The 72089-nt window shown below is 41.7% G+C and overlaps 1 long non-coding RNA gene across 1 annotated transcript; it reads right to left on the minus strand.

Annotated features, from left to right (window-relative positions):
- Positions 1 to 676: 676 nt before the first annotated feature.
- LOC133087918 (uncharacterized) lies at positions 677 to 46219 on the minus strand. Its single transcript, XR_009700470.1, has 4 exons — positions 46088 to 46219; positions 24217 to 24298; positions 16880 to 17026; positions 677 to 852 (listed from the first exon to the last, which is right to left on the minus strand). It is a non-coding gene; the product is annotated as an uncharacterized LOC133087918 (long non-coding RNA).
- Between the last annotated feature and the right edge of the window lie 25870 nt (positions 46220 to 72089).

Consider the following 72089-nt stretch of genomic DNA (forward strand, 5'->3'; position numbering starts at 1 on the left):
ATTCTTAACCACTATGCCAGGCGGATTCTTAACCACTGCACCACCAGGGAAGCCCAAAATAATCTTCTTGATAACTGTTTTTAAGCTTTTGTAAGTAGTGCTAAAGTAGTTTTTACTCCAGGAATATTTCATACTTACTTCTAAGGTGTGACCTCTCAGGAATCCCCACTAAATGCCCCAGGTGGTCCCAACGATCCTCCACTGTGGATGAGCAGAGTTTGAACACATTCATCCCTGTGCAAGCTTACAACTCCCCACCATTCTTTGAACAGCTTTGTATAATTTCACTCTGTGCATGTGTAGGTCAGTACTTAGCAAAGATTCAAAGGGACCTTAATGTAGATTTCTGGAGGTTTTTTTTTTTTAAAAGCTTCCTCATTTCTGGAGCTTCCTAAACACGTTTTTAAAATTCAGTAAATTAAATTCATAAATGACTATTATTTCTTAAACATGCATAACAAACATACAATGTAACTATTACAGACAACTAATAATAAACCATAACAAACAACTGATCATCAAATGATAACATGCATTACTATGTTATTCATATTGGTAACTTACACCTGTATGCTTAAGTCAATAAAGTAAGTGAAGAAATGAGTATCATTTCTTTGGTATTTACTAACCAAGTAATTTTATTATTATCCAAGTGATAAAATATATTACCAGACTCAGTCTTGCCATATCGCTTCACACAGCTCAGTGACAATGTCTAGGTGGCCGCAGCAGCTGCTACTTCAGACACTGTAGCTCCAGGTGCTTGTCCTCCTCAAAAGCAAGCTGCAGCCCAGGCCATTTCAGGTAGCAAAATATGCCTCTATCTCAGTTTGTATTCCCCAAAATCAGAATCTGAAAAAAGAATTTCAGTACAAGTAATTTATTTGGGAGGTGATTACAGGATGGACATTGAGAGAATAAGAAATTGAGTCATAAAGGGGATAAAGCCAATAAATTGTGAGTTAATGAATTGTGGGTGACTGGGGCTTAATACTACTGGGGACATTCTAAGAAAATGGATGGAACACACCTGAGAACTATTCCTCAGGAATAGAAGGAATAGAAAGCTGAATTCTTTATTCACCTACTCCCATCCCTCACTGGCCGAGTGCTACACCTGGGGCATCGGCCCTCAGCACTGTTGGCTACTCCATTCCTTAGAGCATAAGAGAGCACGGCCAAGCTTAGTCCTGCAGCTAGACAATGCCATCAGGCAGAGTCACAGGAATTCATCAGAGTGTGTGGGAACCACAGGCAGTTGACCTCCAGGGTAAGTGGAGGGGATATGGGTGAGGCATCAACAGGTCCTCCTTTCCTTGGAAACAGGAACTCATTCAAATCTCCTGTTCTGTTTACTCTAATCAAGCCCAACCATATTAACATCAAAAAAGAAGAAGGGTAATATAAGTCAGGTGCTCTCTAATGGAAGCTTGACCCTGAACAATACTGTGGGGTGAGGAGAGAGACAAAACAGTTACTAACAGTTGCTGAATGGGCAAAGGTTAAAAAAACAGTCCACAAGCAAACCAAACTTTTGGCCTCTTCAGCAGATTCCTTCTTTTAACCTTCTGTTCATCTGGCATGAGGTCTGTGATGCAGCTGGGTCTCCATGGCAGTCAGACTCATGGTTATTGTATTTATATTGGGAGTGGGTATGTGTGGTATGCTTTTCAAAGGAAGGGACACAGCCCTAAGTCTGTTCTCAGAGAATAGCTGTGGCCATTGTACTTTCAGTTCTTCAGGTTTTTCCCCAAAGGATGTGGAGGGGAAAAAAAAAAGACTTCCCACAGCACATAGGTGGCACAAGGACTCGAGCCAAGCCAGTGGCCATAATGATGAACTCATTTTAATGCCTGAAAGAACCCTGCCCAAACTTACGCAATACAGTCACCCTTTTATCATTCATTTTAATTTTTAAGTGAATTCTTAGAGAAAACAGTACTCAGGATAGATCCATATGACGGCAGAGTCGGAGACGGCAAAAAGATAATTTCATGGATACATTCACCCTCACCATATTTAAATCATGAAGTTCCTTGAGAGGAGAGATGCCTTTATTTTTGCAATGAGAGATAAATCTTAATTGCAAGTATGCCTGTGATAGGTAACAGTCTGATTCAACATCATTCATTCATTCATTAATAGTGTCAAGCACTATTTGAGGTGCTGGGGATATTATAGTGAACAAAACAACTAAAGTCCCTGCCTTCATGTGGCTGATAATTAATTGGATGAGATCAACAATAAACAATTAAACATATAATAATCAAGTGGTCATAACTGCCAAGGCTCACAATAAATCAAAAGAAAGGGTATCAGGAATGCAGAAGTTCTGGATTGTTATTTATAGTAGGTGCCTTCTCTAATAAGGTGATTTTGAGCACAGTAAAAAGTAAGTAAAGTAAGAGTGGATGCCAACCATACATGTAAGAGTGTTCCAGACTGAGAGATAGCATGTGCAAAGACCCTGAGGTAGGGGCATGACTCATAATTCAAGAACAGCAAGGAAACCAAGAACAAGTGAGATAAGAGAAGTTATAGGAGAGAGGTATTTGGGTGGGATTAGGACACTTGCAAAGCACACAGAGCCGATGAACTAGTGAAGAAATTTGGTCATTGCTCTGAGTGACATATGAAGCCATTATACTTTAAAAAGAGCCCTCTAGCTGCTGTAGTAGGGCAGGAGTGGAGGAGTAGAGTAGTTAGGATGCCATTATAACAATTCAGGCAAGATGGTAGAGGCTTGGACCAGACCAGTGCAATAGTTGTGGAGATGGTGAGAACTGGAGATATATATTGATATTGAACTCTATTGATATCGTTGATAGTAGAGACACAGGGTTTGTTCATTTGAATATGGGATAAAGAGAGGAGTCAAGGATGACGTCAAGATTCTTGACTTAAGCAACTGGAAGGGTGGAGTTACCATTTACCAATGTGGAGAAAAGTGTATGAGAAGCAGGTTTGATAGGGGAAACCACACCTTTGGTTTTGGTCCTAGTAAGTTTGACATGTCTCTTAGACATCCAAGTGGAGACGTTAAGTAGGCAACTGAATATATGTGTCTGGACTTCTGGGACAGAGTCCTGACTGGAAGTATAAATTGAGGAATCATATTTAAAGCCACATGACTAGAAGTAATCACGAAGGGAGTGAGTGTAGTTATGGAAGAGAAGCGGTCCAATGATGGAGACTCCAGCTTAGAGTCAGGGAAAAGAAAAGGAACCAGTAAAAGAGACAGTGAAGTAGCAGCCACTGAGGTAGAAGGAAATTCAAGAGAGAATAGTGTACCAGAAGCCAAAGGAAGAAAAGATTTCCGAGGAGGAAGGGAAAGAGTGATCAATTATGTCAAATCCTGCTGATGGGACAAGCAAAAGGAAGATGGAGAATTTAACACTGGATTTGGCTCACATCATTTGGATGTCAGTGATCCTGACAAGTAAGGGCTGATAAAGGATCTTTCCATGAAAATAGTCTTCTTTACTTATAAAAGGGGTAATTGAGCCTCTGAAATGGAGTAAAGAGGAAGAAGATGAAGAATTTATGAAGAAGGAAGTCTGAAGGCAAATAAAACAAACCTCAATAACTATATACAAGATCCCTCACCTCACTTGGCCGCAGTATTGAGAAGGGCCAAAAGAAAGAATTGGTCTCTACCCTCAGTTTTCTCTTCTGTATGATGGGAATGTTTATTGTACTTACCTTATAGGGTTGTGGTTGGGATTCAATGATTTAAAACATGTGATGTATTTAGAATACTTCCTGGACATAATCAGGTCTTAATGAATGTTTGCTATAATTACTGTATTACTGTCATCATGTTTAATATTCTTATTTTCACTTCAGCTTGGAAATTTCATGACTCTATGTCATCATTATCATCTTACTAAGAACCAACCATCCCTGATGGCTAGTTCTAGTGTTGTACTGCCACGGTAGGGTGTATTTGCTTCCTGCCCAAATATTAGCCATGGCTTCCTTGTCGACTTCTCTGTAAGAGTCCATTTTAGATCAGAGTAAAGTAGGTTAAAAAAAAGGAGTTGGGAATGCTCTTACCTTGGATGAGTGGTCCTTTATTGATACTATGGATTGGTAGATACAACAGGCTTTAATCTTAGGGCTTTAGTATTAGGTCCACTTGGCTTGAGATAAAACATTTTCTTGGAAAACTGGTCCCTGAGTTTGCTGTGGCTTTGGAAGTGGCTGTTCTCCACAGTTTATATTTTTTTGCCTGGTTGTTTTTGAAGTGTTTACACTGCCCTTTCTGGCTAAAATTGCTAGGCTGACTTTGTTTCATGTGGACTTTATATTACACCATAATGATTAATCCACTTGGTCTGGCCAAAGTAAGCTAGCAACTAAGTACCACTTGTAATTTCCACAACAAATGACGTAATTCATCCTAGTCTGGAGTTTGTACTTGATAAATGTCCAATCCTTGTCCACAGTGAACCTGGAACCTTGGGTATAACATCATGATGGAGATTTTTAATTTCTTACTCTTTTTCATCCCTCTTTTTGAAATTTGAGGGAGGGGCTTTATGGACATGGGACTGAGATTGATAAAACTCGGACGGAAAGAAAGGGCCAAGAGAGGGTGACAATTAGTTGATCTCTCACTGAATTTGATCTGTCTTCCCTCCTCGAGGCAAGGATGGCAGCACAGAGCTGCGTCCATGCGAAAGCAGTCAGTCAGCGAGGTGAAGCTGCTGCAGAGGAAGGGGTGGAAGCCTTTGGCCACCACTGTCCTGCTTCCTCAGGACACTTTCCAGACTCTTTGAGGATGGGGTGTGTGTGTATGTTTTGAGTCAGATATCTTTATGTGTATTTTCCAGATGTGGACAGTGAAGTTCACAGAGAATGTAGTACCTCATGAAAGTCACACAACCAGTAAGTAGTAAAGCCAGGATTTGAACGCAGGTCAGCCTAATTTCAAAATCTATATTCTTAAACCCTATTCAATATTGTCTCCTGATTCAATCTTACTTTTTTAAGTGTACAGTTCAGTTATTTTTAGTATATTTGAATTGTACGAACATCACCAAAATCAATTTGATAATATTTTCATCACCAAATAGAAACCCTGTATCCTTTAGCCATCAACTCCTAAACCTACTGTTCTGCCAGCCTTAGGCAACCACTATCCTACTTTCTGTCTATAGATTTGCTTATACTGGATAATTCATATAAAGGGAGTCATACAATATTGGTCTTTTGTGACTGGCTTTTTTCAGTTAACATAATTTTTTTTTAAATTTAATTTAATTAATTTATTTTTTATATAGCAGGTTAAGCATAATTTTTAAAGGAAGACTTTTTTGGAGCAGTTTTAGGTTCAGAGCAAAATTAAGAAGAAGGTATGAAAATTTTCCATATGCCTCCAAACCCCACCCATGCATAGCCTCCCCCATTATCGACATCGTGCACACAGTGTGGTACACTTGTTACAATTGATGACCCTACAATGACACATCACAGTTACCCAAAGTCCACAGTTACTTTAGGGTTCACTCTTGGTGTTGTATATTCTTTGGATTTGGACAAATGTATAATAATATATATCCATCATTATAGTATCATACAGGGTATTTTCACTGGCCTAAAATCCTCTGTGCTCCAACTATTCATCCCTCCCTCCTTGCCCCCAACTCCTGGCAACCATTGATTTTTTTACTATCTTCAGAATTTTGCTTCTTGAAATAATGATTTGAGAATTTATTCCAGAAAGATAAAGAAAAGAGAAAAACAAGCAATTCAAATAACAATTGACTAAACTCAGCTGCTCGATACAAAGGAAAGCTGGAAAAAAACAAAAACAAAAAAAATCCCTGCAATAAACAGAACAACACCGCTCCCCTCCTGGAGTAAAATGACATTGAAAACTAAGCCTCAAAAGTTAGCAACCCAAGTTGGATTAGCAAATCAGGAAGCTCTGCAAAGAATAGCTTCAAGAAGAAAATTAATTTCCTCTAAAGTGTTGCAGATTCTAGATTATTATCTTAGTGAGAAAGTGAAGGCATATGACAATAATACATTATAAAAATTCAGCACCTTGCTTCCTCTACTTCTTTCCTCTTCCTCCCAATTTAGGTATGTGCCTTTCTTTTTCTACTGGCAAGGTTATATGCCATAGAATTTCTTCACTTTTTCTATGAGTCCAAACATATGTTAAAATGTAAGCTCTATGAAGGCATAGAGGGGATATGAAGGGATATTCTGTCTGTTTTCTTCATTGATCTATCCCTAGCACTTAGAACGGTGCTGGTCCAGAGTATGTAATCAATAAATATTTTTTATTTGAATAGAATGAAATTTACCAAATAATGACTAATATTCATTTAATTAAAATAAGTCCTGGTTATTTTTAAACTTAATGAACAGCCAAAATGCAGATGAATTAATTATATAAGAAAGTATAAATTCTATAAGTTTTGATGATGAAAAATTAACTATACGATGAACTGAAGCTGTGACATTGGGGGTAGCCATGAGGGGAGGAGGGGAACACAGGGCTATTAAATCTCTTGTCTTAGAGGGAAGTCAAGAGATACCGTCTGAAATTGATGGATCAAGAAATGGAGGGATGTATTGGGTAAAGCTATAGAAGTATGTAACAGAATAATAAAAAATGAAATACATCTGGCAGTGGTTGTTGAAGTGTAAATGAGCAAAGATCTGCATCTTTCATGAGGGGGCCCATCAGATGTACTTTGAAGTCGATACAACGAAGATAAAAGGCTAATAAATTATTATTGTCGGTGTTGGTCTCAGAAGGATTAAAGTTAGAGCAATTTTAAGCTGTTACCTCTGGGGAATGCCACGGAAAAAGACCTGTACTTTTTTTTTTTTCAAATTACTCTCCATTACCAACTGAATTGTTATTGCCTGGTAGCCATATTTTAAAAGTGATATTTTTAATTTAAAAATAGTTTCTAGAAAAGAGAAGAATTTTTAGGACAGAAAAAAAATTGCAACAGTTTGCAATTACATACTGTCTACCAGCAAGGACCGTCAAACATTTTGCAAACATTATCTGATGGTGAGTGTCAGAATCTACATTTGCCAGATGGAGAAATTCAGACAAAGATGGAAGTGACTTGCCCATTTTCAGTGCATCTGTGACCAAGCCAGTGATAAAACCCAGGCTTCCTGGATTCTGAGTCCAAAGACAGATTTGGATTGATTTCTTCTTAGAAAAACCACCACATATTGGTGTGACAATAGTTAAGGAAGAAATCCAAACTAATAGATGACATGCTCTGTGTTTAGGGCTTGGAAAACGCCTGTACTTTTCCATCCAATAATTTGGTGCCAAAATGCACATTGTCTGTCAAGAGAAAGACCAGTGCTTCTCTGAAGCACCTGATGGGAATATATATCATTTCAAGGAGTTGTGCCTGCAAAAATAAAAAATGACAATCCCTATAACAACCACAATTAATTTTTAAGTCTCACCGTATATATAAAGATTTCTGCCATTTTATGGCCAATTAGGAAACTAAATATGGTTAATTAGCTTGATAAATAATTATGATTATTCTGCCATATGCCTCTAATATTAATTCAGACTACTAGCATAGGTGGAAAGGATAAAAAAACTTTTACTGATCTGGCATCATTTTACCTATTGATTTTACTCTTGATGTGAGTGTGTATATATATATATGTGTGTGTGTGTGTGTCTTGATGTGAGTGTGTATATATATATATATATGTGTGTGTGTGTGTGTGTGTGTGTGTGTGTGTGTGTGTGTGTATTTTTTGCCTGACTTCCCCATCTGGTTAAAATTCTGGAGGGGAGTCATTAAATGATTATAGTGGATTCCTCTTCTTTTGTCAGTAAAGTTCCCTCCTCATCCATCCTACCCCCAAAACAACAAATAAACACTTCTGAAAACAGGTCTATAGCAGATGATACTGGCCCAAATAACCAAAGTGAGCATTGGACCAAAGCTGCTGCAGAACTTCCAGGAGAATTTGGAAGAGGAAACTGTGAGAGTCCAGACTCAGTCTGGCTGGTTTCTTGACAATAGGAGAGCTGTTTTAGGTCAGGAGCTGTTGGTGGCCATGTTTTCAGTGTGTGGACTGAGAAACAGAGAAAGGAAGAAGAAAGTGGATGTATGGAGAGGAGCAAAAGTGAGACATGAATACAATAACCATGAATTAATCTTTCTAAAAATTGTAGTAGAATATACATAACAGAAAACTTACCGTTTTAACCCTTTTTGAGTGAGCAATTCAGTGGTATTAATATTAAGTACATTCACATTGTTGTACAGCCATCACCACCATCCATCTCCAGAACTTTTTATCTTCCCAAACTGAAACTCTGTACCCATTAAACAATAATTCTCTGTTTCCCCATTCTCCTAGCTCCTGGTAACTACCATTCTGCTCTCTTTCTCTATGAATCTGACTATTCTGGGAATTAATCATTCTTACCAGGGTACTGTTGAAATTTGTGCCAGTTAGCAATTTATTGTCACTCAGATCCGAATTCACCCTTCAATGCGTGCTCTGCAATAATAGATGGAATTCCTTTAAGCATTTCTCCTTTACAAAGAGCACTTGTTAAGCTTTCTCAGTAGAGGTCACTCAAGGGAGAACGCAGGAGGAAGGGGCCCTCCTGCTGTTTCTGGCAGCTACATTACCAGCTGGTGGTACTCTGACCCAGTTCTGGCACAGGCCCCAAAGTCATGGTCCCTTGCTGTCCTTGCAGCCTTGGCCTGCCCTAACAATCCCCTTCCTGTGGGCTTCCTGACATGGACACCATATGCTCCAGGCCTCCTATCTGCAATGGCACTTGTACTTGCTCTGCACGCCCATGTGCCAGGCCACTGGATGTGGTTTTTCTACACCCCGCTGTGTCTCAGAGAGTTGCTTCCTGCTTGCCCAGTGACTGCAGACCAGCTCTGGACCGGGCGGACCAGCAGACCTCTCCACTGCCCAGTGGTTGCAATCCCAGCCTTGGGAAGGGAGTCCTCTTTTGCTGTTGTCCCTCCTTGGGTACTCTCCCTCAGCTTTAGGGTACCACATAGAGTTCCCTTATATCCTATAATTGCTCTTTCATCAGAAAATTTAAAATATTTACATTAAATTTCTCCTATTTAAGTCACCTTGAGGTTTCTGCCTCTTGATTGGACCCACACTGACATACAGTGATTGTGGGCAGAGCGAAAGAGTAAACCAGGATGTTCCTACAGAAACTGAAATGTATGGTCACCTCCTCTAGAGACGGGAGGGAAGGTCCTGACTGCATTTGAGGCTCTGGCTCTAGTTTATTTCTAGAGTCCACTAGCTACCTGCCCCTGGGTTCTGAGATAAACCTGTCTCTAAAATAAACTCTAGGGGCTTCCCTGGTGGTGCAGTGGTTAAGAATCCGCCTGCCAATGCAGGGGACATGGGTTCGAGCCCCGGTCCGGGAAGATCCCACATGCCGCGGAGCAACTAAGCCCGTGCGCCACAACTACTGAGCCCATGTGCCACAACTACTGAAGCCTGAGCGCCTAGAGCCCGTGCTCCACAACAAGAGAAGCCGCCGCAATGAGAAGGCCGCACACCACAACGAAGAGTAGCCCCCGCTCGGCGCAACTAGAGAAAGCCCATGCATAGCAACAAAGACCCAACGCAGCCAAAAATAAATAAATAAATTTGTAAAAAATAAAATAAGCTCTATCTCTTGTCTTTAAGAGAGCTCAAGTGTGTTTCTGTTAGTTGAAACCAATAATAAATATGCAATTTCACATTCTCTCAAATATGGTTCAGAAAAAAGGATGGAGGCATAAAGAAGGACTATTCCAGAAGTGCAAAAAAAAAAAAAAAAAAGGGAGAGGAAGAAAGACTATGCTGAAGATTAACATGAGAGCAACTTCCAGTGTTTTAAGAATCTCACTTGGGTTTGCTGTTGATGCTGGGGATTCAGGTTCTAGGACTCATCTCACTTGTCACCAGTGGGGACTCACACAAATGGAGCTGAGTAGGGCACTGGGTCAGGGATTCTGAATGCAGGGCAACGTGACTGGGGCCGAGTGAGTCCTCCTACTCCCATCACAGCCAGACCTTGGGATCTGCTCAGCCAGTGTGTCTGAGAAAGGGGTTGGGTGTGCAGAGCCAACCCAGGTTCACTCAGCAGCCGGCGGTAAGGAACAGAGCTGCCTCACTGCTCCAACCACAAGGTGGCAGAGTCGGAGCCTGCTCCCTGGGACGGAGAACGCTCAGGTGAAGGGAACGCACTGAACTGGTTTTGCTCAGCAGGCAAAAGTCCCTGCCCATTAGGAAAGCGTGGCTTAGTACATGTCAGATTTTCACCCATCAGATTTGCCATTTTTGTCCGAGGCGGAGTAAGCAACAAGGAGCAGAGAGAGGTGGAACCTCCCGCTCCGGCACTTCTCCTCCCGTGAAGACAGCACTAAAATGTTGGTGTCAGTTCCCCCCTCCATGAGCCAAGATGGAATTTAGGGAGACAAGGAACACTCCTCCCTTCCAATAGTAACTTTCCTTACCTATCCAAATAGGGGGTTTTTAAGTCTGCACAGAGTATTCGATGCTTTATACTGATCACATAGAATCATGATTATCTTTCAAAGTGCCTTTTTTTTTTTTTTAACAGAAAAAAATCATATGTCAATCCTCAATAGAGTGTGAAACCTGAGATGCTTTTGCTATGAATGGAGTGAATCTAAGTGAATCCATCCACCCTCTTCCATCTGGAAGTACAAAGTTGGATGAGATACGGTCCCTGCCTTTTAGAAAGTAGAGCACTTCCACCCATATTTTACTTCTCCTGGCTCTGCCATGGAGAAAGAAAATTAAACTGCGTTCCAACCGATCAGAATGGAGGGTGAAACAAGAGTGGATTCTACAACCAATCAGAGCAGATGCCGCAACTAACGTCAGAAATGCTGGCTGTAAACAACTGGTCAGGCTGTACAGCATAGTATGTCCCAGTGGTTGCCAGCTCTGGATCTGTGAGAACCCGTGTCTAAGGTCATGAGAAGGACTGTAGGAGAGCCCCTGGCTGCTCTGACTGAAGTCATATCTTCTGGTCTAACTTAATTGCATCTCAAGGTACTGAAAGAAACTGTCAGGCAGTTAAGGAGTTTTGAAGAATATTTCCTCTGAAATTTACTCTTCCCACAACCTTAATCATCTCAGTACATTGCAACACAGTTTTTCTAGAGTAACTAACTGGCCAGTGCTTTGGAGTCATCTGTTTTTCTTCTTTCATTCTATATCCTACATTTGTATTGTAGGCAAATCCTGGCCATTCCCCCTTCAAATTATGTCCATTACCTGACTACTTCTCAGCACTTCTATGACTACTTTCCTGGTCAAGCCGCCATCGCTTCTTGCCTGGTTCACTGCAGTAGCCTCCACACTGGTCTCCTTCCCTTCTTCAGTCTACTCTCAACATGACAGCCAGAGTGATTCCATTAAAATACAAGTCAGGCTGTGTTACTCCTCTTCTGGCACCCCTCCAATGGCTTCTCACCTCAGAGTAAAAGCCAAAAGACTTGCACTGGTCTGCAAGGCCCTATACCACCTCGATTCCCATTACCTCTCTGACCTTATCTCCTACCAGCTCAATGTGGTAGACTCACAGCAAAAACTGGTCCTAATTTTTCACCCTTCACTATATTCACATCCTTTGCAATGTGACTTCAAGGCTCTCCCCGTGAAGGAGTGAAGTTTGTTCCCGACCCCTTGAAACTAAGCTGGTGTTATGAATTGCTCTCGCCAACAGACTGTGGCAGAAGTACCGTTGTTTCAGTTCTGAGCCCAGGCCTCAAGAGGTCTTGTGTACGTGCCCGCTCTCTCTTTTCTTCCCTCTCCCCACCCTGTTTCTCTCTCTCTTTTTCACCATCCCCTCTCTCCCTTTCTCTCCTCCTGTTACAGTCTCTCCCCCTCTTCTTTCTTTCTCTCCTCGCCTTTCTCCCCACCCTCCCTGCTAGGCATGAGAACAGAATATCACCTTACTGGAGGATGAGAGACACACAGGTATGTGGAGCTGAGCTAAATCAACCCAGTTGTCTTATCCAAGGTTCAACACATGTGAGAGAGCCCAAGATCAGAACTATGCTGGCTTGCCACTGACTGCAGAGGCATGAATGAGCCCTGCTAAGCTCAGCTCAGCTCAGCAGAACCACCCAGGTGATCTTTAGACTCATGAGTAAAACTAAGTGTTTATTATGATATACCACTGGGGTTCTGAGGTTGCTTGTTACTTAGCATTATTGTGGAATAGATAACTGATATATTTTCCAGTCATAGTAGCCTTCTGGAAAAGACTAGTCACATCTCTACCTCAGAGTTTTTGTACTTGCTGTTCCCTCTGACTAGAATACTCTTCCTTGGCCCACCCCACCCCCAATATCTGCACACCTTAATCCCTAACCTCCCTCAGATCTTTACTCAACTATCACCTTCTAAACTTTTTTTTCTTAAAATCTAGTTTTGCTTTATTGACATGATTTCAACTGGGGTAACAAAGACAAATTCATCAACAATATCTTCCAAAAGAAATTTGACATTCATATGTATCATAGCATTTAAAATTTGAGTCTAGAATTTAGTTGTAGAATATAGGGGAGTATGAAACAGTGGACATAGTATTGACTTTCGATTCATTTTACTTGAATTTGAATGCTAATTTCTCTACTTCCACAGTGCTGAGGAAGCTGAGTTAATTTCTTTCAGTCTAAGTTTCCTCATCTGCAAAAATGGAATAATGTTTTTATTGCAGCATTTTTGTAACAATTCAATGAGGTAAAGCAATGGCTTTCAAATTTTTAAAATTGTGATCCACATTTAAAAAAAACACCTTTTTAATCATCATTTGGAACACACACACTATGTCTATGTATACAAATATGAAAATTAAAAATTCATAGAATGATACTTATCTTTCCTATGAAAAATCATGTATTTACATCAAAATGTTAATTTTAACTTACATTAAAAAATTTTACATGATCTGTCTTCTTGAACAATAGTGGGTAAAGGTTTTATTTTATTTTATTTCATTTCATTTCATTTTATTCTATTTTTTAATAATTTTATTAGAGAATAGTTGATTTATAATGTTGTGTTAGTTTCAGGTTAGTTTCACAGCAAAGTGATTCAGTTATACATACACATATAGTCATTCTTTTTAAGATGTTTTTCTCATACAGGTTATCACAGAATATTTTTTAAATTTAATTTAATTTAATTTTATTTTTAACATCTTTATTGGAGTATAATTGCTTTACAATGGTGTGTTAGTTTCTGCTTTATAACAAAGTGAATCAGCTATACATATACATATATCCCCATATCGCCTCCCTCTTGCGTCTCCCTCCCATCCTCCCTATTCCACCCCTCTAGGTGGTCACAAAGCACCGAGCTGTTCTCCCTGTATCACAGAATATTGGGTAGAGTTCCCTGTGCTATGCAGTAGGTCCCCGTCGGTCATTTGTCTTATATATAGTAGTGTGCGTGTGTTCATCCCAAGCTCCTGATTTATCCCTCCCCCTGACATTTTCTCTTTGGTAACCATAAGTTTGTTTTTGATATCTATAAGTCTGCTTCTGTATTGTAAATAAGTTCATTTGTATCCTTTTTTAAAAATTAGATTCCACATATGAGTGATATCATATGATACTTGCCTTTCTCTGTCTGAGTTACTTCACTTAGTATGATAATCTCTAAGTCCATCCATGTTGCTCCAAATGGCATTATTTCATTCTTTTTTACGGCTGAGTAATATTCCATTGCATATATGTACCACAGCTTCTTTATCCATTCCTTTGTCGATAGACATTTAGGTTGCTTCCATGTCTTGGCTATTGTAAATAGTGCTGCAGTGAACATTGGGGTGCATGTATCCTTTTGAATTATGGTTTTCTCTGGATATATGCCCAGGAGTGAGATTGCTGGATCATGTGGTAGTTCTATTTTAAGTTTTTTAAGGAACCTCCATGCTGTTCTCCATAGTGGTTGTACCAATTTACATTCCCACCAACAGTGTAGGATATCACCTCCTAAACTTATGGTTACCAAAGGGGAAAGGAGGGGGGAGGGATAAATTAGGAGGTTGGTATTAACATTTACACACCACTATATATAAAATAGATAACCAACAAGGACCTATTGTATAGCACAGGGAACTATATTCAAAATTTTGTAATAACCTATAAGGGAAAAGGATCTGAAAAGAATATCTATATCTATATCTATATCTACATGTATAACTGAATTACTGTACTGTACACCTGAAACTAACACAACATTGTAAATAAAGCTATACTTCAATAAAAAAAAGTTTAATCAAGATAGGAAAAAAAATATCATCTTAGTGAGATCTTGTCTGGCCATATATAATGCAATCTTATTCTAACACTTCCTATTTCCCTCTTTTAATTTTAACTTTCTCCTTAGCATTTTTTGCTAACAAATATATTTTATATATTCCTTATCTTTCTTGCTTATGATCTAAATCCCTTGCAAGCTCCTTGGGAACGGGGATTTTGCCTGTTTTATTCATTACTATATCGCTATGCTTAGAATAGTGCCTGGCACATAAAAATAACACAATACATATTTATCAAATAAGTAAGTGAATGAATGTGAATTCTTCAAAATGGTAGGGTGGACTGAAAATGTTTTCTTAATTTTTAAAACTGGCAAAGTTAAGGCTTCCCAAATTAGATTAGTTTTATCTAAATTCTCTCCTTGTCTACATCATGATCTCTGTCATAGCCACCCTGAACTCCTGTCTGGATGGTTGCAATTGCTTCCCAACTAGTATTTTCACATCTGTCCTTCTCCCTACAATCCCTTTCCTCCATCCCAGCTGGGGTGGTCTTTTAAAAGGGAAAACCTGACTGAGACTGTAATCCTTGGCAAAGCCTAACAGGACCTGCAAGATCTAGCTCTGCTCCCTCCCCACCTTCGACTCACACACACTCTTCTCCTCATTCTCCTTGTTACTTCACTAGTCTTGCCTTTTCTTAAACTGGCCATGACCTTTCCTGCCTCAGGGACTTTACACGAGCTGTTCCCTGTGATGAAGAGCAACTTTATCATCCCTTGGCCAAGTTACCTCCTATTCATCCTCCTGATCTCATGGCAAGGATCATCTCCTCAAGAAAAGCCTTCCCTGAACCTCCAGGCTCCAGTTTCTCTGATACTTCATGTTTATTCTTTAAGGCACACCATACAGTTTATACTCCTGTGTTCGTGCAGTTACTTGTTTAATATCTGCCTTTCCCAACATGCTGCAAGCTCAGTGAGGACTTAAAAACTCTTCAACAGATCATTTGGCTAAGTTTGGTCTATGGTGCAGAAAAGGCCTTGGTAGGTGAGAAACTTGTAGTGTCAAACAGGAAGCCTGTGAAGAAAAGGGCTTTCACATAATGAGTCAAGTTTTCCATGAAAGACTCAGTTCTGATGATATTTGTGTGCTTTTCTAAAGCCATAGAGGTCGATAAACCACTCCTGCCCGCGACCATCACCAGCCCATTAGCAGAAGACAGTCAGAGCGAATACTTCCAGTCTAAGGGGGGCGTGTTGAAGAATAGCACCTCTTGCCATTCTTGCAGCGTCATGATTTATGCAATGAGGTATTGCTGCAGATGACAGCAATTAGGAACGGAACTGGACACAGCGAGAACAATAGCAGTAGTGTTGATTAACTCTAGGTAGGATATTAGTCTTCTATTACTGTGAACAAATTACCACAAGCTAAGTGGATTAAAACAACACAAACTTATTATCTTACATTTTCCATGGATCAGAATTCTGAGCACAGCGTTGCTGGATCCCTGCTCAGGGGATCACAAGGCTGCAGTCAGGGCACCGGCCACGCTGAGTTCTCATCTGAGGTGTGGGGTCCCCTTCCAAGCTCAGCCGGGTTGTTGGCAGAATTCAGTTTCTCATGACCTAGTAGGAATATGTTCCGCATTTCCCTGCTAGCTGTCATCTGGGGATCACATTCAGCTCCCAGAGGCCATTGGTATTCCTTGCCATGTGGTCCCCATGCTATTCACAGCATGGATGTTTGCTTTCTCCCAGGCCAGCAGGAGCCCACTTCTAGGATTTCTCACCTGTGACCAGCGGAGAAAGCTCTGTGCTTTTAAACTGACTAGGTCAGGTCCACCCCATGACCTCCCTTTTGCCATATTACGTACCACAGCCATGGGAGTGATCGCTCGTCATATTCACAGGCTCCGCTTTGCCCAAGGATGTTAAACAGGGCATCACACCAGGGCATCCTGCCTACCACCAGCAGCCGGGATGGCTGATGTTAATAACAATGAACCCTTGAGTGCGTATTCCTTGCCAGCACTGTGCTAAGTGCTTTTCAGCATTTAATCTTTAAAATAATCTATGAGGAAAACTCCATTGCTTTCCCTGTTTTACCTGGTTTACAGGTGACTGTCCAGTTTTATACAATCACTATGAAGCGTAACTAGATTTTAAGCTCCAGTCTTTCTGGTTCTAGAATCCATTCTTATACACCTTACCTCAAGACAGCTGTTTCTCCTGTAACCAGGGGAATGATGATTATTACTGTTTTATGAATGTAAACACTGGTTTGGGGAGATCAAGTAACACACTCAAGGCCACCTGGTTGGTAAGTGATAGAGCAGCCATCAATCTAATCTTCTCCTTCTCAGCCCCACGCTGTTGGCATCCCATGTAATAGGGGGACATTCAAATCGCTTGTCAGCTAGAAGGAAACTCAGTCATGAACCCTCCCCCAGAGACCAGAGGAACCAGCATGCCTTCATGCTCCAACGCTTGATTGAATGACATGACACACGTTATCAGTGCTATTTCTTTTAACCTGCAGTGAGTGAAAGCAGAGGTGTTTTATTCCCAAGCTGAGGAAACTTACCTGAGCTAAGGGCACCTGGAATCATTCCCTCAGAAGTTTCCTGATACTTAGCACCAGAAGTCGCTCCTCCCAAGATGGTAAAAGCCTAGTGATCATTAACTTCTCTCTTCTGTGCATTTACACGTTTGAATGAAAAGTGTCCGGGGGCTGAAACAAACAATTATTCAGGAGTGAGGATGTATTTCCCTGGGACTAACATCGTCTTGTTTTCATTGCTTCCTGCAGGGAGACAACACAGCTTTGGCCCCGACCTGCTAACAAATACAATTATCCTTTGTAAATGTGATATCCCCCCACTTTGTGCTTTGGCAACCAGAGGTCAACCTCCACCTGAGAATGCTGTCCACTTTGTTTCTCTTGATAGCTCTCAATGCCAATAGTCAGCTTGGTGCAGAAACAGCTATTCAAAGGACATACCTGCCTCCAGCACCTCAACTGTAACCCCCTGTCCTGCTACTGTGCTTCAGGTAAGAAGCAGAAAATAAAGTTATCAGAAAAGTTTCATTTCCTCTGAGTGCCCTGCCAGGTGAAGGTCTGGATTATAACTGCATTCCTCTGTCAGCAGCCACTCCTCCCAGTGGGCAGCTCTCCTCCCAGGGCTGCAGCTTGCCCAGCACCAGGAGCACCACTTTCTTCTCCTGCCCCTTCAGGACCAGGGCTGGTAACAGCTGCCCACCTGGCACTCATCACCCACGCCTTGATGGCCCACACCTCAGTATGTAGCTCCGTCCTAAAAATGTTCTTAATTAACCTTTAATTAATTGAAGTGTGGCATCCATATCCTACCAAGAACCCTGGCTGATAATCACTTTAAACTCTTAATGGAATTATTGACTTATGCAGTGAGTATAAACTGGTGATAAAAAGCATTAAGCATATGGCTGATGGGGCACTGGACATTTGTATATTGCCAAAACAACATCGCATCGTTTACTCGCTAGTCACATGGGGAAAACATCATGCTACAATGGAAGGATGAGACTACCATTTGCCTTAATTGATGGTTCAATGCTAGGATCCTCAATGGTGAGTCAACCAGAACATATGTAGCTTATGACGAAATGCAATATAAAGTCCACATCTATGACATAATCTAGCTAACAAGATTTAAATTGAATCATCATGCCTTTGCTTTTTCCTTCCAGTTTATAAAAAATAAGTGGGTTAGAGAAACAAGCTAAATGATATTGCAAAGAAGCACCTAGTCAAATCCAGAAGATGGGATGTTCTGTAGATAACTGGCCAAATCTGTTTAACAAGCATGCTATTATGTCTATACTTGATCTTTTTTTAAAAAGGACTTAAAATTGGATATGTGATGTACATGCTCTGATTGGTTCCTCATTGAACAAACTAGCTAGAAAGGAAATTTGGGGGATGATTTAGATAATCAAATATGGACTGGTTATTATTAAGATGTATTGACATGGAAAGTTTCAGATCATTAACTGGGAGTAAATGCAATTGTCCAGGGAAGGGACTGTGAAGAATAAAAGAGGGCTGAAGACATAGCCTTCAGAAACATCAAGATTCCAGAGAGAACACTGGAGGTGGAGAGCTGGTCAGGGACTGATGAGGAGCCAGGAGAGCACAGAAGAAGCAGGAAGGCCAGGGGAGGAGGGTGTCTCCAGAAGGAGGGAAAAGTCAGGTGTATCATACGCTACAGATGGGCGAGCAGGAGGATGAAAAGGAGGCCACTGATGATACAGTAGGAAGTCCTCAGAGACTTCTGCACGTGGAAAGGCAAGGAAGAGAGATGGCTCTTGTAAGAATGGCGTTAGAAGGAAGGAAGAACACAGGACAGTAACGGGAGGGAAGCAACGGTGCCCATCTTTGCACGAGGAGGCGGAAGAGGAGGAGTTGCATTCAGGTTGTATCCTGGGTAAATGAAACTCCTCGCAACTACTCCTGCACCCAGAATACAGTGTAGGTGGCGCCCCCTGGAGGACGCAAAGGGAAGGGCTTATGAAGCAGGCAGAGTACATCGAGTTGTTTGGAAATGGAGAGTTAAGCAATTTGTAGACTAATTGGAAAAGGTCAGTAGGGAGGCAGAGATTGAAAATCTAAGAGGAGAAGGAAGGATCACTTACGGCACAGGATGCAGAAGTTCACAGAGCAGGGAATAACGTGGCGAGCAGCAGACAAGGCCGATGAGCCTTGTGGAGGATCGAGGCTTCCTCTAAATCAGCAGGAAGAGAGCCAGGACCCAAACCATGGAATTCTCACCTTCTGTGGAAGTCACCAAGCTGGTGATGATGAGCAACCATAAGCATACTTTGAAAGCAGGTTTTCCAAGTGGCAGTGTTTTGGAGTTCTGCAAAGCCGCATCAGCAGTCACTAGATTGTGTGGGCCTCACACTTACTGGGGCAGGGGATTGTCAATGTGATGGGACTTGAGGGGTGGACCCATCACCCCAGGAAAATCTCCCCAAAGCTTTTCATAATGACACTGTGATGGAATGAATAAACAATAAAAGGTTTTGAGTCAGCAGACGAGTTTTTGGCCCTTCTCTTCTGTCACGTACACTTTTTGAACTTCAGCTTGACTTTTCAATGAACTTTTACTCAATACAGGGCACAAAGGACACTGTTCTTAGTACAGCCCGTGACATTCTATTCAATCAAGAATCTGTTTGGAGGAGGGGCTGGAATATTTTGGGCCTGCAATGAGAAATATAAAACGGTTCTCCATGTGCCTGGAACAGAGAACTGCCTCCCTAAAGAGTTAAGACTGATAGAAGAGGAACTAAGGTGCACTGTTTACTATGACCATTTCTTTTCTCTTTCTGTACTCTCTTCCCATCACTCCATCACCGAACCAGAAAGGGCCAATGTCTTCTGGCCTCTACTGCCCCACGGAGTCCTGCTTTGTGGCTACTGACCACACAGCAAACTATCCCCTGGTCAGCAGGTCTCAGACGTGCATGCAACGCTCCTAACCAGGGCTCTGAGGAGACCACAGCCGTCTTCCAGGGGATTCAGGAGCTGCTCAAGGTCCAGCAGCTCAGAGCCCATTAGTCAAAGGTTGCTATTCCCAACTGCTCTGCTCGCTATGTCAGATGGATCTGGGACAAGCTCTTGGTCAGAGGGTTTTCTCCCTGGTGCCTCTTTGTAGATGCTCATCTTCCCAATTTATCCTCCAAGCAATATCTTCCCTCACAGCTTTAGAAACTCTGGGGCTTTGCACAAATGTGTACAAAGTGTGGAGGCTCCAGCCAAGAGATGAGAGTGGGAAGGAAAACTGCAAAGGGAGGGAGAGCTGAAAGGTGCCGGGCCATTAATTCCAGCTCAGTGGGGATGGGGAAGGAAACAGTAACTCAGAACGGAGCTCCAGAGCTAAAGCAAACAGGAAGGTTTTAATGAGAAAGTCCTTGAGGGGAAATGACTTAGTGGTTTGGAAAGAGTGGGTTCCGGCAGGGCTGGAGGTACCACTTGGAGCTTCATCCTTGGGCAGGGAGGGTAGCCAGTCAGGAGGAGGCCCACCAGGGAAGGGCAGGACTTTCTTTTTGGTGCCGAGACAGAGTAAACTCATTCTCCACTCGGGTTTCCCCTACCACACACATTTCCCTGGAACGGGGGTTGGGAAGGGGATCCTCAGGGAGGGGCAGCTGTTCCATCTGCTACAGGATTGAGAAAAGCATCTTAACTCTTAGTATGGAGGGGGAGGCTGAGACTGCGTGGTCAAGAATCTGTTTGGAGAAGGGGCTGGGATATTCTGGTGCTGCACCTGCAATGAGGGATACACAACAGTTCTTCCAGTGCCTGGAACAGAGAACTTAAAAAAAAAAAAATGCTGCTAAAAGGAAAACTAAGGCACGATGATTACCATGATGATGATACAGACATGCTGCGGAGCTTGGGGAGGGGATGCATTTTCTGATCCAAAAATCAGGGCATGGCATCTAACAGAAACATTTTTTTCCTCTGGTTTCTGAATTTGCATACAGGAGATGCCTTAAAATGGTATAAAATGAAATCATACTTAGTCATAAATGTAACACAATGAACTTATCAGAAAGGATGACTTTGCATGAAATTGGAAGTATGCTGGAGAATCTGGAAGGAACCAAAACTGTGTTTGAACTGAAGTGTACCTGAGAAGAGCTGGCGAACGAAACTTTACAAATCCTGACTTTATTATAATTTCTGCATGAATCAGCGACGGGTGGGGAGAGAGGGAGAGCACGCTCCCTTCTGCGAGTGTGGGCGTCAGGGGAGAAGCCAAAGTCCCTCCAGCGTATTCAAGTGAAAAGCACTCGGGCTCTGGGGCCCGGGACCTGGAATTGAGTCCTGACTCTCTGACATCCTAGCTGTGTCTCTGGTGAATCAGGGGTCCCTGATCTGCTGAGTGAGGACAGAACTGAGCCTGCCAGGTGGCTGTGAGAATTCCAGCTAATGTCCATTGGGCCCCTGGTCCAATGTCTGGCGTGGATGGTTACGCCTGATGTCAATTCCTTCCCCCTCTCCGACCCATTGATCTCATTGAGGTAGGGAAAGATGCGCCAGCTTTGGAAAGGTGCCCAGTCACTGAAAACACCCTGCAATTTATCAGACATTTGGGGACTCCTCCAGAAGCACAAGGAGGCCCTGCCCGCCCCCCCAAGGCAAGTGGGTGAGGAGAGAACACGCTCAGGTCAAGCTGCCTGCTGCTCAGTGGGTGCCCACCGCAAACCCACCATAAACCCGTTGCAAACCAGTAACGGGCCAGGCTTCCACTGGCTGGAAAACTGCATGGAGAGGAAGCTGTAAACAGTCTGGGGGGAAAGAAAGTTTCCTGTTGAAATAGGGGCAGCAAGAGCCTGGTGATTTGCGGTGAGCAGAACAAGGGCAGCAAAGAGGGGAAAATGTAAACACAGATGAACCGTGAGCCCCCGGTGCATTTGATCTGACCCGAGGAGCAGCCGGGCCAGAAAGAATGTGGGAACCTCAATTATGCTGCAGATGATCACGAGGACCTTCCCAGCCTTAGCTGATCCTGCTGACGGCTCCTTCAGCAACTTAAAAGGGCATTTTAAAAGCCATTCTCCAAGGCCCTCCTGCAAGGGGAATGCGGAAGATTTGTCATTTCCACCCAGCTTGCAATGCTGTCACTTCTGTGCACCCTGGCTTTTTCTAAAAAGGTCTCTGTCTTTTAAATTTCATCATTTACACCACTTGCTTCGATGACTCTAAACCTGGCATGCTGTTCCATGGTTTTGCTGCTCTCTGAATCACATGCTTTTGCGCACATTACGTAGCAGGGCTTGGAGTCCAACCTTAGAAGGAAGTTGCCAAAGCTTCCCATTCCTTTACCGAGGCTGCTGCTGGTGCCTTTCTGGAGTCATCAGAAACACACTCGCTTCCTCAAGGTCTTTTTTCTAATTCTAAGTTAACCTTGAAGAAAGATCCCAGGCTGGGCCATGACTACCTAAGACCTCAAGCCAATTCTGATTAATAAATATTTAGGCACCTACTATGTGCCAGGCATGATGGGCATTCCCAGGTAAGGATCCTTAGTTTCTACTCTGCAGGGCCTTGCTGCCTGTAAAGGAGAAACATACAGGGTCTATGTCAGGTCTAGAGCGGAGTCCAGCTCCTGTGGGCTGTGAGTAGAGGCAACTGGCACAATGGAAACAGTTCATTGTTATTGTATTCATTCAAAAGATATTTGCTGAGTACTGATTATGTACCATACACTTTTCAATACCTTGGGGATACAGTGAAGAATAAGAGTGTGGGATCTGAGGTCAGGCAGAACTGAATCAAAGCCCTACCTCCAATGCAACCCAAGTCTCAAACTCACTGAGCTCCAGATTTTTCATTTTTAAACTGGGACCATAATAAGAATAATAATATCTACTTTGCAGAGTTCTTGTGAGGTCAAGGAGTGGTTATGATACGTGCTTAATGTGGCTGATTGGTTGTTCTAGAATAGATGAATAAATAAGGATGATGATTGGATACGCAAACAAGGGAGGTAAAGAAAATTAATTTTATTTCTTGGGCATGACCGAATGCACGGGTACGGCAGAAGGAGAAATAATAGCACATACAGAGACGCAGCATTCCAGACGAGGCTATGCCTAAAACAGCGTTGTTCCTCAAGGGTCCACAAATCTTCTAAGAGAATGTTTTACTTTTTTACTTTAAAACTAAAACTTGACGATTATGTCATGTACATAAATGCATATGTATACATACATATATATCATGTATATATAATAAATATGATATATATTCTTATAAGCACATATATTCTAAATAATCTGAATATCCAACGTATAATCCACAGTCACCGCATGATTGCAGCCTCCAGTTTGTGTCTGGGATCACATTAATGCCAAGTAAAGCCACTTTATTTATTTTCCTCTAATGAGGAATAGATAGAGGTGGGCTTAACATATAAATGTGTTTGCATCTGCTGGAAGCTAAAACACAGCAGAGTGCATTTTATCCAAAAGTAGGTTTAGAGGTGGTAGGAAGAGAGAAAAGCTGAGTGCAAGAGAGGATGCCTGCACTTGGCCCGGGGTAATACAGATGGGCTGACTGGGAAAGAGCTGGGCTTGGACAGTTAGGACCACACTGTGTTGGGAATATAGACTTGGTTTTAGGAAAACAATATGATGTCACATTTCATTTAATGTTATTAATGCTCATTTTACTGGTTTTGTGACTTTTTTGGTGTTTAGATCATAAATCTGTTTTAGTCTTATATGAGCACTAAGGTAAAATGGGTTAATACTACCTAGTTTTTTGATGTACAGATTTAAATAACATATTAATAAACCTCATTTAAGTCTAACCCAAGAGTCCACTAGATCTCTGAAGGGCGGGGCATTGTCCTAGGTTAAGGAGCAGGCTGGGACACTCCATCCTGGTGTAGGGGGAGGAGGGGCTGACCGGAAGTGCCCCTTTCCGGGTGAGGGCCTGAGTCCACAGCTTCCTGGGAACTAGGAGCAGGTTCCCGGGAAAAGTGAGGTCATCACAGAAGGGCTTGGAAGGGTGCAAAGGAGCATGTGCTATGGAGAACGGATCCTCTTTCCCCAACTTTCTCCTGGCTCAACCTCCGGACTCACAGAAACCTCACCGGTTGCTTCTCTCAACGTCATTCACTTACTGCTGCAGATCTGCCATGTTTCAGCTCCTTTGCTGGGTGCAGGGATACAGTGTGCATGAGACGAACACGTCCCCTACCCCCAAGGAGCTTACAGTGAGAGGGACCATTGAATTCATACTTATTCTCAACTCTCACTGCTTGTCCTTTCCTACAAACTTAGTCTTTAGAATCCTACACATAATTCCCGCCCCACTTCTACAAAGAAATAATCAAGCTTCGTTTGATTTATTCAACTACATACCCGGAAAGGGTCAGGTACCAGGGGCGATAGCGGCATTTTCTCCTGTTTTTTTCTTGGTCCTGTCGGAGTCTAGCCCAGGAACCTGCAAAAAGCAAGGACTACGTTTTATAGTGCGTTAGAAGAGGCAACAAGGAAATGGTATGATTGGCTAGGAGGTCCGGTATTAAGGCTAGCAGGTCTTGTTTTCTAGGGTGAGGGAAGCCAGCTAAAGCTGAGTTGGAGGATTGTGACTGGTGCATGTCAGGTTTCCTTGACAGTGAGGCATTTCTTGTAAGTGAGAACTGACTTTCGTTTAGATCTGTGATGTGGACCCCCACCGCTGGGGCAGCCTCCATTTTGTGGGTCCCGATATTTGAATTAATTTTTTATCACATCTTAGGTTGGGTTCTTTGGAAGTACTGCCAGAGGTAGGGGTTTGGGAACACGTGATTTATTCGGGAAAAACTTGTAAGGGAAGAAGGGAAGCAGAAAAGTGAAGGGAAAAGAGTAAAGCGAGGAAGAAGTCCAGATTTGATCCCCAGAGGACTCTGGAGCATCACAGAAATGTCCCCACCATGAGGCAAGAGGGCCAGACTTTTGTGGTTGGGAGGGTGTGTGTGTGTGTGTGTGTGTGTGTGTGTGTGCCCGCGCGTTGGGCGAGGGGGTGGTCGGTGGCATAACCTCAAAGCTGAGGCAGCCCCCATCAGCTGTAAGGGTAATTTCTAGAGAAAGGGGGAGCTGTGAGCTGTTAGCTCACCACCTCTGTAGACGGGTGCACCAGCCCAGTAAAGGGGACCTGAGTGAGGCACCAAATGAATCTACCTCATGTAGGTTCAAATGCAGGGTTCACCTTCACAAGTTAGCATGACCATTATATGAGGTGATTATGAAAAGCACCTGCTGCAGTAACTGTCCCTTCCTCTCCTTTCCGGCATTAGAGGCAGAAGTTCTTGACAGACAAGCCTAATCAGAAAAATCTGCCTGATTCATACTCGAGGTAAGCAAGAAGATTAAACCCATCACTGAAACCTTATTCCTCTGACCCCCCTGCGCTAACCACGTGGAGGAATCCAACCTCACCTGGTCTTGTGCTCACCCAGTGCTTTGGCTGTTGCAACAGCCCCTAAAGAAATAGTTTCTTTCCTGTCTAGAATCAGCCCTCTGGATACCTCTACCGCAGGGCTTCCCAAACTCTATTGCATTAAACTCTAGTTTAATGGGGTTGGGGAATGAAGGTTGTGGTAAGAAATGACTCTCCCAAAGATGTCCACACTCTAATCCATGGAACATGTGACTGTGTTGCCTTACATGGTAAATGGAACTTTGCCGATATGACTAAGGGCATGGATCTTCAGGTGGAAAGAACACCCTGGATTATCCAGGTGGGCCCAATCTAATCACATGAGTTCCTAAAAGTTGAAAATCTTCCCTGGCTGTGGTCAGAGAGAGATGAGACAGAAGAAGATGGAGGAGAGATTCAAGGTGTGAGAATTATTCTACCTGCCATTGCTGGCTTTGAAGATAGAGGACGGAGCCATGAGCTAAGGAATTTGGGCAGCCTTTAGAAGCTGGGAATGGCCCTCAGCCAGCAAGAAAATGGAGACCTTGGTCCTATAACCACAAGGAATTCAATTCTGCCAAGAACCAGAATGACCAAGGAAATGGACCTTCCCCTTGAGCCTCAAGAAAGGGACATAGCCCTGCTGACACTGTCATTTTAGCCTGTAGAGACCCACATCAGACTTCTGATCTACAGACTGTAAGATAATACATTTGTGTTTTTTGAGCTGTTAAGTTTGTGGTGATTTGTTACAGCAGCAACAGAAAACTAATACAAGGGTCTTGATCAAATAAATTTGGGAAATGATGTTACAGATTATAGGACATGTTAATCATTTTGTTATGAGAGAGTCATAGTAAAAACAAAGCGAGTAAAAAAACATTAATTGAATCAAATAGCAGATAACTTGTTCACTACAAAGAGAGAGGCCGACATTACCCTGATTCACAGTTCTGTGTTCCCACAGCATCATGTGTGCAAATAGAGGGCTGCTACACAGCCACAGCATCAGCATCATGCTCCATTGTCATAGTTACCCTCTGAAAAGGAAGATGCCCTGACAAAGACCAGATTGACTGTGGTAAGTGGTGGGAAGTTACCCTGAGGGCGGCCAGATGCTTCTACATTCATGTCCGAGATGTTTTCTGAAATTCGTGTTCAGTCAGCTCTGCCCCAAATAGAAACATGGTCATTTATGTTTAGAAAACAGGAAGCCTATATTCATGATGGATACTTTCTAATGAGGAGGATTTGTTCTTCCAACCTAACACCGAGGGAACCAAACACCAGCAAAAGCAATGTTTTGTAATAGATTTTGCCCCAGCTCCTGGTAACTTCTTATACCTCATTTCCTACCCTTCTCCAACTTAATCCCTCCATGCTAGTCACAGGGCTTCCTGTTATACCTTGAATACTCAAGTTTATCCTTCTGCAGGGACTTTGCCCTTGCTCTTCCCCAGGCTGGAATGCCCTTCCTCCAGATGTTTGCATGCTTCACTCCGTCCATTTAAGTCTCTGCTCAAATGTCCCCACCTCAGAGAGGTCATCCCTAAGCTCTTTACCTAAAATAGACACCCCGCCCCAATATTGTTAGTCTTCTTACCCAACTTTATAGTTCCTCGTGGCACTTCTGTATTTATTTGAGCAGTTGTTCATCGCATCCCCACCAGACTCTAAATTACATGAAAGCTGCTGGAGCCTTGTCTCTTGATCACTGCTGTATCCCCAGTTTCTGGCACCTGATAAGTACCCAGTAAACACTTGTTGAATGTAAGAAGGAATTGCTTGGAGTCTTGATTCTCCACTGCCCTTCCAGCCCTCTGGCACTTAATACTGGCTATAGTACCTCGTCCAATTTCTCCCAAATCCAAGCTGTTGCCTAGTCCATTGTAATTGGTATGGATGATTGTACGTTTCAAAGATGGCCACCACAATATATATCCCATCTCACATGCTCCTCTTACAAACTGATGTTGATTCTCCTTCCTTTGAGGAATGTGTCTATATTCTCTCCTCTTGAATCTGGCCTGGCCTGCGACCACAATGGGACTATACTATGACACTATGTGACTTCTAAGGCTCGGTCATAAAAGGTGATATAGTGTTTGCCTCATTCTCTTGGGTCTCTCCCTCTGGGAACACAGCTCTCTTCCTATGGGGACAATCAGGCCCATGGAGAGAAGATGTATAGCTGTCCTGACACACAGCCGAGCTGAGGTCCCAGTTCACAGCCAGTACCAACTTCCAGATACATGAAGAAGCCTTTGAAATGACTCCAGCCCCAACCATTGTCCAGCTGCAACTGAAGGAGAGACCCCAGTGAGAACCACCTAGCCAGACAGCCACCCACCAACATCCATGGGAGGTAATAATAAAATGATTGTTCTTGTTTTAAGCCACTAAGTTTAAGGGTGGCTTGGTATATAGGAATAAACAACTGAAACAGATGGGATACGGAGCTGTCTGTTAAAAGCTCTGATTTCTAATCTCTATTCTGTACCATTCACTCTACTTCCCAAGGACTCAGTTTCCAACCTACAACACCAGAGCATGCATGTAACCACCTCTTCTAAATTTCATCCTAGGGTGATTGGTCATCCTCAGGAATTGTGCTTAGAAAAAAGTACACATATATTTTGATATTTTCCTATTATCACCGTTCAGAATTTGCCTGGATTCAGCCACTCTGAAGATAAATAAGTCACCCAGGACAGCTGGGTTAATGAACTGCACTCCGCTGTCAGTCTTCTCAGCTCCGGTCCCACGCCAGTCCCTGGTGGCATTTCCTTTTCCAGCAGCCCTTGTCATCTACAAGGATGAATTCCATACATCTCTATGCACCTCTACAGCTGGGGCAGGCTCTCATAAGGCTGTTCAACTGCTTCCTCCAAGCAGTTCTTACTCAAGGCTGAGGGCAAAACCAAGAGCCCCCCACCTCACTGGGCTGTTTCTGGGCCCAGTCTGGGAGGGGTTTTTAGGGAAGTCAACACAGTCACAGTGGGGCTAGATAACAAACTTATGGTCAGAACCTCTCAAATACAGTTAAGCACTGAGTCTGGAAAATAAGCTGCAGATGGAAATAATATGCAAAAAATACACTGTCTATTGCAGAGAGACTGATTGGGTAGGGGATTTAGAACTGGTCAGTATGATAACAATAGTTAAGATCATGGTCTGGCTTCAGTGAGCCCGAGCTCAGATTCTAACTCTGCAAGTCCCTAAGCCTCTCTGAGCCTCAGTTTCCTTGGCTGTAAGGTGGAACTAAGACTAGAACCTCCCTCATAAGGATGTCATATGGACGAGTTGAACTGATGTTTGTACAAGCCAACACTGAAAACTGAAGCCCTCAGTAAACGGGAGCCCTTGTCTTTCCCTGAGATGGATCACAAAGGCTGCACAGGGTTGGTTAAGGCTGGAAGAGTTTGCCCAGTGATTTATGGAGCTGGAATGGGGAGCTCTGAAATGGGAAAGGCCAGCATGTTGCCTCAGGGATGCTGTATAAAAGCCTTGGGCTTTTTACGTTTCCTCCCCCAATCCAGAACCCCCCTCCGCCTCCTTGGCAGCTGCCACCCCTGGATCGCTTTTGAGCCACTGAAAGTGTGGACCCCTGGGACTAACACCCTGGGAAAACCCTCCCTCCATCCTCTCCCTTGTCTCGTTGGAAGGTTGCCGGCTCACAACACTTAACATAAAGAACAGAAACTCCCTATCCCACCAATGCCCTTGGTTTCCCACGAACTAGTGGTGGAGCAGTCGCATTTGCACAAAATGGCATGTACTAAAATAGGCAGTTTGAAATATTCCTGGCAGATGGTGCTAAATATAGACACAGCAACAGATTGGCCCCTCAGTGCAGCTCTTCTCCTGAGCGTTAAGAACGTGCTGGAGCCAAGAAGCTTCTCTTTTCCAGAAGACTGTGGCAACAGCCCCGGGATCTCGCCATGCCAGAGAACTGCTAAGATTTAGAGAAGGGAGGTACCTCAGAGAGTGAACACTGGTACCATGGTAAGAGGTTCCCAGATTCCACAAGTGCTGGAATGAAAAAAAGACAAAGGTGCAGAGAAGAAGTTCTGATGAACTGGAATTATTTATCTTCCTTCTGAAGGATCAACTACTCTCTCAAGAGATGTCTTCCATGAGCAAAAATTAAAATAGAAGTAGAGGCAGTAGAGCACAGTGGTTAAGGTTGGAGGTTTGCAGCTAGAGTGCTCAGGTTTGAACCCTGGTTTTGCTCCTTACTAGTTATGTGAGCTTGGCCAAGTTATTTAACCTTTTGCTGCCTCAGTTTCTTCATATGCAAAATGGGATAACAATAATACTCTCCTGTGACGATTAAGTAACGTAATGTAGGTAAAGGCCATGCCCAGTGCCTTGTACAGAATAACTGTTGCCTGGATGGTGGCTATTTTATTTAATGGACTGGGAAGGAGAGAGAGGTACTTATTGTAAAATGACTGAAGAGCTTTAAGGCTTGGAGGAATATTTCGGATAAAAACCAAGCCAAAATTAAAAATAAAGTCAGGTTGCAAATTCTTAAGTAGTTCCTATATCCACCGAGATTGTATTTGGAATGGGCGATGCCATAAATAGCTACCCAGTGGAAAGCCATCACTGTGGGAAGGGTGCTGGCGTGTGAAAGGCTGGCTGCTGGGAGAGGAAGGAGACAATCTGGAGGGGCTCGGTCATTATCTTAAAAGGGAAGGCAAATCTATCTTTTCCTAAGGACTAGGACTTCAAACATCGTGAAATTCGCTATCTGACTTCCATGCAGTAAAACTTTTTAAAAGCCAGGAGGATTTTCTCTTAAATTTTAATGACAATACCTGCCAGTCTGTGGCAAGTGCCATTAAGGGACCTAGCAGGTGGTCCTGTGCTCTGGTTCTCTGCATGCGTGTCATGCTCCATTGTGGCTGTGCCTCTGGTTTCCTTCTATCCAATCCTGTTGTCTCCAAATTCTGAAGTGAGAATTTCTGTGTATTTCACACTCTGTGTGCTGCTAGGACCATGTCCCATTGACCAAGAGAAATGTTTGCTTTGAACTATGCTTGCAGGACTAGAATACTCCTGACAGCCTAAGTACTGCCCCCTGGAGCTAGAAGAGTCTTTTCTACAGAATTTTCTCAGGGGGATTATGGTAAAGGCAACCTCTGCAGGAGAATTATGGGACTATGTTCAGGGCTCTGGCTCCAGAAATAATAGGTAGTGCATGGTCTCATGGTACAGACTTGCCCGTATTCTTACATCCTGTATTAGTTAAAGTAGGCTAACTGCTGTTACAGACTAACCCCAATGCTTCAGAGGCTTAACAGGGTGAAGGGTTGTTTTTCTCTCAAGCAAAGTCCATTGGCATTGGGATGGGGAGGAGTGCGGGTGGGATGTCCCTGCTCCGTACAGTTATTTAAGAACCCAGGCTGACAGAAGCCCTGCAGTTTTCAATTTGTGGCTTTCAAGGTTGCCTGGGTGTCATCATCCAGCAGACAGAAAGGTGCATGGAGAACCACAGGGGGAACTTTTCATGGGTCAAGACTAGAAGAGGTACATCTATCTATCTCACATCACTTCCACTCATATTCCATTGGCTATAACTTAGTATATGACCATATATAGAATGTAAAGGAGGCTCGGAAGTGTAGTTTACCTGTGTTCCCAGGAAAGAGAGGAAAATCAAGAATTTTTGTGATCAGCAGCCACCATATTGCACTTCTTAAAGCTATTTCAAGAGACCAGGAGACATTTTGAATCAACATTTGGAAAAAATTCTAGAATTTTTTTCAAGTTTCCTGTGCTGTTTTCACTCAATTTTGAATCAGACTTGTTAAATAGTTGCTTCTAACCTACATCTCTTCCTATTAAATCTTGTAATCAAGGAACATCACAGCTTCCCTACAATAAAAGTGGAGTTGATCCATCCCTCACAGCCTAAGTTTCTTTGTGAATGGCACAGTAAATGAGTGCCTCCCTTTAAGAAGAAAACACCAATTATTCTTTAAAAGAAAGCTTATTTTCCTCAATGCAAGACTCAGAGTTTTGCACTTTGCATTATTGTGGGTGTTTTAGAAACTGCTGATACTCCTCTAATGCTGTTTGTATCAACAGGCTGCAAAAGAGCCCAGTAGACAAAGGAATAAAAGAAAAGGAAAGAACCCTTTCATTTATAACAGGACCGGTCCTGTAATGGCCACAGAATACGCTTCCCAGCATTTCAGTAAGAACTGCCAGATGCTTTCCTCATTCCTACTAAAGGAAGTTGTATGCATGGATATAATGATATTTGTATGTTAACAGCATGCTCTTACCTTTATGATCAGTTATAAGGACATTAAAATTTTCTGCAATATTAATGAAAATAAACATATTGCTAAGGCTTTAAAGACCTAACAAAAAATTCCATTATAGCTGAAAATTTGCAATAATATTGTTGAGTGTACAGTCTACTGCTATAGGAAGATACAAATATAATAAAATTTAATATACACTCTACCCCATGTATACTTCTATCTGACACCTCTTACATTTTAGTATATTTAAGTTTTCACTCTAAATGTTTTTACATAGAACAATAGTTCTAAAACTTTGTTGTGCATCAGAATCACACAGAGAGCTTGTTAAACATAGATTCCCAGAAACGACCCTGGACCTACTGACTATGAGGGCGTGCATTGGGGCATATGTATTTTTAACAAGTTTTCCAGGTGGTTCCAATGCATACCAAAGCTTGAGAATCATGCCTGATGTGTCTTAACACTCCCAGTGTCTGGCATATAGTAGGCACTTAACATACATTTGATGTATGAACGAGTGAGTGAATGAGCAAAATAAATTTGTTGCTGAGTCTAAAGCAATAAAATAAAAATTCATTGGGAATTTACTGCCACTAGCATTAAGCACAAAAATAAGAAATAATCTCATTCCCAGGAATGCTGCAATAATAATTCAACTTTATTTGTACAGTGTTTATCATCAAGTCTCACTGACATCAAATATTCAAATTTACTACTAGAATGCCAAAAAGCCATAGATGAATAATAGGGTATCTGGAAAGGATATGCCACACTCAGAGGGGGAAGGCAAGAATTGGAATAAACTAATCTTGATGAAGATACAACATCTTAATAATGCAAAAATCTACATCCTTCCAGTGTTGTAGGTACATCTGGCTGAGAACTATTTATCTAGTGTCAAGCACAATTTCAGGACCACCTGCTTAATGATAATTTTTAATTAAATGACAGGTACTTTATTAGGAGTTAGACTCCCGCAAAGCACAGTGTGTTATGAGAATTGCAAGCTTTCAGAAAGCTGACACATACCTTCCTGTGTGTAACACCCTCCCAGTTTTCCTGTGACCTCTCTGGGTGCTCCTTCTCTGCCTTTTCAGGCTCATCATCTTCTACTCAACCATTAAAAATTAAATTCCTCAAAGTTTTGAGCTAGGCTCTCTCCTTTTATCACTCTCCAGAGCATATGATCTATCCCTATACCTTTAATTATCATACATTTATACATGATACCCAAATTGTTGTCTGTAGCTCAGATCACTCCTCTGAGCTCCAGTTGGTTATGCACACCATAAAAGAACAGTTTATAAAACTTAGACCTAACTTTAATGAGTAAAAGAAAAATATTAGTCAGTCTTTTATTTTTAACTGATTAAGCATATAGATATATAAAGTATCCAATATACTCGATAAATGTGAAAAATCTTGATATCATATGCCAAGCACTCAGTAAATATTACATGCTGGGGTATTTTTTTTCTGATGTTGTTATATATAATATAGCCCTCCAAAGCAGGATAAACATAAAATTTCAAAGCTACACCAAGATGTACATCTGAGTAGATAGTGTCAATTGTGCTAAGATGGAATGATGTTTGGCTGGAATTTTGAACACCCAATCTTGGACCAGCCCCCTATGGCTAGCTGTCTCAGGTTCAGGAGGAAAAAGTGTAGATGCAGGGGAAAGCTGCTCTGTTTATTACTGTGAAGTTTTAGCCCCTCCTTGTCCTCTCCACTTGGAAATTAACCCCCACTGAGCTGCACAGGGCCACCTGATGCCAGGGGGATTCCTTTGCCTGGAGAAGGCCACCAAACAGCCTGCATCTCAATCAAGCACAGTGGCCTAGTTCCTCAAGATCTACATCCAGTCCTGGTCCTCAAGTCCAACTACTCTGATGACTAGAAAATATAAGGAGAGAGAAACCCAAAGGAAAAACATGAGGGAGAAAGGAGAGTTTCCACCTATGGCCACTCCATCTCAGTATTCCACTGGTATTGATCCATCACGGTTATCCTCCAGATGGTAGGGTAAGAAGTTTTGTACTTGTCCAAGAGAATAGTGGGTGCCATTTGTTCAGTGATGTGTTTATTCATCCAACAAATATTTGTGAGTGACATATGTGTCAGGCACTGTTACAGGTACTATGGTTACAGCAGCAATGAAAAATGACAAAATCCCTGCCATAATAGGACCTATATATTCTAACATATAAGTAAAATATATACAAGGTCAGATGATGATAAGTCCTATTGAAAAAAATAAAGCAGGGAGGGTGGACAGGGAGTGCTAAGCTATTACAATAACATAAGCAAGAGATGATAGTGTTCAAAAATCACAGTTGGAGATCCTAGTACTCCACTTTAAATTGATAGAACAGCTAGGCAGAAAGTCAGCAAGTATAGAGAAGACTTAAAAACACTTGCCCTCACTGATATTTATAAAACATTCCACTCAATGACAGCAGAATACACATTCTTTTCAAACACGCATGGAACATTGTCTGGAGTGGACCATATGTCAGGCTATAAAACAAGTTTCAATAAATTTAAAAGGTCTGAAATCATACAAAGTATGTTGTCTAACTATAATACAATTAAATTAGAAATCAACAACAGAAGGAAATTGGGGGAATTACTAAATACTTGGAAATTAAACAAAACACTTCTAAATAAACGATTTGTCAAAGAAAAACACCAGAAGGAAATTTTAAAAAATATTTTGAGCTGAGTAAGAATAAAATTCAACATATCAAAATTTATGGGATGCAGCTAATTCAGTAATTAGAGGGAAATATATAGCTATAAATGCCTACACTAGAACAGAAGACAGTTATTAAATCAATAACTTAAACATCAACCATAAGAAACCAGTAATAGAGGGACTAAATCCAAAGCAAGAAAGAGAAAGGAAATAATGAAGAGTAGAGTAGAAAACAGAGAAGTAGAAAACAGAGAAATAGAAAACAGAAAAATAGTAGCGAAAAATCAATGAAACCAAAAGTTAGTTCCTTGAAAAGACCAACAAAATTGATAAATCTTTAGCTAGACTAACCAGGAAATAAAAAGAGGAGACAAAAATTACCACCCCCCCCAAAAAAGAGGGGCAATCCTTTCCATTCTTGTAAAAAATTAAAGGATTATAAGTGAATATTATAAATTACTACTTTATATCAAATTAGACAACTTGTGTAAAATGGAAAAATTTCTAGAAAGACATGTTACCTAAACTGACTCAAGAAATAGAAAATCTGAATTGATATATAATAAGGTAAAAACTGATTTGTAATTTAAAATCTTCCCACAATGACAAAGTCATGCCCAAATGGATTCACTGGCAAAAGTTTTCCCACTAAGACTAGGAATATGGCAAGCGTACCCACTCTTACTCCTTCTACTCAACCTTGTACCAAAGTTCTAGTCAGTTTAATAAGGCAAGAAAAAAATTAAAGGCATACCAATTGGAATGGAAGAAGTAAAACTGCCTTTATTCACAGACAACATGATCTTGTATGTAGAAAATCTTGAGAAATGCTCACATTAAAAGATATATTAGAGTTAATAAACAAGTTTGGAAAGGTCACAAGGTGCAGGATCAATGCACAAAAATCAATTGTATTTCTACACGTTAGCAAGGAACAGTCCAAAATCAAGATTAAGAAATGACTTGCATTCACAATAGCGTCAAAAAGAATAAAATATTTAGGAATCAAATTAACAAAAGAAGTGCAAGATAGGGCTTGTACATTGAAAACCACAAAGCATTGCTAAATAAATGGAGTTACATTCCATGTTCATAAACTGAAGACTCAATTTTATTAAGATGGCAATTCTCCCCAGAATGATCTATAGATTTAATACAATCCATATAAAATTGCCATCAGAATTTTTTATAGAAATTGACAAGTTTACTCTACAATGCATATGAAAGTGCAAAGAACCCACTGAAACAATCTTGAAAAAAAAGAGAAAAGAACTTATATTGCCCAATTACAAACTTAACCATAAAGCTACAGTAAGCAAGACAATGTGGTACTGGCATAGGATAATCACATAGATCAATGGAACAGAGGTGAGAGTCCAGAAACAAACTGTCACATTTTAGGTCAGTTGATTTTTGACAGATATGCTAAGGCAATTCAATAGGGAAAAGGTAGTCTTTCCAACAAACAGGGCTGAGACAATTGGCACTTATATACAAAAAAAATTGAAAATAAAAAGAATGTAGATACTAACTTCACACCATACACAAATTAACTCAAAATGGATCATAGACTTAATGTAGAAGTGAAATTACAAGACTTCTAGAAGAAAACATAAGAAAAAAAAATGTAGTGACATCAGGGCAAAGAGTTCTTATATATGATATCAAAAACAAGAAAAAAAATTGATAAATTGGACTTTATAAAAATTAAAACTTTATAAAAATTAAAACGAAAAGACAACCCTCAGAATGGGAGAAAATATTTGCAAACGAATCAATGGGCAAAGGATTAATATCCAAAATATACAAACAGCTCATGCAGCTCAATATTAAAGAAACAAACAACCCAATCCAAAAATGGGCAGAAGACCTAAATAGACATTTCTCCAAAGAAGACATACAGATGGCCAAGAAGCACATGAAAAGATGCTCAACATCACTAATTATTAGAGAAATGCAAATCAAAACTACAATGAGGTATCACCTCACACCAGTTAGAATGGGCATCATCAGAAAATCTACAAACAATAAATGCTGGAGAGGGTGTGGAGAAAAGGGAACCCTCCTGCACTGTTGGTGGGAATGTAAATTGATACAGCCACTATGGAGAACAATATGGAGGTTCCTTAAAAAACTAAAAATAGAATTACCATATGATCCAGCAATCCCACTACTGGGAATATACCCAGAGAAAACCAGAATTCAAAAAGACACATGCACCCCAATGTCCATTGCAGCACTATTTACAATAGCCAGGTCATGGAAGCAACCTAAATGCCCATCAACAGACGAATGGATAAAGAAGTTGTGGTACATATATACAATGGAATATTACTCAGCCATAAAAAGGAATGAAATTGAATCATTTGTTGAGACGTGGATGGATCTGGAGACTGTCATACAGAGTGAAGTAAGTCAGAAAGAGAAAAACAAATATCGTATATTAACGCATGTATGTGGAACCTAGAAAAATCGTACAGATGAACCGGTTTGCAGGGCAGAAGTTGAGACAGATGTAGAGAACAAACGTATGGACACCAAGGCGGGAAAACCACGGTGGGGTGGGGATGGTGGTGTGCTGAATTGGGCGATTGGGATTGACATGTATACACTGTTGTGTATAAAACTGATGACTGATTAAAAAAAAAAAATTAAAACTTTTGCTCTTCTAAAAGGCACCATTAGAAAAATGAAAGGGGGAAGGCACAAACTGGGAGAAATGGTTTGTAAATCATATGTCTGATAAAGAACTTGTATCCAGATTATATAAACAACTCATATAACTCAATAATAAGACAAGCAATTCAATTTTTAAATAGTCAAAATATTTGAATAGACATTTCACCAAAGAACATATAAGAAGAGCTAATAAGCACATGAAAAGATGCTGGACATAAGTAAATCATTAAGAGATGCCGTTTAAAACCAAAATGAGGTATTACTACACCCCCCACTAGAATGGCTATAATCAAAAAGATAGACAACAACAAGTATTGGTGAGGATGTGGAGAAATTAGAACCCTTATACCTGTGGGAATGAAAAACGATAGACCCACTTTGGAAAACAGTTTGGTGGCTTCTTATAAAGTTAAATATATTTTTACAACCCAGCAATTCCACATCTAGATATCTACATAAAAGAAATACAAACATACGTCCACAGAAAGACTTAAAGTTCAGAGCAGACTTACTCACAATAGCCAAAAAACTTGAAACAATCCAAATGTTGACTAACTAATGAAAAGATAAACAAATGTGGTGTGTCCACGCAATGGAATACTATTCAGCAGTGAAAAGGAGCAAACTACCAGTGCATGCTACAACATAGATGAACCTCAAAAACATTATGCTAAATGAAAGAAGCCACACACAAAACACTACATATGGTATGATTCCATTTATATGAAGTGTCCAGAAAAGGCAAATCTATAGATACAGAAAACAGAGCAGTGCTTGGCAAATCTATAGATATAGAAAACAGAGCAGTGGTGGCCAGGGATTGAAAGTGGGAGCAGAATTGACTGCAAATAGGCACAAAGAAATGTTTTGGGGTGATGGAGATGTTCTAAAACTGTGATGATGGTTACACAATTCTATTACTAAATGACTACTAAAAATCATTGAATTATAATACACTTACAATAGGTGACTTTTATAGTAGGTAATTACACCTCAATAAAACTGTTTAAAAAAAGATAGAGGTGATGGTGGCTTGGTTATGGGGTCTCAGAGGGGAGGTGATGAGAAGTGCTACCAGCAGATGGTAGAAGACAACATTATACTATGGGTGAGCATAATGGGGACACCAGGGTCTTGATCCAGGTCAGATTTCTTCAGAGACATCGAACCAATAGGATACATATGTATTGATATATATATATATATTTAAGAGGAAATTTATTATAGGAATTAGCTCACACAATTATGGAGGACAAGTCCCACTACCTGCCATCTTCAAGTTGGAGAAGGGAAGCCAGTGGTATAATTCAATCCAACTCTGAAGATCTGAGGACAGGGCAGCTGATGGTGTAAGTCCTGGTCTGAATCTGAAGTCCAGGAGCACTGATGGCTGAGGGCAGGAGAAGATGGTGTACCAACTCAAGCAAAGACAGCAAATTTGCCCATCCTTCACCTTTTTTATCTATTTAGGCCCTCACTAGACTGGATGATGCTCACCCAAAGTGGTATGGGCAATCTTCTTTATTTCTTCCTTAGTCAGCCTACTGATTCAAATGCTAATCTCTTCCAGAAACACCCTCACAGACACACCAAGAAATAATAGTTTACCAGTTATCTGGGCATCTGTTAGTCCAGTCAAGTTGACGCATAAAATTAACCATCACAGTCACCTAACAGATCAACATGTGGATTAAAAACAATACTTGTGCTTCATTTTCCCACCATGTACTGTTTGGGTTTTTTTAACATAAATTTATTTATTTATTTATTTTTGGCTGCGTTGGGTCTTTCTTGCTGCTTGCTGGCTTTCTCTGGTTGCGTTGAGCAGGGGCTATTCTTTGCTGCGGTGCACAGGCTTCTCACTGCGGTGGCTTCTCTTGTTGTGGAGCATGGGCTCTAGGCGTGCGGGCTTCAGTAGTTGTGGCTTGCAGGCTCTAGAGTGCAGGCTCAGTAGTTGTGGCTCACGGGCTTAGTTGCTCTGCGGCATGTGGGATCTTCCCGGACCAGGGCTCGAACCCGTGTCCCCTGCATTGGCAGGCGGATTCTTAACAACTGTACCACCAGGGAAGTCCCTGTGATGAACTTTTGATCTAGTGCATAAACTGGTTTCCTGTGTCCTGTGTACTGTTCTAGAAAATTAATCAGACCCAAGGAAAGGGTTGAGGAAATCTCTGATTTATAGCCAGCTGGTCAGAAATATAGGTGACAACCTTGACTTGCAATTGACATCTGAAGTAGAGGGACATCTTGTGGGACTGAGCCCTTAACTTGTGGAATCTGATGCCATCTGGGTAGATAGTGAGTCAAAATTGAGCTGAATTGTAGGATACCCAGCTGGTGTCCAAGAATTGCTTGGTGGTGTGGGTAGAACGCCCACCCTGCCCTGCACTTTGCCCCCTGCACCCGCCCCAAACACACACAATGGAATTGGTTGCAGAACCTTTTCCTAGGCAATAAAAATCATGGAGAAATTTTGAGCTCAAGAATGATATGGTTTCAATTTCCCAGAGCCACTGTAGGAAGAAGCCACAGGATGAACAAAGGAAGACAACATTAGCTTCCAGAGTGTGGTCCAGATACCACGAGGTGAAAAGGGATCTGCACTGTGGTACTGACAGTGATGAGAGTGTTGGAAGAATAACAGCAGAACAGAGAGAACTTGTGAATTTCTCTCACAGATGGCTATCTAGGGAGGGTGCATTCAAAGATGGCTGTGGTTCTGAGCCTGCTCTGGGAGCACAGTGTCATCAGGAACAGAAGCAGTTTCATCTGGAGAAGACAGACTTGGTGGAGAACATGATGGATTCAGTCTGGGATATGTTTGGAGGAAGGGATTCTGGCAGAGCAATCAAATGGAACATTTTAGCAGTCAGGCACTTAGAAATGTAAGCCTGGAACTCTGGAGCTCCGAAATTTTAAGCAATGATCAGCCAACTTCAAGGTTATTTAAATCATGGTACATGGATAATTAAACCAGGAAAGAGCATTTTAAAATAAACATTCAAGTACTACCTCCTCTCTTGGCTGGCCTGTTTGTCTCAGTAACTACGCCCAGTTACGAGGGTCTTCCAAGTCTCCTGCCTCTTTGCTCTTCTTAACCAAGGAAAAGAGAAAAATTCCAAAGAATCCTTTCGTAACAGAGAGTAAATGTAGGGTTCAGTGAGTTTACCCTTATTCTTAATAGGCTCTAATTAAATGAGCTAACTTGCCATAGATGGTTAGCGTTATACTTTAATTCGTAGAGGCTTAAAAACTCCTCCTTCTGTAAACCTGGTAGGCAAGTATGAGGCCTGCAGCATTTCAACAGGACTCCATCAAAGAGAAAGTTGGTTGGGAGAAGAGCAACTTCTGCATTAGAGGCCGGGGCCCTATGAACAAAGCTGTAACTATTGGGGTTTCATGGTCCCCAATCTCAATGTTTGGATCCTGTGAAACAGATTCTATGGTGGGCAGTTTCCCCCAAGCTCCATCCCTACTGTGAGTTACCAGGCTGGCATGAATTTTAATATTAGAATCAGGCTATATTGCTAGAGCTATAGGAGTAATGACTCTCCCTCTGTGTGGGATTTGAACAATCTATCCCTTTCCTAGAAAGTTCTTCTGAGATATTAACATTTTTACATTTTACTATGAAACCAAGACATGATCTCACAGGTGCTAGGATCTTCTTAAGCAATCTGTGCCTCCATTACTCCATTTAAAAAATGGATGAAATATTATTGTGTATCTCATGGGATCATGGTGAGGATGGAAGGAGTTAATTTACATATGGCATATTAGGTATTATAGTAATTTATGTATAGAAGAGTGTCTGGTTCATAGTAAGTGCTCAATAAATATTAGATTTTTAATTTTTATCATAGTAACTCTCATTCAGGGCCCTTCTCATCTACATTTTTTCCCTGAAAATGTTAATTTTACATTACCTGCATTGTTACTTAAGAGTTCGTTTGAATGCACAGTTCTGGGCCCCAAACTATACCAATGGGATCTCTCTATCCCTGGGAATGGAGCCCAGAAATCTGTCTTTGAACAAGTTTTCTAAGAGATTTTAGTCTCCCTGGAGTTTGAGACCCACCAGTCTACTGGGATTAGATGAAGTACGGATGACATTTCTGCCTTGCCTTCATGTCCTGCTGCCTGGATCAGCTATGGAAGTATTCCATCATCTAGAAACCCACGACCTGAGATGTGGTAATTTTTCAAGGCACGGTGAAGCCTGAGTCAGGATAATGTCAGCCAGATCACTCTGAAGAACCCCTGAGTCTTGTAAAAATTTACCTCATGATCTGTTATGATCAATTCCTGGCCTGCAGTCTCTGGAGGGAGCCTCCCACAGACATCAGCTTCCCTAGAAGGAGATCTGTTTAGGGAGCCTGGTGATGCTTTGAATACATGTGTCACCACATCAATCAAGTCAGATCCACAATGTTCATGATTCCTGCTGCTTCCTGGCTGTGAATTATCTGATTCCCTGGCATGTCAGCATATCAAATGATTCATTTTGAACCTCAGCCTCACTGGATGTGACATGCGAATTTGACTCCTCTGCGAATCTTTACCCCAGAGCAGCTACCACGTCTCATATGAGAATCTTGCCACATCATCATAGTGATCACAATACAAAATAATGTCCTATTGTTATGAATTTATGGTTGACTGTCCAAAAACTTTCACAGCTATTATCTAGCAAGCCTTCACAATGGGAGTTAGAAAAAACAGGAGTCCCTTCTGCTTTATAGGAAGCAAAACCTCAGGGAGTTTATGTGACTTACCTAAACTCACCTAACAGATTAGAGGCTAACATGACCAGCAATTCTCCATGCTCTCAGCATGGTCTTGTCCTGCTACCCTACATGGCCTCCAGCCATTGTGTCCTCAGGGTAGAGAAGAGGTGAGGAGCAGTGAATCGGAGTGCATCACTCACTGCTTTGTGATCTTGACAAAACCCACCTCACAGTGGTGAGATAAGGATACAGTGTCAAGCATAAAACTCCATAGGTGCTGCAGGTTAATATCCTTGCCATTATTATTAACTACGGACATCACTGACAGTAAGTGATGGTGGTCCTGACCAAAATGGCTGAGATTCCATCAGGGTCCTGTCTCCCCTCTTACATATTCTTTTTGAGAAAGAGGATAATTGGTTATTATGTTCCATTTTTGTCTTCTTTTGCTTTGATAAAGTAGAGAAAACTTTTGGAACGTATTCCCCAGTTTTCAACAACTTTAGACTAAATTATTATATGATTTTATATTTGACACAGGGAATTGAGGGGTTTTTTCCCCAGAGAACTGAACTTAAGCTATACTCTTGTCCCAAATCAAATGAGTTCAGTTACTCTGTTTTGTTCCATTAACTTTTTGACCAAATTAAGAAGACATGGTATACACACACACATACACACACTAGACTATTACTCAACCATAAAAAGAATGAAATAATGTCATTTGCAGCAACATGGATGGACCTAGAGAATATTACTTAGTGAAATAAGTCAGACAGTGAAAGACAAATATGATATGATATCATTTATATGTGGAATCTAAAAAATAATACAAATGAATTTATATACAGAACAGAAACAGACTCATGGATATATAAAACAAACTTGTGGTGGTTACCAAAAGGGGAGAGGGAGGTGGGGGAAGGACAAATTAAGGGTATGGGATTAAAAAATACAAACTACTGCATATAAGATAGATAAGCAACAAGGCACAGGGGTGCCCATTATCTTGTAATAACCTATAATGGAATAAAATCTGCAAAAATACTGAACCACTGTGGTGTACCCCTAAAACTAACACAATATTGTAAATCAACTATACTTCAATAAAAAAAATTAAAATTAATTAAAAATGCTGAAAAGATACACTAGATCAGATGAGCAGGTGAGATACAACCAGGCAAGGAAAATATATTAATTGGATGAATTTCCCAGATACCTGCTTGACCTGGTAAGCTGGTCCCTGACTAATTTCTCAACCACATTTAGAAAGTTAGAATGAAATATTAAATAAAGGAATAAGTAAACATGTTGACACTCAGGGAACAATTTGCCTTAGATGATGCAATTATAACTTTCAGTTAATTACAGTCACAGAGATTTTATGCCTCGTCTCACAATCACTTCCTGCTAACAACAAGTTAATTCATTGCCACTACCTTTGCACCTTTCTGTTCCACATACAACACTCACCAGAACTTAAAAAGCCCTTGGGGGAAACTGCAAAGTGAGGGAGGAGAACGAGTTACCTGTCAGGCTAAGGGCCATGGAGGTTCTGAGTGCATAAAAAACCCCAATAGAGGCAACATCTTAGAGGATTAGCGTATTAACACGACAACCTGCATTCTCTGTACATCTAATGAGGAAAATCCTCCTCCTGCCTGCCCCTGCCCCTCCCCCACCAACTCCCTGAAGCATCTGGTACCCTGGGAATTTGTTCCCACCCAGGCAGGGCAAGTGAAGCCTGACACAAAAGACTGTGAGCATCAGAGTGGCCATCTGACATGCAGAGAAATGACCCATGAGGGGAATGTAACCCAAGAAAATAACTCATGGGAAAACAAAAATATTCCCAGCAGCACTATTTTTAAGGGAAAAAACTATAAAGAACGAAAAAGCAGACAAGTGTATAGAAGCGCCAAAAATACCATGATGGAATACTACACAGCTAATAAAAATAACAAGTTTATGGACTTCAAACATGTAGAAATGTTTATAAAGAGCAGTGTGAAGTGGAAAGTTACAACTAATAATGTAAAAATTAATTTCTATGTCTGTGTCTAGATCCTGAACACTGCTGTAAAAATTCTCACCACCCGAGAGATTAGAATCTTTATCCTATCTCAAATAGAGATAGAATTTATCCTATCTCAAATTAAATGGACCACATCACTACATTTCTCTAGTAAGAACATTCTCTCAGTCTTACAACTTCTACTTACATTTCTTCCACTAGTCTCACACTTCTCAGCTCTCTCATAAGAGAATCCCAGGAGTCGTCTGTGACTCTTGCTCTGCCTGCCTGATTTTGGTAACACAATCCCTCTCCTTTCTTGTGTTCTAGCCACAAGGGCCTGTTGGATCCTTGAATTTGCCAAGTGCTCTGCTGTCTTGAGGTCTTCCCTTATGCACTTCCTGCTCCCTAGAAGGCCCTTGCTTTGCATAAGTCAACTCAACCAAGTCTCATATTTATGCCCCTCTACTGTTATCCACATGCACGTTTCCCTTCATAGCACCTAGCATGCTGTGTAATTATAGATATATTTGCATGACTAGTGGCTTACAATGTCCCCCTCCCCTAAATAAACTGTAAACTCCATGAGGAATCTGGGCTGTTCACAATCATATAACTACCTAGCACTTGACAGAGTGCCTGGCCCAGACTGGTTGTCTAATAAAACTTTGTGAATGAATGAATGGATGTGTGAATGAATGAATGGATGGATGAATGAATGAAGTGATGTGAATATAATTTTTTTAGTTGAAGTACAGTTGATGTACAATATTATATAAGTTACAAGTGTACAAAATAGTGACATAATTTTTAAAGGTTATACTCCATTTATACTTATAAAATATTGGCTAGATGTGAATATAATTTAATATTCATTAGGTTTTATTTTTTCCACAAAAATACCATGTAGCGTAGACCAATGAAAGTGCCTTGCACTCATTCAAGTAGTACTTTCTAATTTCAAAACATTTTCATATACAATAATAAAATTTTAAAATTCTTTAGTATCCTATGAGGTAGACATTATTCCAGCTTCACATTTGAGGAAATGGAGACTTGGGGAAATGAAATAATTGGCCCAAGCTGAACTAAGTGGTAGAGAGAGGTATGGAATCCACACCTGCTTGGATTCAGGCCAGTGACTTGGACCTTCTGCCTCTGTGGCTCCACGTATGTCACTGTGTCCACTATAGGATGCATTGGGAGCACCAGAGGGCTGGAAAGTGCAGAGGTATTATCCTGATGGCTACTGATACTTGGGAATGATGGGAGGTGACGGGGCTACAGTCTGGGGAGAGGGTCCTGGCCCTGGCCAGGGAGGGTTGGAGTGATGAGGCAGTGGGCAGTGGGCCTCAGATGTGGCTCTCAGGTCAGTCTTTCACATGCTACCTGCAGTTGTTCAATGCCTCATTGTCAGTGTTACTCTGGCGGTCATGCAATAGGTATATGAAATTATTGATTACTGATAATTTCACAGATGGCTCCATAGTCATCAAACTCAGATGCAACACAACAGAACCAATAGAGCATGGGCTTGGGGTCCAAGCTTCTGGGCTGAATGCCAAAGGTGTGGCAGAAAGTCAGAAAGTCAAGTGACACAGAGAAGTCAAGGAGAGTCAACATGGATATTTCAACACCATCACTCTGGCAAAGCTATGACCTTATTCATCATATTGTTTGTCCTATCTGAATATTTATAAAAATAGAAGCTCAAAGGGCAGAGGTGTGGTGGGAGGGAGTATGATATAAAAAGGCAAGTAACCAAATGAAGGCTTAACCCTGAAGGCAGAAAATCCTTTCTTGGGTCACATGCTTTTAGTGCACCCTTTTCATCATTTCAACTTTCACACTGTGTTAAAGCCTTCATCATCTTTTCAACCCCTGTCTACAGCAGCTTTCCATAAAGAGCTTGATGACAGCTCTGTCTGTTGGGAAAACCACAGCCTCATTTTTCTCTCTCTTCAGAAGAAGAGAGAAAAAAACCTTAGAACTGTGATACTTGCCACCACTTAACAAGGTGGGCTTGCAAGGGCCAGCAGTGGAGAGGCTGGTTATTTCTTCCCTGACAGCATTTGTAATTCCAGCAGCTGCCTCTAGGCAAATGGCAGGTGGTGCCTGACATTGATTGCACAGGCCCAAAGCTGAGATTCACCCCAAACAAGTATAACTAAAACAAATCATGAGTTGAATGTTCATTGCCTTTCTCATGCTTTTTGCATTATTAAATTACTAAATTTTTTGCATTATGCTTTTGTATTACTAAAATAATACTACAGTTATTATTAATAACATAATTACTTGAGAGGAACACTGTAACATTAAAACAAATCCAATAATAAATATAGCTACCATTTCTAACACCTTGCCTATGTTACATTTTTCATTTTTCACAATAACCTTTTTACTAGCAAGGAAAATGAGATTCAGACTTACCCAGTAGGGTGCGAAGTTGGAAGTTAGGAGATTAAGTCTGTTCCCAACTATGTAATTAATTAGCTGTGTGGCCACAGGCAAGTCTAGTTACCTCTCTGGGCTTCGATTTCCTTTCTGGAGACAGAAAATGAGTGAGTTAGACTTGCAGATGGTGTAGGTACCTTCTTGCTTTAAGTGTCTTCATGCTGAATTTTATTGCTTTCTTTCATCAATGATTGTTCTAGTTCTTGTTTTGGGTTTTGGGTTTTTTCTTTCCTAATCCCCATAGTTTTCTCATCATCCAACTCTCAGCTTATCACCTCTCAGCGAGATTTCATTGACCAATCCTGCTAAAATAGCTTGTCCAGCCTCCCACTCTTTATTACAAAGTCTAAACACCTTGGCATGGCACACACAACTGCCGCAGATTGGCCCCCATTTTCTCCTCCAGAACCTAGTAAACAGTCAATGAATATTTGTTGATTGAATTTATGAATAAATCCAATGTATTAAAAGTTCTTTTGATTCTGTCACAAAAACCCTAGAATTGTGCTGTCCAATATGGTAGTCAATAGCCACATATAGCTATTTAAATTTACATTAAAAGTTCAGTTCCTCAGTCCTCCTTTCAAGTATTCAATGCTGTATGTGGCTAGTGGCTAGTGTAAAGGACAGTGCAGAATAAAACATGTCCATCATTGCAGAAAGTTCTACTGGGGAGTGCTGGTCTAAATTCTGGCCCTTTCTCTCCAGCGCCACCATGATTCCTCACCTGGATTCTTATAACCGTCTCCTAAGTAGTCTCCTCCCATGCTAGTCCATTCTCCACTCTGCCTCATTCATCTAGTTCATTTATTCATGCAGCAAATATTTAAGGAGGACCTTATACATGCCAGGTCTTCACAGGAGGCCAAGCAGGGCACGAGTCAGACCTAGTCCTGCCTCAGTGAACTTACAGGCTGGAGATAATGTGTGTATGTCATTCTCACGCTTCAAAACTAATGTTGGGTCCTCTACCAAAGTACTCTACAGTGTTGTTCCTAGAATTCTGGGCTCTGGGGGATACAGCAGACAGAGTCAACTCTGCTCTCAAGAGGGGGTTAACTGATGGAGAGGTTCCTGTGTGTGTGTGCATGTGTGTGCGTGTGTGTGTGTGTGTGTGTAAAATGGCAGGAGGGCCCATGGGCTGCACTTCTGCCTTCTGGCCCCTGAGTTGGAGGACGAATGGCCTCCTCATGCACTAAGGTCTCAGTTTCAGCTCTCCCTTATCACCGCTCCTGCGTGCTCTGTACCTGGTCCTCTACCATATTGCTCTAATGCTGTCCCCTGTCCTCTGCATACCCTTCTCTCAGTGGGATTTTATTTCTCTTACCCTGATTCTCTTACCCTGAACTCTCATTCATTCTACCAAACCCACTTCAAATATCATTTTCTGTGAACTCTTTCCCAGCAATCCCAGATAAGTGAGGGGATCTTTGTCCTGTGTGCCCATAGCTACCTGTTGTTAAGTCTAGTACAACACTACCATGTTTACCCTTAACCATTTATTTGTATATGCCTCCCTCCAGCAGGCTGGAATTTTTCCACATGAAAACTTCTTATTCATCATCATAGCCTCAATGCCTGAAATATAGTAAGTCCCCAATAAACGATTTTGGACAGATGATTAATGAATGATGACTGGACGAATACATAAGTGAATAAATGTATGAATATTATGAAAGTGCCTGGCCTGTCTGCAGTTCCCCAGGAGGCTGCATTAGTTCTCAAACTTCAAAATGGAATAAAAAGACCATAACTATCTACTTACTCTTTTCAAAGAGAAAATGTTATCTTTCTTAATATTCATACTTTTAACCTACTCTAAATATCCCTTCTGCTCTTTTTTCCTAGAGAAGATTTTTTTTTGTCCCTGCGAGCCTTCCTTTGTGACTACCCAAAACTCAAGGATCAAATACTTCATTTCTAAATGCCATGTGTCACAGGCAGCTCTTTCTTCTGATTGGGGAATGACCTCAGTGCTGCCAGAGTGCTTACTTACCATTCCTCCCAACTTTCATGTTTATGACTGCTGTCAAAACTGTTGTGCGTAAGATATAAAATTTCTTCATTAAGCATTATTACACCGCTATGTGAGTGTTTTATAAACCAATCTGAAGCAGGCCTAAAATTTCTTAATTTTTCTCAGACCTTTAAAAACACAATCAAACCAAAGAGAAACCTCATGAAATAATCCCATAGAGGTTCCCTTCAGGTGCCCTAGGGCGACCCTCTGTTCACCCAACCATTATTGTTATTTCTATGGTTTCTATGAAACCCCTCAACAAGCCACTTCAACAAACCAGATATTAATTAACCTTCAACTAGCTTGCAAACATTCTGAGATTCAAATTGTTTTTCTTGATACTTCAGGATATTTTAAGCAAGCAGATTAATCTTCCTCACATCTGCACCTCCACATGACTCTGCAGACACGTCCTCTGAGATGGGAACCTGGGTGTCTTCACCAAAAGCACACAACCCCAGCTGCTTCTCACTTTCCCCAGTGGCCTGAGCTCTGTGTCTTTCATTATAGGCTGGGGAAGAAAAATTGAGTTGGAAATACATCTATAATTACCATTTCTTAGAATTACTTCAGTTAAATTTGTTAGTATCAATTACACAGGAGCAATATTTCATTCTTAGAAAATCCTAGTTGCTAAAATCTTCTACTAGTCACTTAATCAGCAATACTCAGAGACAAAGCCACGTCCAGCCCTTGTACATCTAAGATTTTGGTACACAAAATTATAATCCTTGAGTTTTTTAGATTACTTTCTGGTAAACTCCAGTTCTGATTTTATCAATAGAAATGATCCAATAATGTGCACTGCTGTGATCAAGGCTGCGTAAAGGGGGTCAGGTGTGCATGTGTGTGTGTGTGTGTGTGTGTGCTATCCTCAGGGTATCAGTACATATCACACCAGATCAATAAAGGAGTTTTTGTAAAAAATAAAGGCTTGCCAGAGGCTCTGGAATTCCCAACTATGACTTACAACAGAGGAATTCCTTCCCAGATTGTGAAAACTTTGTTGACTTTTAACTACTAAAAAGAACTGATCTTAAAGTGAGGGAAATGTTATGGGTTTCTTAGGAAAAACTGTTGTGTAAGTATAGTGGTTCTGCCTTATTATCTTGACCTAGCCTGGAAAAGCAGAAGCTAACACAGATGCATTAACCTTTCTCAAGTATAGATAGAGGTTCAATGAGGACACTGGACATTTGCTGTCCATTTCAGGGAAGATCAAGTAAGAAAAAATGGACTTAAGTTTCAACCAGAGAGAGTGTGATCAGGCTTAAGCGAGAGCTTGTTGATTATACAGCTAGTTTATGCAGCTTCCCTAAAGAGGAGCAGGGGATTTAACAAGTACTTACTGGGTGTCTATTGCATAGAAGGCTTAGGTTGTGGAGGATAAAAAGAAAAGCAAGGTACATTCAGTCTCTGCCCTTTAGGAGGTCACAATCTAGTTGGAGAGAGAAGCCAATTACTCACAAAATGATGGGTAATATAGAATAATAACGCAAGACATGGCCTGAGACAGTATATACAAGGGCCAAGGGAGTAAGGGAGTTGAGCACTCTGAGTCCAGGATAGGGAGAGATCCCCACGGGCTGAAGCAACTGGAAAATCTTGGTATTGAGCCTTGGAGGATGGAAAGGGTTTTGCGAAGAGGAGAGAAGGAGGAGAAGCAGGAAGGGTATTTCAAGAGAGGTTACCAGATATTTTGAAAATAAGCTTGAAGAACAAATACATAATTGTACTTATATGAGGTACCTAGAGTAGCCAAATTTAAAAAAGACAAAAAGTAGAATGATGGTTGCCTGGGGGCAGGGGAAAGCGGGGAGTTTATTCTTTAATGGGTACAGAGTTTCAGTATGGGAAAATGAAGTCTTTCTAGAGATAGAAGATGATTGCACAACAATGAATGTACTTAATGACACTGAAGTGCATGCTTAAAATGGTTAAAATGGTAAATTTTATATTATACCCATTTTACCACAATTTTTAAAAATTGAGATAGACAACTATCTGTTTCTAGAGGAGAGAGGATGAGTTTATATTGAACTTGTGAGGTCTCTTCTTTTATGACTCCATATTAACTGTATGTGTGGCCCATGTGACAGCAGGTATGAAATTATTAAATATAATCCATCCCTGGGCTGTTGCACTTTAAAGGTATTTGATGGTTGTGGTCGTCTTAGTCTGTTGAGGTTGCTATAACAGAATACCATAGACTGGATGGCTTACAGAAATGCATTTCCCACAGTTCTGGAGGCTGAAAGACTGAGGTCAGGGCACCAGCATGGTCGGGTCCTCTTCTGGTTTCAGACTTTTCCTTGTATCCTCACATGGCAGAAAGAGAGGAAGCAAGCTCTCTCTTGAGTCTCATAAGGGCACTAATCCCATTTGTGAGGGCTCCATCCTTGTGACCTCATCTAATCCTAATTACCTCCCAAAGGCCCCACCCCATCTTCTGATATCCTCACACTGGGGTATAGGTTTTCAACATATGAATTCAGTCCGTAACAGTGGCTGACTACCTAGCAGCTTTTCCCCTCCTTCTTCCTTACACACAGAAGTCCACTTCCACTAGAGAGGCCAGTTACTTTCCCAGCTTCATCATAGGTAGAACATAGGCATGTGACCCTATCCTGACCCTTGATACTAAGGAGGAATCTGCCAGGCGGTAAAATTTTGGAAAAAAATTTCCTCCCTATTTAAAAAAGAGAGATAAAACTCTAATGGTGTGCACTCTCTCCCTGTCTTCCTTTGGATATTTTTGTGAAGACATAATGCTTAATGCTAGATGGCTAACCTACATCCATATGGGAGAGACTAAAGAATGACAGATAAGTCAATATGGAATCTTTACTACCTTGTTACTATATTAATCACCCTCATAAAATAGATTCCTCCTTGTTTAAGTTACTATTAGTTAAGTATTTGTTTATTTGCAGCCAAGATGATTCCAATGGACTATGGTATTACAAAGACAGCCCTACAACACATTGCAGGAAATTCGTATTCAGCTGGAGTTTGTTCTTCCCTTAAAAAATGTATTTATTGTAATTTTCTTCCATTACATGGCAGGCAAAATAAAGAACATAAAGAGCAGGATAAAAAGAATAGCTAGTGCTGGGCTTGGAAAGGCATAGGACCATCAGCAAATAAGCTGGTAGTAAACAAAGTAAATAGCCAGTATTTTGCCACACACTGGAAAGAATCACATTCTCCTTTGTAACTGAGAAAGGTTGTATTTAAAGGGAACATTGCATAAAAGTATAAACAAAGACTGAGAACTCTCTGAAAACAGTAAGGGTCTAGAAGCAAGAAAGCAATAACCCAGTGGAGATCAGAGCAGGATACTAACAGTGTAGCCTAAGCAGAGGGTCAGTGGAATCCAGAAGACAAACCTAAGGTCTACATCAGACCACTGTCTTCTCTCAGCTCAGCTCTATAGGTTTCAGTAATCCTCAACTAAGCTTTCTGCTTTTCTTAGGAAAACCCAAGTTAAAGTGCCCCTCAACATACTGCTACATATACATACAAGGTCTGCATGGGTCTGCTCTGATTTGAAATAAAGATTCTGACACTCTTTTGTCAGATTTTTCTACCAAGGTGAACATCTTTCTGGGGGTATTGCAATTTAGGTATTTATTAAGCACTTTTATTAGCTGGTGGTATTATAGCTACTTCCAAAGTTGATTAAACAGACACAGCCAAGGAAGGGAGGATGGCTCCATCTGTCCATTAATGATGCTGGCAGCCCTGAGCAAGAGATCCAGGCATGGGGCAATCTGTCACATCCCAGTTATGAATGTCCTGTGGTGCTTTTAACAGGAACCAAGGTGCTGCACTAGGCAGCTGTCCCCTAAGAATAAGACTCCTTGATCTGAGGCAACTAGAATTAAACCACTTACTTCTCCAGAAAAAAAGAAATGGATTCCATGATATGGTCTACCTCCTTTCCCATTGTTCACACACTAGTTTTTTCAAAAGGGAAACTTGAATTCCCTGAAGGGAAGCTGATCCTAATGTTTGGCAAAGCACTGTGTTTAAAGAAAAACCCACAAAACTCAGAGCTGTGAATGAATGACACAAATGTCCTCATAAAACTGCAGCCCGTGTGAAATATGGCTGATCCAACACATCAGGGATTAGCGAGTCTTCCCACAAGGCCCAGCTTGCTTTAAGGCTAAAAATGGAATGAGAAACTCCAACTCATATCATCTAATCTGATCAAGGGCAGAGTCTTTGGGCTATTCTCTCAGCATTCAAGGAATGTGGTATTATTCCCCTGATAGCACACAAACTCTCCATGAGTTGCAGAGTCCCAGTGGAGATGTAAGTGTTTTGCCTCTGGTGAAAATGAACTTCCATGGAAAATGTGACACAAACACTACCTTTTGGGTCTCAAATGAATCAGGTTTTATACCAGAAAGACTTTTCTCATTAAAACTGTACTTTGGGGAAGTGGCTCTCAAAGGGCTTGTGGGGCTTCCTGATGGTCCTCCAGGGCAGGGGGCCCCAACCCCTGGGCCACGGACCGGTACTGGGCCACAGCCTGGTAGGAACCGGGCTGCACAGCAGGAGGTCAGTGGCAGGGCAGTGAGCGAAGCTTCATCTGCCACTCCCCCATCGCTGGCATTACCGCCTGAATCACCCTCCCCACCCACCCCGGTCCGTGGAAAAATTGTCTTCCATGAAACCGGTCCCCGGTGTCAAAAAGGTTCGGGACCACTGCCCTAGGGCCTGACTGCCCCGCCCCCCCACCAACCCCTACCCCGTGACCTGTTCTGTTTTACTCAGGTTTAAAAAGGGGAAAGATGTAGAGCAGTGGGAGGAATATGGTCTGGGGAGTCAGATCTGTGATTAAATTTTAAGCCTGCTGCTTCCTCACTGTGTGATATTGGACACATTCACTAATTTCTCTGAGCATCTACCTTAGAGGGTTGATGTGAGCCAATATATGTAATGTACCTAAGAAAACACAGAGGATCAGATTGTTAAAGCATACTCATAAGAATGGATCTTACCCAGTGTCAAGCTTTACTAATAACATCAGTGAAACAGGTCATTGCAAGGTTCAGGTAAAGCAATGAGTGGTCTGAGACTAATGCAGCCCCCCAGGCCCTTTTATGCCACATCAAGATATTCTCTTGCCCAGATGAACATAGAAAACCTTTAAGCCATATATATGGCCACATCACCTGCACGGAAAAGAGTCATTGGTAAGTACCTTCATATTTATATTCAGATAGTTAACTAATTTACTTTACTTTTTCCCAGAAACCATGCTCAACGTATCCATAGGTTCTAGATTTGTAACAAATGAGCAACCCAGGCAGATCAGGTATCTCCTTATAAAAGCATTTCATAGATAAGGATCCTGCAACTAGCAAATATCATTAGTATGCTTAGTTGGATGTCTATCATTAGCATGCTTACATGAAGATTTGACTGAGTTACCTTCCTTCTGTCTTTCCCATGGGCTTCCCCCGGGTAAAGAGGGAGGATGGATTGTAGGCCTATTGTTAAACATTTCCTGCCTAGAACCTAACCCAGATTGGAACTTGACAGATAGTAGCTTTTATCACATTATGAAAAATAATAACTACAATATGACTGTGCTTACTGTACTTCTATTTTTTCCTGACTTTCCAGGTCTCGCCTAATTCAGCCTCTCTCTTTCATCTAGGCCTCACCTGTCCAATTGTGTGCAATTCTCACCTCAGCCTTTTCTCCCCTTATTCCATTCTACTGCTCTACCCATCTTTCAAGGACAGTCAAGAGCCCCTTCCTCCTGAAAACATCCATGTCTACTTCTGCCCTCTGATCTTGCCATTTCTACCATCTCTAATCCATCATCTAACACTGAGTTTAGAGTATCTTACATCATTCTGTTTCTTACTTTTGTATGTATGACAGTTTTCTTTCTCTAAATAGGTTATAAATCCTAGGAGAGCTGAGAACTCTAACTTGCTCTGAGTCACTTATACCAGGAAACATTGCTTGATCCACCTCCCCAAAAGACGTGGTCCCACGTTACTGACCCCATCAACACCCCACTTCCCATACTGTGAGGTTATCATAATTTCTTGTAATTCCAGATTTAATTGCTGTTTCTCTTTAAGGGCAACAAGCTCCTGGAAGACAGGGTCATGTCTCTTTGGCTCACTCTTATAAACCTAGTGCCGGATACAGCACCTGGCAAGGAGTACGTATAATAAATATTTGTTGAAGAACCTGGTTTTCTAATGGTAAAACTAGGTGGAGCAAGGAGGTCCATTAATGTATACAATGAACGTATTGAGCACCTACTCTGGATACTCAGGGTGCAGAGATGAATAAGACATGATTTCAGTCATCTACTGTCTGGCCTGAGAAAGTTTGAGTCAACTTCTTTACCACCACTATCTGGGTCTATAGATATGTAAAAAAATGTTAAGCAGACAAAGTCAAAACCAAATCCCATTAGTTAAGCCCTATGAGTTAATGGGAAGAAAGTAGAAAAAATAGGGGAATGTAGCTCTGGAGGGGTGTGGGTGCTCTCAGGAAGACTTCCTGCTCCCACTGCCCCTTCTTCCTCCCCAATGGCCATCGTACAAGTTTTACCACTGGCCTCAATTCATGTGAAATCCTTACAGCAATCCTTAAATTGAGCTTTAACTTAGTAAATAGACAGTTGTGTAGGTATATGCTAGGGCACCTTTCTGGATACCTTTTTTTTTTAGAATGACACAATCTGAATAGCATTCTGACTTGTTTATAGCAGATTTTGGCCACCAACATAAAGCTACATGCTAATTAACTATATTGTTCAAACCAGATAATAATATATACTTAATTTTGTCCATCTTAATATCACCCTATGTAGTAAAAGACATCATCTTATCATTGCTTTTCCTAAATCAACAACGTTCATAGGTTTGGTACAGGGTCAGTCCATTCCTTAGTCTTCTGAGAAATAAGGGAATCAATTAATTTGGTATTTATTAGTTGTATCTTATGAGAGCTAAAGAGAAACTCTAGTGCACCAGTCTCTCAACTCCTCCTGGGAAGAGGGGTTGGGATTATGGAATGGATGCAGATGGATTCATATATGATATTTTCTCAAGTATGTAAGGTGATTCCCTTCCTCCCTCCCTCCCTCCCTCCCTCCCTCTTTTCCTTCCATCCATTCTGAGCCAAATGATTACATAGTGCTGCTCAATATGAGAAAGTATCTTCCACTCAGGCTTTCACCTTCCGAGGCTGCTTCTTGGTGCCCAAGCTAAAGCTGTCTGCAATCTACATCAACATCCCTAGCTGCCTTTGGCCGTATATTAAAAAGATTGATTCTTTCAAAAGCAATCAGCTGGCTGCTTCTTTTTCCCCATTACATTTGCCCTCCCACTAAGGGGCTTCTCTTCTTCTTCCCTCCTGGAAGGTGAGTTCCATATCCCTTGGTACTCTCTTCAAAGCCTTTTTCCATACTCCGTCCTCCTCTGCCACAATGTGTTAGTAATTATTTCTTGGCTCTCCCACTAAACTGGAGCTCTTTGAAGGCAGGATCTGTGTCTCATTTGCCTTAGCATACCCAGTGCCTTCAAGAGGGCCTGGCACATGGTGAGTGTTGAGTAAATGTTTGGATTTAATGAATACATTGAATCAACGTTGAATCAGAGAACAAATACTTAGCATCTGGGAGATACAAAAAGAAGTAGGTTTAATGATTCATATTCGAGCACTTCATCCATCTGTGACAGAGGAATAAATGGCAAGGGATCCTATAGGCTACAACACCCTTCTGGGTGAAGCCAGGGTCAGTGGAGAGGCAGTAACAAGAAAGAACAATAGAAATTTGATCTGTGTCTTTTTTAGTCTCTGGGGACAGCTGGACAACACTGATTTAAAGAGAAATTTGAGGGGGGGAAAAAACAGACAAAAGAACCTCTTCAACTGGTTTCAATTTAGCCAATGTAACCCCCTTCCCATTTATCAGGACTCAGCACATTTTTTTTTTTCTCTTTCCACACCACTTAGAACTCTGACCAATGATCTCAGATGGTTCTTTTTTCCCACATAGATTTTAGTACCATCTCTAATGCATTCATTTGGATTAAAAATAAAGACGAAAAGAATTACAGTTGCTTAAGAGGCCTCTTCTGTCCCCTCCCCGATCTGTCCATAGGAGGTCCGAAGCCCAGAAGTCTACTTGGAGGGGCCTGGTGGAGGCGTCCTGAGGAATGTAAACAGCATTATGAAACCAGAACCTCAGAGTTTTGGTGAGAGAATGGAGTTTTGGGAGGTCCCTCTCCCTGATGTGTCCATGAGTCAGAGTTAGCTATGCTTCTAAGAGATGGAACAGCCATTAGTCAAGGCCAACTTGAAGGAAAATATGTCTTGTACTGTAAGCTCAACCCCACAATTCCTAAAATGGACCAGTCTGGCCTGCTTCCAGACTGCACAACATAAACTACAGAGACAGTGGAACAAATGCGATTATCATATTTTATTAGTGCCCCCCTGTGCACTGTCCTGGTCTCAGGCGCCTGGGCATCTAAGACATTCTCTTAGCTCAGCCTCAGGATGCAGACATTTGCCTGATGGATAAGTAGTTGGCAAAAGCACATTAAGTTCCTCAGAGGAAAGATGCAGTCATATTATTTGACCCAAATCATTATGACTTATATACAGAAATAGGATTGGAAGATTTCAGGGAGTGTGGTTTGCTTTCTTTCTGACGTTCTCAATTTCTCATCGGAAGCTTAACATGGATTTGCAACTGTTTGGTACAGGATTTCTAGAATTCTCTTTCTCTCCTAGAAAGGTGGGTATTTTAGTAGAAGCAATAGTAATAGCAATAGCTACACTTAATGACTCTCCACCTTGTGTCAGGTGCCACAGCAAAGCCCTTTATGTGAGTTACTTCTGTATTAGTTTGCTAGGGCTTCCATAACAAAATCTACAGCCTGGGGGGCTTAAACAACAGAAATTAATTTTCTCACAGTTCTGGAAGCTAGAAGTCCAAGATCAAGCCGCCAGAAAATTTAGTTTCTGGTGAGGCCTCTCTTCCTGGCTTGCAGATGGTACTTTCTCACTGTGTCCTCACATGCCTTTTCTTCTGTGCACACAAGGAGAGAGAGAGAAAGATCCCTGGTGTCTCTTCCTCTTCTTATAAGGACATTAGTCCTATTGAATTAAGGCCTCACCCTATGACCTCATTTTAATCTGATTACCTCCTTATAGGGCCTAACTCCAAATACAGTCACACCGGGGCTTAGAGCTTCAACATTATGAATTTTCGTGGAACACAATTCAGTTCATAATAACCTCACTGAGTCCTCTCCACAAGCTTGGGAAGTCAGGGGCATTCTCTACCTTCTATTGCTGAATAAACTGAGGGTTAAGTAATTTGCCCAAAGTCTCACTGCCAATAAGTAACTTGTTGGTGTTGGTGTTGCTTTTTTTATAGAAGGAGAAGTGGAAATACAGAGAGCTCGTTGGTATGAATGTAGGGTTGCTAGTAGAAAAGTCAGAAAGGAACTGGCAGGTGGAAGCGAGAGCAGAGCACTGCATTCACTGGGATAGAGCCTTTCGCATCAAGGCTCTGGAAGAGCAAGAAGCTAGGCCATAGGAAAGGCCAGACATGGCCTCCAGTGCTGCAGAAACTGAAGAAGAGATTAAGAATTTGGCGTCCAGCAGATCACCACCTGAAAGGAGAATGTAAAGTGTGTGAAAAGCCTGGTGGTTCAACTGCGTGAACATGAAGACCAGGAGAGTCTCGATTGGGGTCGGTTCCAAACTACTGCTTTCCCCTGCATTCATAGGGGTTTCATAGGCCCAGGTATACAGAGCACAAGGAGAAAATATATTTTAAAATGAAATATTTCTTTCTGGGAAAAAAAGAAAGATGAGTTTAGTTAGACGAGTCGCTGGTCATTGTGCTGAGCTCCGAATACTAAGACAAGAAGATGTGGTCACTATCTTCCGGGCGCTCACAGTCTCGGCAGCGGTGAAGGGAGTCTTCCTTTCCGGGCCCTCTGATCTGGATACAACTGGGAAGTAGGAAAATGTCCCTTTGGGCTCCTTCCTTCTCTGAGTCACCCTTTTGGGTCCCCCATTGGTGCCACTCTCCTCAGAGGTCACCTTTTCCATGTCTACCTCCAATCTGGCAGCTGGCACCCCAGATTATCCAGGGTCTTCGCTGGTGATGACTCACCCCATCAGAAATTTCTTGATATTTTTTCCACTAAAACATCTTTGATCCAAGTTCCTTTCCCTTGAGGCAAGTCTGGCTAGGAAAGGAAAGGTCATAGCTCATTTGTTCCTTCTCTTGGGTAACGACCTGACATTTTATTGGTGGCCTCTGGAGACTGGCACCGATTTCAGGCACCACAGCAGGCAGTATGCTGGGAATTTTTTGAGGGTAGGTGAGTCTGTCAATGGACATCAAACCCACGGTGGATGAGACATCATTCATCCTGGGCTTTTCACAAATAAGGCTATTCCCGCTACTACACAGAACTGGGCTAAAGGGTGTGTACCAGCCCCTGTCAGTACTTCACTCCTATCTCCTAGACCTCATATTCCAGAATGAAGAAGCCCATGCTGCTTCTGGTTGTCTGCCAGGGACATCCCTGGGAGTAACCCTCAACCAATGACTCTCCAGGGATGGGGTATAAATAACTCAGCTCCTTCATCCCTTGGGTGGGATCATTTTGAGGCATATGTTTTACACTGTGACCTCACGTTTCCCTGTGGAGTTTCAGTTACTCGCAATAGAAGAGGAATAATAATATACCTATTATTGGCTGCTTCCCCTTCCCTTCTTCACTGCCAAATGGCAAACGGTGTTTCCTGTGTTTCACAAATCAACTACTTGCACTGAAATCCTTTTCTCAGTGTCAGCTTCCAGAGGGAAGCAAACTGAGAAAGGGTGGCCATCAGAGAAATGAACAGAGGCGTGCAGCAGGACAGTGTACAGGCCAGGCTCTCTCATCGTGCTGTGTCATTGGCAGCCCCCTGTGGGGAGCCTTACCAGCACCCCTACCCTTCCCTCCTCTGCATGGCCATGAGAAGAGGGTGGGGAGCCCACATCAGAGCTGGTCTCCCTGCGGAGACGTTTGGAAAGGGCAGCCCCAGCTGATGGTGTTTCCTAACTTCTCTGAGTGGAAACTTAATTGGGATTAATTCTGCCAGGGCAAGTACAGGGCCCTGGGAATAAATGTTTCAATAGGATGCATGGGATTTGGTGTCAGAAATGTCTTGTTTGGATTCTAGGTCTACCACATATGAGCTATCTGGCTGCTTAACGTCTCTATGCCCTATTGTCCTCATCTATAAAATGGCATAATAATTGCTGCCTCAAAGAATTGTTCCAAGGATGACAATAATAGCCAATAAGATTCCCAGAGGCTTACATGAAGTTAATGTAGCTCAAAACAGCCTTATGAGGGTGTGTCAAGGGTCACTTACCCAAAATCCTTAGAGCCAGATGAGTTTTGAAATTCAGAATTCAGATTTAATAAAGATAACATGGCACATGTAACATATATTACAGAACCCCCTCAGGGTCTTGGGGAGTCCCCTAGACTCAATCACAATATTTCTGCACAAAATTAGGAAGATTTATACAAAGTCGGTTAAAGCTCATAAAAAGTCTCATTTTGGAATTGCAGATAAAGGACTGTGTCCCAGAGAAGTTAAGCAACTTGCTCAAGGTCACACCCCAGGATTTGAGCCCCAAACACTTGTGCCAGAGCCCCCGCTCTAACCACTACACAGCGCTGCCTCCAGCAATGAAACCCTCTCCCCAGAATGAATGAAGGTAGTTAGAGACTTGTATCTGATTCATATGGTAGGTAAGAGCTGCTTTTTGTTATTATCAAGAATAAATTTATTTAATTTCCCCAGAAACAAAATTGAAAATATGGTCACATTTGAAACATTAATGCTATAAAATACCAGCCTACAAAAAGTAATAGCTACCATTTCTTGAAAATGTGTTGAATAGTTTACATATATTCACCTCATTTAACCCCTATAAGAGCCCTAAGAGATAGGTTTTATTAGTACCACCCATTTTATAGATGAGTTTAAGTAATTAATCCAAGGTCACCTGTAAATAAGGGGCTGGGCAGGAGATCCAATCTGGGTCTGCTGAAGCCTGCGCCCCTTCCACTACACCGTCCTTCCTGCAAAGGACAGGTGTGTGCTGCTGACCGTCATTGTGTGGTTCGCCCAAGGTCACAGGAGAGCCAGCCCAGAGCACTAACTACCTTGGCCCCACTACCTCGGAAGGCCTTGCAGTTATTGACTTCTACTTTGGAAAGCTCCACAATTCAATATCATTTCTTTTTTGCTGCCCACTCTTGCCACTCTGACAAAAGAACAGTACCTGGTGCTCGCTAGAAGATGCAAGGGAATTGATCGGAAAGAAAATGTTATCTTATTCCAGTCCTGTCCATAGTGGTGTACCTTTCTATATTTAGATAAGTGCTCTGTGCAGCCAAAGAGGCAATAAAAACAAGATAAAAATGTACTAGGCCCATGCCAGGCAACACTAAGAAGCTGTAAGTTCTTATTCTTTGCCCAAAGATGATTATTAAAAAAACAAGAGACAATAAAAACAAGCAATCTCAGCAAACACACAGTGCTTTAAGGTCTGGACCATCTCATAGCCTCGGGGCAGTTGAGGAAGGATGAGGATAGCAGGGTCCTCTTCTACCTTTACAGAAATGAGGCCCGAAGGAGGCAACCTGAGCAGGTCTCAGCCTGAACTACTTGTGAAGTCAGGGAAAAATGTCAATAGGGAAGTCATGGGCCGGCTGGAAGGATCCTCCAGTGCGCCACGTATCAGCTGCTACTCCGCAGACCAAACTTGAACTCTAATATTTCGAAAAGGTAAAGATGAATTTGAAAGATGACTGAGGTTCATTCATTCATGATTCTGAGGGCTTGATGGGTAAACAAGGCCCAAGCTTCCTCACGCCCTTGAGAATCCCTTCTCTGGGCTCCCGCCAGAGGGTTGTAATTCCTCCATTATTCATAGCAACAAATATTTCAATCATTAACTGTGTCCACTACAGTCATTTGTACATGTTTTATCCTTTTTTGTAAATTGCACACTCTTTGAGGGCAGAGAACAGTCCCTAGTTATTTTATAACCTCTATAGAAGCTAGCATGGCATCTAGTACATTGAGATTTTTAAATGCACCTCTTGTTCAAGCCTTTTTTCAGTCGCATCTTCTACTGGTTTGAGCCAATAAGTAGTTTTCCCTTCCAGTCCTGTGAAGCCTCAAATTTCTGGACTCTATCTGGTCCCTTTCATTTCTGCTGTCATCCAAACCAGTTCTTGCCTGAGCAGCATATCTCTGTCTTGTGATACTTTGTTAAACGCAGTAAGTGATAACCTATCTCTCACTTGGAGAAAAAGGCTTGTAAGGCACTTGGCCTGCCTTTGAAATTATCAGTAACAACAGATTTACCAAATGCTTTGCCATCACTTCCATTGGTCTCCATCTTCCCAGCCTTCACTATCAGTGTCTGTGCCACCCACCATCCAACTACTGAGTCAATGCAACATATTTTAGGTTTTTCTTACATTGACCCTCACTTCAAAGTGCCCATTTCTAAATTCACTAAGGTAATTAACACAAGCTGCTATAATAAATAAACCCCAGAATTTCAGGGACCCAACACAAAATAAGCTTGTTTCTTCCTTATATAGTCCAATGCAGGTGTTACTGGGCGACAGACAGCTTTCTTCCAGGTGGTGATTTAAGGACCCCAAGCTCCATCTATCTTGTGGTCCCACCATCTCCTATGGTCCCTTTGTCTTCTGCTTCTAGCCAATGGAAAGGAAAAGAGAGGGGAGAAGGGACACCCTCTTCTAAAATCCTTGCCCCTGGACTGACACACAGCACTCGCATTCCATTTTCTCCATGCCATATGTCCACACCCAGATGCAAGAACAGCCTGTTAGCTGTTTCTGCCACCAGTGTCTAATAATAATAGCTAGAATATATTATTCATCTTCATTTTGCAAGTTGTGTACTTTAATTATTTCATATAATATATACAACAGCCTAAAAAGTAGGAATTATCATTGTCATTTCAGAAATGAAAAAGAACACATAAATATGTATATCAATCTCTAAACCTCAGTGACTATATACATATAGTGGCAGGTCAAGATGTGAACTCAGACTTGTATGACAGTCAAGCCCCTGTCTCTTCTTTTGCACGATGTAGCAAGAAATACATAGATCTGCTTTGAGACTGGTGGGTGGAAAGGATTAGGGACAATGACCCCAGCTGGATTTTTGAAAAATAAGTATCTGACCAGCCCAGAGAGGTATTAAGACTGGAGAATGACATTCTTGCTTGAAGCAATGATATGTGCAAAGGCAGTGAGGCCTGAATAAGCATGGTATGCCTGTGGAAGACTTATTGATGTTTAGATAGTATTTATCCAAGTGTTTTAGGATTACCAAAATCATGTCCTAAACCTCAGCCATCTTTCTCCGAAACGTCCCTGAGGGAGCTATATACCCAAAGAACAATGGTAAAGGAAAGTAAGTGTCCCATTCTCAGCTAAAGTTGGGCTCTTACCCCAGCGCAGAGCCTTTGTAAGCTGGGCTGGAGCACACGAGCAAGTCTGAAGGCTTAGAGACGGAACACCTTTTCTCCCTGTAAGTCCAAACCCAACTTCAAGATTTCACCACACCTCACCTGCCAAAAATGAAGACTGAAAAGCAAACAAATGAAAAGGCTTCATGATGCAAGATAAGAGCAAAAGGTTAGCTGGGCATGTTCTAAGCAGGAAGGCCCTGACTTTTCCCTCATTCAGGCCACATGGAAGCAGAAAGGTGAGCTAAATCTATTGACTGTTTCTGCAGCACAGGGGAAAGAGGTACAGGAGAGCACCAGAGAGAACTCAATCTTTATTCAGGACCTTTTTGTTTAAATCAAGTGTATGGAGGTATAATTTACATAAAATAACATATACCCATTTGAAGTGTAAGTGTGACGAGTTTTGAAACTATAATCACACATGTAACCACCACAACAATCAAGATATAATCATTTCCATCATCCCTTCTGAAAATTCCTTCATGCTCTTTTGTATTACATGCCCCCCACCGCAAGCACCAAGCAACCACTGACCTGTTTGCTGTCCCTATAAATTAGATTTGCCTCTTCTAGAGTTTTATATAAATTGAATTATGTAGTATGAACTCTTTGGGCTCTGACTTCTCTTGTTCAACACAATGTTTTATGAATAATATATATATATAAAAGTAGTTTGTTCCTTTCTATTGCTGAGTATCCAGTCACCTACTGATGGACATTTAAGCTGTTTCTAGTTTGGGCTATTATGAATAAACCTGCTATGAACATATGTATATAAGTCTTTTTGTGGACATTGTGCACAATCTTTTAATGGACAGTCCATGATCTTTTAATGCACCTACTGGCAAACACAGTCCAGTGTCCTAGAATTTGCCAATCTGTAGCAACTCTGCCCCATAGGATAGGAAAGAAGGAAGAGGAATAAGGAGCACGATAAGAGAAGCATTGCTTCTCTTCTCTAAACCTAAGGCGTACAGCTCCATAATATCCATGGGTAATGCATATTATGTCCATTTTATCCCATGTATTTCTCTCCTATTTTCCCTCACTAGTTTTCTTCTTGTATTTTCTCTTACCTCATTCTTCATTCAATTTAAAATATATATATATATTTAGCCTTGAGCACTGGAAAGAGTGTTTTTTCATCACGAGACCTAATACCTTCATGAATGACTTTGATGTTTCATCCTGCTATTAAACACAGGATCTACTTTAAATAATCTGTGAGCTTATTAGAGGAGTTATCACCAAGACACGGCCAAGTGCATCTTGACTACTCCTCTCCCACCCCAAGTGTGAGGCCGAAATCTGCCAGAGGAATATGCCATTTTCTGTGTGGTCTGCTGTTTCAGGTCCCTAAAAGACTGAAGGGCCTCATTACCTCACATAGTTTCCAGAAATCAGATTAATCAACAAATAGGGTCTGACCCATTATATTTTCTCTTAGAGAATCAAAACAAAAAAGCAAACACACAAAAGCAACCCACACAAAATTGGTGGTTACAGTAGGAAACATAAGTGGAAAAACACAATTAAGCGTGATATATAAAGACACAAAAAAGGTGTTCAGACTAATGTCAAATGCTGGTGGACTATGGGCTAGTTGGAACCTGCAGACATGTTTCTGTTTTTTAAATAAAATTTACCCGACATTTAAAAGTGTGAAAACTTCACAAAGAAAATTCACACACACAAAAATAAGAATATCTGGCAACTAGGTCCATGTTGCCACTTCACAAAAATCTCCAGGAGCTGAGAGGCAACTGCTCCCTTTGGCCGAGTGTGTCATGCTCTCTCTGTGCTTGCTTCACTCCTGCATGTTGTCTACCTTGTAGGTACTTTGGTTTGCAACTCTGGCATCAAAGCATCGCATCTAGTAATGAAAAGAAGTGGCTGGACACACTTCACTGACAGGAAACGTACTGTCAGAGGTGGAGACAACATAAGAGGTGAACAACCACACTCCAGGACAGGAATTCTTAACTTCTAATATCTTATCCAGACACTTTGCTTCTCCTTTTCCCCCTCACTGGGACAGCATAATATTCAGGCTGAGTGGTTCCTGCCTCCCTCTAAGATGACCACTTAGTGTGGCTCCTGTGGTATCTCTCTTGCTCCCAAGGGACCAGGTCAATGGGCCAGGAAAGCAGGCCCCCCAGGCCTATCCTGAGGGGCTCTGCTCCTTTCTCCTTAGCTTATTCTGCCTCCACCGTAAGCGAGTGAGAAGACTGGAACTTTCTACAGTGTTTCACAGTGGTGTTATATAGAAGGAAGAAGCGTTGTGATGTTTCTACTTGAAGTTAGTTTTCTCTGCTAAGCCCGAGATCCACCCATGCAACTGTCCACAGTTATCTCCACCTCTGTCCTCCACAATTACCTCAATCCAAACTTTTCCAAATCTACATTTGTAATCTTCCCTTGCCATCCTCCCAGAACAAAATATGTTCTGTGTCCAGTATTTCCTTTTTGTATCCTCTCAATCACCTAAGCCATAAACCTTGGAATCATTCTAGGCTTCTCTCTTTTCTGACCACATACTTTTCCACATCCAAGAACAACCCACCTCCTTGCTATCTGTATGACCAGGCCACCCAAGATGGCTGTTCTCTTGCTCTCTGTTCATCCCCTGCTTGACCCGTCCTACACCCTACTCACCTGACTGACCTTCCCTCTAAATCATAGAGCCTAATCAGTAAATGCCTATGTACTTGGCCCTGGCCCCAGCTAGCTCTAATCTTTAGATCAGAACTATCTCCACTATGATAGTTTGTCAAAGGAGTGGTGAGGGGCACGCCCGCCTGCTGGTTTCCCTGGCAACCGATAAGCCAAACTCAATTCCCCCTGTAACTGGTAACTTCCCCCTCCCACCAGGAGCGAAGACTGCTGTCAGGTCCTGCCTGCTTCTGCTGCCACAGTTGGGGAGGGGGAGGTGTCACTCCAGGACCTTGCTTCGGATATGTAAGCTTCCCCTATCCATTAAATCACTGATGTCTCTGTCACTGACTCCGGGCTCTTTCTTCAGTATTGAGGTTGGGTAAGTACTGGGCTTGCAGGCCTGTGGGGCACAGCCTAGCACTATCTTTCTTACATGCCATCTTCTCTATCATTTGTGTAACCAATCTAGTTCAATCTTTTACACAGAATATTCTAGCAGTCTCTCTAAGTCCAGTCTTACCTACTCCATCCCTCTAGGTTCTAACCATAGCACAGTCAGAGTGATTTCTAAAACAGACGTCTGTTCCTGTTACTCTTCAGCTTAAACCCTTTACTGGGCCCACTGTTTGCATCATGGATTCCACCCAAGGTTCTCAATGTCCTGTTCCTGACCTGCTCTCTAGACTTGACTGTCCACTATGGTGACCACAAGCCACACATGGCTACTGAGCACTTGAAATAGGGCTAGTCCAAACTGAGGTGTGCTATAAGTGTAAAACATACACCAGATTTCAGAGTTAGTACAGAGAAAAAAGAATGTAAAATGTTTCAGCAATAACTTTTATATTGAATATGTACATGTTGAAATAAAAATATTTTGCATATATGGGGTTAAAAATATATTATTAAAATTAATTGTACTTGTTTGTACCTCTATTAATGTGGCTTCTAGAAAACTTAAACATACATATGTGGCTTGCATTATGTTCTAGATGTTTTTCTTACCCTTTATGTTTTCCATCTCATACTCTGCTAAACACCAGGCATGCTCAGTGACTAACAAAGCAAGCTGTGGTATTTTATAATCTTATACAGCACACTTTAAATGAAAATTAGAATGCCCTTGAACTATCATACCCTATTCCTCCTGTGATGGCTTTAAAATATATGCACAAATCCCTTGACACTCCTCCTTTTAAAAGGTAGACTCTAATTCCCCTCTCCTAGAGTGTGGACTGGACTTAGTGACTAAGTAAATAAATAGAATAAAGCAGAAATATCAGTGTGTCATAAAAAATGTTGGAATTTCCTCCTCCTCTCCCCCTCCCCCACCCATCTCTCTTAACGATGATTCACTCTGAGTGAAGCCAGCTGCCTTATCATTAAGAGATTCAATGAATCAGCCCTATGGGGAGCTCCACATGACAAGGTACTGAGACCTCCTGACAACAGCCATGTGAATGAGCCATCTTGGAAGTGGATCCTTCAGCCCCAGTCAAGCCCTCAGATGACTACAGCTCCAGCCAGTGTCTTCACTGTAACTTCATGAGAAAACATGAGCCAGAATCACCCAGCTAAGCTGCTCCCAAATTTCTGAACCACAGAAACTGTGAGATAATGTTTGTTGTTTTCAGCCACTGAGTTTTGGGATAATCTGTTACATAGCAATAGATAACTAGTACACCACTCATGCCCTAAATCCCTCCACATTTCCACCCGAGGACAGGAAAAGAAGAAGTTGCTAAGAGCTCAAACTTAGGTTTCGCTTACTTAGACATCAAGATTCACTTCAAAACCATCCCCTCTATGAAGCTTTTTCTAACAAACCCCAGTCGATTCCCATATGTCTATAAATTTTTTTTTAATTAGAAATGTTTTCACACATTTTGAATTCAGTGTCTTATCCAAAAACATTTCCTGTTTTAAAATTAACTTTTTAGAAATAAAAATTTTTCTGATAAATACACACAGTATAAATTTTGGAACAATCTAAAAAGAAGGTAATTTAAATCACCTGACATGTGACCTCACTGAGGAAAACATTACTGATATTTTTAATATCCATTTTGCATATAATTTTACATAATAATATTATCTTGCATATGCAGTTTTTCATTTTCTTTTTCTCATGCAATGACCTTGCCTCTCAGTTCCTTGACCTCCTCATATCAGCTACAGACTCCATGGTCAGGCTCTAGACCAAACCTTTGCTCCTCAAAGTGTGGTCCACGGACCAGCTGCATCAGCATTGCCTGAAAGCTTGTTGAATATGCAGAATCTAAGACCCCATCATGCTCTCACCTCAAGACATTTGTACTTGCTGTTTCCTTTGCCTGCAAGGCTAGTCCTTGTATGACTAATCCTTGCAAGACTTATTCCCTCACTGCATTCTGGTCTCTGTTCCAATGTCAGCTGCAGAGAAAAGCCATTCCTGACCTCTCTAACTAGAGTTGCATTCCTGTTGCATTCAACCCTCTCACTGTGCTTTACTTTCTTCATAACATTTATTACCACTTGACATTATTTTATATGTATTCATTTGTTTACTTCCTTCCACAAATATTTAGGGAACACCCACCATATGTCAGGCACAGTTCTAAGCTCTGGGGACACAGAGGAAAACAAAATAAAGTCCCTACGTCCCCCCGACTAATGTAAGCAGGCTCTACAAATACAGTTTGTTAGTTATTATATCATGTTTCTTTACTTACTCATTCCTTCAAGAAGAGGCCCAATCCCTACCATCAACAGAAGGCTCCATGCCAGGGCCCATGACTTAAACCCACCCTGAACATTCCAGCTTCTATTTAGAGGGAATTTTTCAATGTGTTTTTGTGCTGTGCTGAGCTAAGTTTAACTCAGTTGCTTTCAATCCCAGTGAATTATCCCAGTACAGCTTCCCTGTAGTGGAAATTTCCCTTACTTGACGTAAGCCGCCAACTACATAGCTAGTAGTTGTCTTATTCTTGTGCGGTTTATCTGACTTCAAAGGGTTCCCCAAAATGGGACCAAAAAATTTTATCACCGTCATCATCATCACCAGCGGCAGCAGCAGCAGCAGGGTTAGGCCTGATAAAGTTGTCAGGAGCCAAGTTTATCTTTGGTGTGCACCTGCATCTTCTTCCTACCCTAGTGGGCATCTAGGGCCCATTCCTTGGAGGCCTGGCTCCCAGCGATTATCATGTATTCCCTCCTAAGGTGGCCACTTGCACATCAATGGGAAGTGCTTGGAGACTGCAAAGGAAGGGGATACAGATAGCTTATTATGTGCAAGGCTTTGTTTATCCCCGCACAGTCATTTCATCATGCAAGGAAAATACAGCCTAGAAGGACATATTCTGTCCGTCATTTCACAGACGAGAAACTGAGGCTCAAAGAGATTACCTACCTCTCCCATGTCACTCTGGATGGTCTGAGGTCAAAGCTCTGCCTTTCAAGCCTCCTGAGCTTCAAAAATTCAAATGAGCACATTTCTAATGGTAGATTATCAAAGCCCAGGATTGGAAGAACTTTTTTTTTTTTTTTATACAATGGTGGAGGTGAGAAGAGAGTGATGAAAGTGTTGATGAAAAGGGAAGATTTATGCAGCAAGATCTTCCAATTACAGGTGGACCAACATTTAAGATAGAATGGATCTCAGACTGTCTGCACAAACCCCTTCATTTTACAGAAGTGGAACAGTAAGGCCCAAAGTGGGTGAATTATACTCATTTAAACCTAATTTTAATTTAATAATTATGAGTAGGGAATTGCCATTTCTAAGTAGAGTTTCCAAATTTAGCAATGTTTACATGTCTACATTCCCTCCAAAAACTGTTGGATAAGTAAAAATGCACAGGTTTGGCATAGGAAAGAATGTATAATAAAATATTAAGTGGATATATTTTGTTTAGAAACCTCTGTCTTGATTTCTCAAAACTACTAAGGGAAAGGATCAAAATATAATGTATCTCATAGCATAAGCATGTTTACAAGAGCATATAGCATCTTTCTTGTGGCCCATGGAACATGGGGCTCCCCTTTCCACATGGGGTTGATGGGGCAGAAAGGCAGTTTTATCCCTTAGAATGGCAGGGATAGGACTGGGTGAGGAGCAGTCCATTGATGAACTTGAATGTGATCAAAGAAAACGTTTATTGAGCTCTTACTCTGTGCCAAGTTTTTTTTTTTTGTATTGTTTTTGTTTTGTTTTGTTTTGGCCATGCCTGGTGGTTTGCGGGATCTTAGTTCCCCCACCAGGGATTGAACCTGGGCCCCAGCAGTGAAAGTGTTGAGTCCTAACCACTGGACTGCCAGGGAATTCCTGTGCCAAGTATTGTATTACCAATAGGTAGGGTACTGTCTGATTGGTAAGATATGATATACACTAAGGAAATTATGTAGTTCTTGTGAGTATAAATATACATGTTAACAATAATTAACACCTTCTGTTGGCAAATGTAGAAGGATAATATTTTGATGTATTAACTGAAATGTTTTCCCTTCTCAGTAATTCTTGTTACCTGTGAACCTCTTCCCATACAGCCTTTCTTGGCACACTGCGTTGGGGATGGGATTATACTACAGAACAAAAGAGGAAAATTCTTGCCTTTTGAGTTTCAAAACCTGAAATCTTGGCAAAAACAATATGTTTGGAAGAAAAATAGATCTGGAAATGGTCATAGTATTTTCTTACTCCTAAAATAAGATAAAACTAGGAAAAAAAAACAAAACAAAACTGGTGGTGGGGAGAGGTGAGAGCAAAAGCAGAAGAGCCAGACCCTTGACTGGGTCACTAAGCAGAGGCCCGTACTCCGTTCCCTCTGCCCTGACTCCCTCTGGCTGAGTTCCCACTGCAGAGGACAAACAGTAGACACTCCAGGGGAAATCCTGTCATCCAAGATGAGAATCTGTGGCCAGCAGCCGTCCCCCAGCCACCCGCTGCTGCCTCCAGGCTCAGGTGAAACCTCACAGACCCCAGACCCTTATGGTCATTCACCTAGCATTTTACTGAGACAGCAGAGAAGAACGTCTGGCTAGGAAAGCATATCAGGATGGAGAGGACCCGAGATGGCCTAAAAGTTCCCCCCACGTGCCATGGAGTTCAGGGAAAGAACGAAATATTTTCTAAGTGCCCAAGAGTATTGAAAGAGTACTGAAAGATCTTGTGGCCAGGGATTAGGAGGACACAGCGGTGACTTAGGGGGAAAAGGAATACTGCAGGATGACACTCAATTCAGCCAACGCCAGCATGGACTCATGGGAATCCCTGGACTGGTGTCTACTCCCAACTTTCTCTCCCTAGCCCATGCTAATACACTCTGAAATCCCCCTAGATCTACATGAATACCCCAGGTTGGTGATCTCATTAGATAATTATCCATCCCCCGAAAAAAAACCCCAGGTTCCTCACAAACCCAGTCCCATCCATGCATCCATATTTAACCAGCTTCCTTCAGAAATATTCTTGCAGGGTTCAACTAAATCCCCCACGCTACGAGCACAAATACTTCCCCCCATCCCCCCATTCTTAGAAAGTAAAGACCAGACAACATAGTCTGTGCAGCAGCCCATGGTGCATCAGAAGAGAGAGGAGAGTAAGGTCTACAGTGATCCTGGGTTCCTGCTACATAAAAGATCTCTCTTTGGAGCTCAGCTATTAAATCTAGAACCTGACTATAAAAGTGGGGGAAGTTTCTCTTCCAAACTCTCCTCTCCCCCTCAGCCCCTAGGTCGGCCCTTTTCCCACCTCTGTGTCCCTCTTATAAAGTCCTCTCACTATCTCCCCATTGCAACCTGAAACCCATTCACATATAAGTAAGTGACTCGGAATAGTCTGAGGTTTAACTTCCCCTCCTTCTTTGCTCTCACAGCTAATCAGTTGTTAAATTTACCTCCTTGCTACCTTTCCTCTGCTTTTCATTATCTGGGAGTGCTGTTCTCTGACTGTCCCCTCTTCTCAGTCCAGGAACACGGTGGACTTGCACTTCCTCTCTTTCTTGAAGTTCATCATGGCCAGCCATGTGACTCGCTTTGGCCAAAAAAATGTGGGCAGGGATGACATGCTGCTTCTCCTGGAAGTATTTAATTGCCGTATGTGACACTACAGCACTTTCTTCTTCTGACCACTGGAACCAGCAACATTCTAGCTGTTGGAGGCTCTGTTCTGATTCCCAGTTTCCAAGTCTATGTACAAGGACTTGTAATGTGAGCAAGAAATAAACATTTGTTTAACTAATTCACTGGTTGTTACTGAATCTGTTGGAAAAGATTAACAAGAGGACACGACCCCCATTGACCCATGAGCTGGACCAGGGCAATTGGAGGCTTCTCACCCCTCCCCTGTCCTTATAATGTATGCTCTGCCCACAGTTCCCACAGTGGGAGCCATTTTCAAGGATGCAGCCTTGAGATAGTAATGTGTTGTTGAGACCATCTGGACTGAATACATGACTGAATCCAGTTAAGGCCTCTATATAAACTTTTAAGATCCTGGAGGGTGGGTACAGAGATCTACTTATCTTGCGGCCTCCCAAGATAAGCCTTGTATGTTAAGTTCCCTTGCTATTAAAACTGCCACCTACCAATCTGAGTGGCCTGCCTCTTTCTTCAGTCTCTCCTTGCTCTCTCTACAGGAGCCAGCTTCAGATTTCACCTGGGAAATTCCTCAGGTTGTGAACGAGCAGCATCATAATCTTGCCCATCCTAATATACCTGGGCTACTGTTG

This window comes from Eubalaena glacialis, chromosome 3 (genome assembly GCF_028564815.1).
Source record: "Eubalaena glacialis isolate mEubGla1 chromosome 3, mEubGla1.1.hap2.+ XY, whole genome shotgun sequence".
Lineage (NCBI taxonomy): Eukaryota > Metazoa > Chordata > Mammalia > Artiodactyla > Balaenidae > Eubalaena > Eubalaena glacialis.